The 72,089-nt window shown below is 41.5% G+C and overlaps 1 non-coding gene across 1 annotated transcript; it reads right to left on the minus strand.

Annotated features, from left to right (window-relative positions):
- Nucleotides 1-22,431: 22,431 nt before the first annotated feature.
- Nucleotides 22,432-22,504, minus strand: Trnas-uga (transfer RNA serine (anticodon UGA)). The gene has a single exon. It is a non-coding gene; the product is annotated as a tRNA-Ser (tRNA).
- Between the last annotated feature and the right edge of the window lie 49,585 nt (nucleotides 22,505-72,089).

Here is a 72,089-nt window from a genome sequence, read left to right on the forward strand (position 1 = left end):
CTGAAATGTTTCAGATTTTGGATTTTTTTTTTTTTTTTTTTGAGTACTTGCATATAAATGAGATATTCTGAGAAACAGAAATTCAAACACAAAATTTAGCATGCAATTCCTTTGTGCTTCCTAGGCACCTTAGACACATAGCCTGAAGTAATTTCATACAGTATTTTTAGCGTACCTGCATTTTGACTGCAATCAGTTCCGTGAGGTCCGGAGTGAAAATTTCCACTTGTAACGTCTTGTCAGTGTTCAAAAAAATTTTGGATTTTGGAGCATCTCAGATTAGAGATGCTTAACCTCTACCTAAAAAATGTCTCAGTCCTAAAAATACACCTAAAAGACACAGCGGAGAGGGTACATAGAAGAAAATGCTTGATCAAAATCTTGCAGGGCAATTAGCTCAGTGTCCAGAGGAGATGAAGAAAAACTATGCATAAAAACAAAAAAAATACAAAAGTCCTTAGGAAGACCAGGAAACTGAAAGTGGCATTGTGGCTTGCCTAAGCACTAGAGCACACAAGGCAAGTGGCCTGTTTCTCTGGGTTCTCAGCATTTAACCCGGGAACTCTGTAGCCCTTTCGCTGTTTTCATGTGCCTTCTCGAAATGTCATAGACTCAGCTCAAGTGCTCATGTAGAGAATGAGTGGCTGATCCTGCCACACCTGCAGTGTTCCCTGGGCAGTCCTGAGCGTGCTCATGTCCTCACACACCCGCTCAGAAAGCAAATGCATCAGGCTTCGTACACCTCTCTCTCAGGGAGAACTCTGGCCTAGTGTGTCTATCAAAAACAAAACCAAGGGGCTGGGATTGTGGCTCAGCGGTAGAGCGCTCGCCTAGCACAGGCAGGACCCAGGTTTGATCCTCAGCACCACATAAAAGTAAAAAATAAAGATGTTGTGTCCACCAAAAATTAAAAAAATAAATATTAAAAAAAAATTTAAAAATAAAGGCATTGTGTTGTGTCCATCTACACCTAAAAAATAAATATTAAAAAAAAAAAAAAGCTCAGGTAAGAGGATAGTAAGTTCAAAGCCAGCCTCAGCATGTTAACAAAGCCCTGTCTTAAAATAAAAATAAATAAATAAAAAGGGCTGGGGACACTGGCTCAGTGATTAAGCACACCTGGGTTCAATCCCTGGTTTTTTTTTTTTTTTTTTTTGGTTGTTTTTTTTTTATTGTTTTTTTTTTTTTTTTTTTTTTTTTTTAATGAGAGAAGGGAAGTGTAGCATTTGCATAAGGGCTAAAAAAAAAAAATCTAACTGGACTCAAAAAGACAGGCAGGCACAGTGGTGCATATCTGTAATTCCAGCAGCTCAGAAGGCTGAGGCAGGAGTATCACAAATTTAAGGCCAGCCTCAGAAACTTAGCAAGACCTTATCTCAAAATAAATTTTTTTTAAAAAAAGGGAACTGGGAATGTAGCTCAGTGGCAGAATGCTCCTGTGTTCAATCCCAAGTACAGGAAGGAAGGGAGGGAAGGAAGAAAGGGGAAGGGAAGGAAAAGAGAAAACAGAAAAGAGACTGATCTTATTAGCAAAGTTGAGGCAGCAGAATCTTTGATTTTTCATTGTGGTGGGGGTGACTGTACTGATGCCCCATGCAGCCTGGGGAGAAAAAGGGGAATGAGAAACATAAAACAGACTCAGAAAGTGAGGGTTTGCTAAAAAGTTGACAGTCACAGTCCCTTGTGTTGGCTGAAGAGTGAAAGAGCAAAATTTGGCTGAAAAATTGATGCGGAATTTTTCAAATTTTTCAAATGGACACTCAGTTCATAGAAGCCTGGACATTGGTCTTCCTAAAAATATTTTTTAAATATTAAATATGGATATTGTTGAATGAATCATGTTATGGACACCTTCGGAACATTTAACCTTATTTCTTACAAACTCATAATTCTTTTCTCCAAATCGTTTCCCCAAAACGAGAAAAAAAAATTATATATATTAATATATTAAAGTGGCTGACTTCAATACCCTTTTTAATTTCAATTTAGGATGTAGATCTGATACCCTGGAATATTCACGTTGGCACATCTCCCATTCATCTATTTGGATAATCAAATGATATCTGACGGAAGCCAGACCATCCATCGATAGATGCTCTAAAATACAAAGTTGATGAGAAGGGTGGAGTTTGCAAATGGAAGTAATTAAACTCATTAGTCAAAAGCAGAGAAAGAGAGAACCCAGCCAATAGTTCATTAGGATAGGAAAGGATTTTCTTAATGGAAGGATATCATGAAACTGACAGTGTAAAATGGAATTAATTTTCATATCATAAGGGATAGTATCCTAGTCAATGCAGAAGTTGCTTTCAAACCCTTGGTCATGGTTGGGTTTGTAGCTCAGTGGTAGAGCACTTGCCTAGCATGTGTGAGGCACTGGGTTCAATCCTCAGCACCATATAAAAATAAATAAAATAAAGGTATTGTATTCATCTACAACTAAAAAAAAAATGTTTTAGATCTTTGGTTATGTCACCATATGTAGCGTCCTGAATATTTTCACACTGTGAATTTCTTCATCATGCTGAACTCCTGACAGATGACTATAGGCTATGCGGTATAGGAACAAGTCTCTCCTCTGGACTGGTAAAGGTTATAGAATGTTCTAGAAGTGCACTGATTCAGGTTCAAAACCAAATCTTCACTCTTGTCCTTTGAAGTCCTCCTGTTCCTTTGGAGAATCAGATTTGCCCTTTGCCTGAATCAGCCCACGCTGGGCTAATGAGCTCGCCAGAACAGTTGCCAACAGAAAACTCCTATGATAAGCAGGCATTTCTCATTCAATCGGGTTAATTTATTTCCTTTGTTCACTCAGTTCTCCTCAGAGCAATCATCCCAGGATCCTTGCTGCAAAAAATTGCCAAGTCACGAGAGGCAAGTCATGAAAAGTTGGATGCCTGACTTTCTGGTTCTAGAGGTGTTTGTTTGTTTGTTGCAGCAGGAAAGACAAGATAGAGACGTTCATCTCTCTGGACCCCCAGCTCCTGGGCCGAGAACCCTCCAGCCTAGTCCGGTTCTCCTCTTACAATGGCACTTGTTTTCCCAGGCACTTTTGAATCAGGAAGCCTGGGGAGGAAAAGAAAGAGTGTGATGTGCATGCACAGAAGACACACAAGCCCCAAATCCAGCCTGCTGCACATTGGGAAGCGATAGACACCAGGCTGTCCACGTAACAGATGCAAGTTTCCCGTGCTCCAGTTCAGCTGGGGACGTGGGCTGTAAAGCAGAAATAAATCACATGGAACTTGCTGTCATCTCTCTACCTTCCTGCTAAACCCTTCGACACCACCGCCGCTTGACTGGCTGGAGTCACTGTGGTTTTTAAATGAAGCCTGGAAACCGGGATTGGCAGCACTGCCTAATTTTTAGCTAATACCTTTGTGGATTCTGCGTTCGCATCTGGCCAGTGCCATCATGCTGGGTATGATTATCATCGGCTGCTGCTCTTTCCCAAGCAGGAAGCTGGAGTCCTGTAACCGACAGCTTAAACAGAGGCTCGTTCCAAGCACAACAGCACATCACAGCCAGAGAAGGGTCTGCGGTGCGGGACTTCTCCCAAGGCATAAAAAAAGAGAGAGGGAGAGGAGAGAGAGAGAGAGAAATGTGTTAACTGTGCTAACAGTGCCAAGTAATATGCTTCGTTAAAAATTTAATCACCTACAAGTGCAAAACAAGTGCAAAGCAATCATGTTGTAATTAGCACAGCAATTAACACCTCCCTTTTCGATAGCACATGCATCCTAGGAAGGGCAGGATTGCAAGTGTTTATGCTGCTGACAGGCTCGGTTCCTATAGAGAGGGGGAAAAAAATGCTTAAATAGAATTTTTTGGTTTCTGGCATTGGGGCTGTTATGTGTCCATGAAACCTCAGAACCAGCTGCCATTTTGGTTTTGTGCAAAAGTTGTTCTGCTGCGTGGTGCAACTAACCAACTTCCCATTGTATGTGTTCTCAAAAGCTTCTCTTTATCATCACCTTCCTGTTCCTAACACTGAACTATAAATAAGTCAGTACTGAGACCATGAACACAATTTGCATGCTAAATGGCGCCTCCTTTAAAAAAGAAAATTGTTTTTCTTGTCCATCTTGTCCTTTATCAGAAACAAACTAAAAGAAAAAAGAAGAAAAGGAAAGAAAGAAAAGAAAAAAACCCTCAATACCAGGATGAAGGACTACTCATAAAAGTGCCCTAAAATTATGCATTGTATCATTTTGGAAAACTTCTTCTCTCCCCTCAAAAACAGTCTTGTTTGGGTCAGCTTTCTCACCACTGTGACCCAAATACCTAACAAGAACAATTTTAAGGAGGAAAAGTTTACTTGGGGGCTCATGGTTTCAGAGGTCTTAGTCCATCGATGGCTGACTCCACTCCTCAGGGGCAGAGGCAAGGTAAAAGAGTATGGCATGGCTCAGGACATTATTACACCAAGAAGCAGGAAAAGACTAAGCTCAGCTCACCAAATATATACCCCAAGGGCACACCCCCAGTGACCCCCCTCCTCCAGCCACATCCTACCTGCCTACAGTTGCTGCTCAGTTAATCCCTATCAGGGGATTAATAGCTGATTGGGTTAAGGCTCTCACAACCCAATCATTTCACCACTAAGCCTTCTTGAATTGTCTCACATGTGAGCTTTTGGAGGACACTTCACATTTAACCAATAACAAGTCTTAAGTACTCAGTAAAAGAGAATAGGGAAGAAAGGTGAACAATCTCTCCTTCCTAACCACCCCCACATCAATCCCAAATCCAATAATGGCCCTAGATAGAATGTGGCACTGAGATTGCCTGGCATTGCCTGGCATGGAACAAGTCAGCATATACTACTTACTAACTTGGTTGACAGGTACCCCAGAGATCATCTCAAAAAATAGAGATTTGTAGGTGAAATCACTGAGAAGATAGAGCAAGGGGTCTTCAGTTATCCTTTGGAGAAAGAAATCAAAATATCTTTGGGGGTCAAAGTGCAGCTCAGAGGTAGGTTGTGTGCATTAGCATGTGTGAGGCCCAGGGTTCAATCAGCAGCAAATACATACATACGTAAATAAAGTATCTTTAACTTTGCAGTCTATCTCATGTGTCTACCCTAGGCCAAGGGCAACTCATCAGAGGGTGCCCTCTGAGACGTCTCTTATTGGAATCTCATTCCAAGGCCTTAATGTCCTTGGCAGAGGACGTTAGATTAGAAATGAGTCACTATGAGGATGGAATCTACCCTAGTAACTCTATAACCATAAATGTGTTTAAAGGGGTTTTATCGGGAAATTTTTTAAACAATAAATAAATAAGTTTATGAAACATGGGGCTTGAGAATTCAAGAACCAATGTGAAGGAAAACAAACTAAATCTTGAGTATGACTTTGTTTTATTCTTATGGACCACTGATAATGGATTGAATGCATTCTAAGAGGCAAGCAAGAATTTGAGGTGTGACCTTGGGGCATAGAGAAGCAGTTGCCTCAGCCTTCCATCTCTAGAGGTGGCTTTTAACAACCCTGCTAAGATGCGAGGGGCGAGAAGCCAGCGTCAGCAGGCACGGCTGACATTCCAGCGCTGAGCCCTCGGTAGAAAGGGCAGGAATTCACAGAGGCCCTTCACTTTCCTGCTCTGCTATTTCCTTCTCCCAGCAATTCTTTTGTTCAAACTCCTCAGCCCATCCCAGAAAGCTGAGAAAAGAAACCTCCATGAGTAGAAGACCCGCTTTATAAGTGGGGCAGACTGTCGCACACAGAAAAAATCACACTCAAAGCCTTAGGAGGAAGAAAAATGTAACCCCTGTCTCAAGCACCAAGCGGACAAATGCCTTATTATGATAACAAGCCACAAATGAAGGGTGCAGTGCTAGTTGAAATAGACAGTTCCCATAGTCATTATCTTATTTTTATAAAAAAAGTCATCTTTCAATACTGAAGTTCTTTAAATGTTGCTATCATTTGTAAAACTGGTATTTTTTAGTCTGCTATATTGTAGCCTTAATCGAAAGTCCCGGATGATATGTCCCTGCATTTGCATTTTTTGTTTCTAATAATATCTCTGCTGCTCAATTTTTATTTTTTGTCTTATCAGAAAGTCTTAAATGCGGGAAAGTCGAAAATCAAGTAAGCATGCAACTTTAATAATTTCTCATCCTACATATTTGCTAGTTCATTCATTCACTTAGTGCGGAGTACCTACTACGTATTAGGCGCTGATCCAGGACGAGGCACTATTGACAGTATAAAAACAGACTAACAATAACAACAAAGAATAAGGAGTCCAAGGCGCCCCCTTCCTCAGAAGCTTTTTGTCCATTATCACCTCCCTAGTAGTTCACGTAGAACCTAACAAGCCTTAGAAATCTGTGAAATGAATGAAGGAATCAATCAATCCGTCATTAACCAAGTCCACCCTTAGCTGAGAGTCTAGAAGTCAAGTCAGTACATCTCCAGCTCTATTTTGTGTTTTATTTAGAGACAGGGTCCCACTGAGTGGATTAACGCCTCGATGTTGCTCAGGCTGGCTTGGAACTCGAGATCCTCCTGCCTCAGCCTCCCAAGACACTGGGATTAAATCGTGTATCACAGTGCCTGCCCCCCCCACCTTCTAAAGTGATAAGAAGCCAAAGAAAGAGACACATTAAGTGTTAGAGAAATGGTGAGAGGGGAAATAAAGTTAGGAAGACAGAAACAATAGCTATTTCGGTTTATAGGAACACAGTGTCCCTCAAGGGGAACAGTGTCAGAATATTGCTGGGGAGGTAAGTGGAGGCAAGTCACAGAAGAATCTGCCAAAGGAAATCAGGCTGAGAAGAAACCAGTAAAAGGAGCTGAATCGAGCCTCGAGGAATACAACAGATTAGACAGGAAGAAGGTGGCAGCACGGAGATCAGCTAAGGAGCTGCTGGGATTTCCAGGCAAAAAATTAAACCTTACTTTAGCTGGGAAATGGCAGCGCGGATGAGAAGGGAGCGAAAGCAAGAAAGAAGTGAATTTCTAGCAGAAACCGACAAGCGAGAGCCCGGCCTCACCACACAGCACATTGATGCTTCAGGGCCTGGTGGCTGGTTCTACTTACAGGAATTTGGAACTCAGAAAAGAGCCAAATGCTCTCCTGGACATAATACTGTTGAAGGGTCGGCTGTACGTTTTGTGGCAAATGAGAAGCAACTGGAAATGTCAAAATGAAGGTCAAGGGGGAATGTCAGAAATGGATAGAGAGAAAGGGAGGGAATGAGAAAGGAAAGAAGAAAGAAAGAGAGAGAAAGAAAGGAAGGAAGGAAGGAAGGAAGAGGGAGGGAGGGAGGGGAGAGGTGGGGAGGGAGGGAGAGAAAGAAAGAAAAGAGAGAAAAAAGGAGAGAGAGAAAAAAGAAAAAGAAAATTGGACCCTTTGCATAGAGCTTGGGAATCAGTCATGTGTTGAAGCCATGAATTGAGTGAGAGAGAAAAGAAATTTGAGAGTAAAACCTTAAAGATCGGCCAGATGTAGAGACAAGAAAGGGAGAAGAGAAAGAAGTGACGAGGGTGATTCAGAGCCATGAAACCCAAGAGTGTGCAGAGTACTCAAAGCTAAACACCACAAAGAGACGAAAGTGTAGGTGGACTGAGAAAAGGCCACTGGATTTGACCACTGAGAAGGGACTGGTGACCTTTGAGGTCGGCGGACAAACTGCAAGGGACCAAGGGTGGAGAAGCGGGTAAATCAGTGGGAGCAGAAAATCCAGAGAGTGCCTGCAAGAAGACGGGCATTTACAGGAAGCCAAACAAGATGGGCCAGAAAAGTAAGGTCAGAGGTCAGTTTCTTTAGACAAGTGGGCCTTGAGCTGAAGGAGGGTATTTATCAAATAAGACAGAAGGTACAAGTAGGAAGGGATGATTGGTGAAGCAAGTTTTCAGAACAAACCACAGGAAACGTGACAGTCTGGGAGCCATCAGGGAGACTCTGACCCTTGAGGACTGAAGAGAGTTTCTTCTATCAAGGCAACAGGAATCGAGGAAAATAGCACTGTGAAAAAAGATGAGACACTCTGAAGATCTCAACATTCTCCTTATAAAGGGGTCAACCAAAAGTTGCACTTCTGACCTGATGATGATGTGGATGTGCTTTCTCCTCCTGCTAGGTATGACCAAAGACCCTGGGCATCATACAGAAAACAATTATGAGTCTAAAAACAAGGAAGAAACAGAGCAGCTAGAGATGTAGGACCCAAAGAATGATCTAGTGATGAGTTCCATGAGTTTTCTTTTTGCCTCAGATAACCCATTTTTAGCTCTAAATCAACCTAAACTTTTTATTGATGGATTGATTGACTTGGTACCGGGGATTGAACGCAGCAGCACTCTACCACTAAGCTACACACACACACCCTCCCCGCCCTTTTTATATTTTATTTTGAGAAAGGGTCTTGCTAAATTGCTTAGAGCCTAATTAAATTGCCCAGGCTGGCCTGAGATTTACAGTCCTCACACCTCAGCCTCCCTAATCACTGGGATTACAGCTAGGTGCCACACCCAGCACAACCTAAAATTTTTAACAAACACAGACAAATAAATAAATAAAACAAGTACCCAGAAAGGGGCAAACCAGCAAGACAGGAAAACTTTTAGATAACAACTGTTCCATTCCAATTAAACATTACAAAAAACCCGAAGCCCTACCCACACCAATGCCAGCAAAGACTGAGGAGTGAGTCCAAACTTCCACCCTAGCAAGGCTATCTCAAGGTGCCCAACCTCCCCACAAGGATGGGCCTCAGAAAAGATCAGATAAGGAGCTGGAAATCCACCTCCTATGAGAGGTAGTATTAGTGGAAAATACTGAATTGGGGTTTATATTTTGTCTCTGGTGATCAGAATGCTCACTCCCTCCCCCCACCACCGCCCTCCCTCGCCCTCTCCCTCTGTCTCTCTGCTTCTGGTTGCCATGTCCTGGCTGCTTTCCTCTTCCACGCCCTTCCGCCATGATGTTCTTACCTTGGGCCCAGAGCAACGGAGTTGGCCCACCAGGGACTGAACCTCTGAAACCCTGAGCCAAAATAGACTTGACCTCCTCTGTGTTGTTCTTGTCAGGACTTCAGGTCCCAGTAACAGAAAAGCTGATTAAAACAGAGGGTCAGTAATAAGTCATTGCTTTCCTACTACCACCCAGCTCTCAGTGGAGGCCTGTTGGGGAGCTGAAACTCCCAGTCTCCCACAGGCCTCACAGGGAGCCCCTGGATGGCCCCCCTCCCTGTCAGCACTGAGGAGCCACCTTCCTCCACACCACTGTGATAAAGGGTCACACTGCTATTCCAGAAGCTAGCTAAGACGGAAGGTTTAAATAAGATCCAGAGTCTCATAATTTTACCAAAAATATCCAGGTTTAACCAAAAACCACTTATCATGCCAAGAACTAGCAAGATCTCAAACTGAATGAAAAAGACCATCAGTAGATACCAACATCAAGGTGACAGAGAAGTTAGAATTACTCAACACTGGTTTTAAGGCAGACATCATAAAAATGTCCTGCTAAGCACCTGCAAACACATTTGAACAAATGAAAACATTTTAAAACTCTCAAATTAGGAATAGAAATTCTCAGCAAACAAGTAGAATATATATAGTGAGGCCCTAAGCAACTCAGCAAGACCCTGTTTCCATTAAAATATAAAAAAAGGCTGGGGATAAGGCTCAATGCTTAAGCACCCCAGGGTTCAATCCCTAGTACATATATATATGTGTGTGTGTGTGTGTATATATATACATGTATATGTTTGTTTGTGTGTGTGTATATATATATATGTGTGTATATATATATATATGTGTATATATATATATATATATATATATATATATATATTCATTCTAGAACTGAAAAATACAATAACCAAAATAGAAAATGCATTTCCTGAGCTCAATAACAGAACAAAGGGGAAAAATTCAAGGATAAGGGGACTGAAATTGAATGATGGAAATTACCCAAGACTAAACAACAGAAAGAAAACCAATGGCAGGGGCTAACAAACCTAAGAGATGTGAAAATGTGTGGGATTGTAACCAAAGATGTGACCTTTGTGTCACAAGACACTCGGAAGGAAAAGAGGGCAGAGGTGAAATGAAATCATGCTTGAAAACTTCCCAAGTTTGATAAAAGATGTAAAACTACATATCTAAGAAGTGGAGTAAACCCCAAACACAAGAAACTCATACCAAGACACATTCAAGCTACACTTCAGAAAACTAATATCAAATAAAAAAGTTTGAAGACATCAAGAGAGAAAGAGCACCAGACCCGATGCCACATACCTGTGATCCTAGCAACTCAGGAGGCTGAGACAGGAGGATCACAAGTTCCAAGCCAGCCTCAGCAACTGAGCAAGACCCCGTCTCAAAATAAAAAATAAAAAAGGGCTAGTAATTTGGCTCAGTGGTTAAGCACCCCTGGGTTCAATTCCAGGTACCGAAAAAGAGAAAGAAAGAAAGAGCACCTTACCTGAAGGTAAACAATGAAACAGGGCATAGTTCTCATCAAAAATCATGAAGACCAGAAGGAAACGAAGTAACACTTAATGAGTGCTAAAATAAGTGTCAATCAGAACCCCACAGCTAGCAAAGACATCCTTCAGAAACTAAAGGGAAACCGAGGAATTTTCAAATGAATAAAAACTAAGACAACTTGTTACCAGCACACCTATCCCAACAGAACAGCTAAAGAAATTCTCTAAGCAGAAAGGAAGAAAGAACGCAGCCAGCATTAACATGAGCAAACGCAAGAGACTCTCCTTCTCTTGAGTCTTCTAAATCACATCTGACGGCTGAGTAAAAATTACCAGCACCATCTGATGGGTACTAAATACATATAGAGGAGATATATGAGATAATTTTAAAGAGGGAAGGTAAAGAGAGGCAATTTTCTTATACTTTTCTAAAACCAGTAAAATTCCAATGCCATAGAGCATTATATGTAAATAATAATATATATATAATATAATATATATTATATATAATAATATATTATATAATATATGTAATATGTATTTATACATATTATATATAAATACAAAAGTCATATATATATGAGTTTTGTTTATATTGATAGATAAATATCAATACCAAAAGTAACAACTAAGCATATATATGTATACACACACACGAACACACACTCACCTACAAAGATAAACTGAAACTACTATAAGTAAGTCAAAATGGGATTCTAAAAAAAAAAAAATGTTCAAGTCACTCAGAGAGAGATTTAAAAAAAGAAAGAAATGAAAAATAGAGATAACAAAACAAAAAACAACATAAAATCAAATGGCAGGCTTAATCTCGAATATATGAATTATTTTATACTGTGCAAATAGTCTAAATACTCCAATTAAAAGCTAAGTTTGACAGAGCATATTTAAAATATGACCTCACTATACACTGTGTATGAGGAATCACACTTTGTATGTAGACAATAGAAAGTAAGGATGGAAAACCTTATACCTTACAAACATCAATCAACAGAAGGCAAGGGTGGCTTTATTCATACCAGATAAAGTAAATCTGACAGCAATACACAAGGAAAACCCTAATCAAATACCAAGAGGGACATCACATAATGATAAAAAGGATCAATCCACCAAGAAAACATAACATGCCTAAAAGCATATGTGCCAGACAGCAGAGCTACAACATGTGAAGCAGAAACTGATAAAACCAAAAGGGGAAATAGACACATCTACAAATATGGTCCAATATAACATCTTCTTTCAACAATTGATACGGCAGAGACAAAAATTCACTACATTAGTACCATCAAATAATATCTATTCAACATTGATAGGAAACCACACCCAATAACAGCACAGTGTATATTCTTTCCATGTGTCCAGGAATATATGCCAAGAATAGACCATATGCTGACCCATAAAACAGATTTAAAAGAATCCAAATCAGATAGCATACATAATGTAATCTAATTAGCAACCATGAGCCGAAAGATAACAGGAAAATGTCCAAACTCTTAGAAACTAAACAACACACTTCTAAAATACTACGTGAGCCAAAAGGATGTCAGGAACACTAAGAAAAATACACTGAACGAAGTGAAAATAAAAATAGAATACATCAAAATTTGCGGAACACAGTGAAAGCAGTTCTGAGAAGGAAATGAAAAATGCATCTATTAAAACAGGGACGTCTCAAGAAAAGTTCTCCAAGAACCTTGAGAAAGAGCAAAATGAATTCAAAGCAAGAAAGAAATAATTAATGTTTTGAACACTAATAATAAAAGAAATTTAAAAAAGAAAGAAAGAATAAAGAGTGCAAATCAATCATATGGAAAACAATAGGAAAAAATTGATGAAATAAAATGGGAGCTGATTCTTTGAAAAGATCCGTAAAGTTTGCAAAACTAACGAGAGAGAGAGAGAGAGAGAGAGAGAGAGAGAGAGAGAGAGAGCCAGTCCCATGAATGGAGCTGCAAATAGCTATAGACTGAAAGTTCCCTGCCCGAGCTCTAAGCGGCATCACCGAGCTGTCCTCTCAACTAGGTCCTAACCTGACTTCTGAGTTCACCTCTGCTTAGTCCAGGTTTAGCAAGAATCCTGCTGGGTCATTCTACTCCAAACCCCCCACCTATCTGATGGAATTCCTTACCCTCCATCCTCAATATCTTATCACCCAGGCCAGCCTTCCGCAATAATCCTGTCCAGTCAGTTTAGCCAGAATTTCATTCCCCCCCACCCCTGATCTTTCCTCCCAGTGATTTTCCATCTTCTGACCCCACCCTGATCCTTGGGCTAAAAATACCCATTTGTCCTGTTGTTTTCAGAGTTGACCCTGGTCTCTCTCCATCTATCCTAAGGAAACCCCACGGCAAGAGCCCTCCTTGACTTTGAATAGTCTGCTCTATTGTTCCTTTAACAAATATCAAGAATTTTTTTTCTTTAACAAAACCCTACACGCCTATAATCCCAGTGGCTTGGGAGGCTGAGACAGGAGGATCTCGAGTTCAAAGCCAGCCTCAGCAAAGGCAAGGCGCTAAGCAACTCAGTAAGACCCTGTCTCTAAATAAAATGCAGACTAGGGCTGGGGATGTGGCTCAGTGGCCGAGTGCCCCAAATTCAATCCCCAGTACACACACACACACCCCAAAAAAACCCTACAGACACCCACAGTAAAAGACAAAAATACTACCAACAACTTTACACACATCAATTTGACAACTTAAGTGAAATGGACCAATTCTTTAAAAGGATAAATTACCACAACTCATTCAATATGAAACAGATAATTTGTATAGCCTTATAACCATTAAGGAAATTGAATTTGTGATTTAAATGCTCCCAGAAAAGAAATCTCCAAGCCTAAATGATTTTACTGGTGAATTCTACCAGATGTTTAAAGAAGAATTAACACTAATTCTATAAATTGCTTCCAAAAACTAGAAGAGGAGGTCACTCTTTGCAATTCAGTTTACGGAACTAGAATTATGATACCAAAACCAGACAAAGACTATTAAAACAAACAAACAAACAAAAAATACAAAAACCACAGACCAACAACTTTCAGGAATATAGACACAGAAATGCTTAGCAAAATGTTAGCAAATCAAATTCAGCAATATGAAAAAGAATTATATACCATGACCAAGTGGGATTCATTCCAGGGATGCAATGTTGGATCAATATGTGAAAAATCAATGTAATCTACCATATTGACAGGCTAAAGAAGAAAAGAAAAAATAAGATTATTATATGTATTGATGCACACACACACAAAAAAAACACCTACAGCTAACATACTTAATGATAAAAAGACAATGTGTTTCCTCCTTACAAACTAGAGCCAAGAAAGGAAGAAATAAGGCTGTAGAACAAAACTTGCAGAAGATGTGACTGTAGACATTCCTAAGGAATCTACAAAATCTCAGAGAAGTACTAAATGAGTCAGCAAGGCCAATCACGCATCATGAGTCATCAAGGCCACAGAATATAAGATAAGCAGACAAAAAAACAGTTGTATTTCAACATACTAGCAATGAACACTTAGACTCCAAAATTGAAAAATAAAAGACCATTTCCAGTTTCCCAAAAAAGAAAATCTAGGTGCAAATCTAACACAACATTTACAGATTTGTATGCAGAAATCTAGAAAACAATGATGAAAGAAATCAAAGTCTGGGCACAGTGATGTGTGCTATAATCCCACAGGCTCAGGAGGCTGAGACAGGGGGATGGCAGGGTTGAAGCCAGCCTCAGCTAACTTACAGAGGCCTTATCTCAAAATTAAAAAAATAAAAATAAAAAGGGCTGGAGATGTGGCTTAGTGGTTAAACACCCTTGAATTCAATCCCTTTGGCAAAAAGAAATCAAAGAAGACATAAAAAAATGGAGAGACGTATGCTGTACACAGATTGAAGCTTCAACGCGAAGATGATGCCAATTCTCCCCAAATGACTATACAAGTTTATGTTCACTTCCTAAGGCTACTGTAATAAGTCGCCACAGACCGAGTGGTTTAAAATAAAATAAATGTCCTTTTTCATATTCTGGGGGTGGGACATCCAAAATAAAGGAATCAACCGGATTGGCTCCTTCTGGGGTCTCTGAGCAGGAAATCCACTCTATGGTCTCTACCTTGCCACGGCTGCCATCTGTCCTTGGAGCGCCTTGTTTCTAGCAGCAGACCCCAATCTAAGTCTCCATCTTCACACGCCCTTCTCCTCTGAGTGTCTCTGAGTGTTCTCCTTTTCTCCTAAAGAGAAGTAGTTGGATTCAGGGTCCACCCTAATCCAATTAAGACCTCACCTTTATTTAGCTAATCACATCCACCAAAAATGCTGTTTCCAAATAAGATCATATTCTGATGATCTGAACAGACATGAATTTCAGGAGGATGCTATTCAATCCACCACAAATTCCCATCAAAATTCCCATCAAAATTCCCATCAAAATTCCAGCAAGACTTTTATTTATTTATTTGGTAGATATAGACAAAATTGGCTAAAATTTACATGGAAAGGCAATGAAAAACTTTTGGGGAAAAAAAATAGAAGAAAATCTTAAAGAGTTCTTAAACTTGACTCCAAAAGTTAAAAAAAAAAAAAAAAAGTAATAAAGTGAATTTCATCAGCATTGAAATTTTGCTCTGTGAAAGATCCTCTCCTGTTAAGAGGATGAAAGACAAGCTACAGATGGAGAGAAAATGTGTGTCAACCACTTATCTGACTAAGCTGGGTATCTAAAATAAAGAAGAACATTCAAACAATAATATTTTTTAAAAATAACAATCTAATTAGAAAATGGGCAAAAGACAAGCAGAGACACTTCACCTAAGAGAATAAACAGATGGCAACCAAGTACACGAAAAGATGTTCCCCGTCATTAACGACTGGGGTAATGCAATTTAAAACCATAATGAGCCACCATTATACACCTATTAAAAAGGCTAAGATAAAAAATAATGAGAACACCAAATGCTGGTGAAGATGCAGAGAAACTGGATCACTCACACATTGCCGGTGGAGTGTGAAATAGTACAGCCACCTTGGAAAGCGGTTTGGCAAGTTCTTTAAACATGCAAATCAGAGATGATTGAACTGTGAACATTTATCTTACAGTAACAAAGGAAAGACACCTAGGCAACAGTGTTTGTAGTAACTTTATTCATAATAACCAAAAACTGGGAGTAGGCTGGATGTTCCTCAACTGATGAAGGATTAAACAAACTGGTAAACCCATACCATGGAATGCTACCCATATATACAAATGTAAATGTGTACACACGATAATTTCCAAAGGATTGTGCTCAGTGTGGGAGAAAAACACTACCAAATGGTTGCATACTATAGGATCCAATTTATTATAATTTTACCAAAATTATGCAAATGAGGAACAATTGAATGAATGCCAATGGTTAGAATAAAGAAGGATGGGAGGGAAATGGGTGTGACTATTAAAGTATAGGATGTGGTGCTGTCATGCAGTTGTAGGGTACAGGGTGCATAGTGTGTGCAAGCCCAATACCAAAAAAAAAAAAAGAAGAAGTGCAGGGGTGGGGGTGCTGAGCATGAGGGATCCTTTTGGTGATAGAAATGCTCTGTATTCTATGTCAATTCAGTATTCCAGTGTGATGCTGTCGATCTTGCCCTACAGTTTTGCAACATTTTACCATGGAGCAGGGGACTGAATGAAGGGTAAGCAGGTTCTCTGCATCCCTTCTTACAACTACATATGAATCTACAGTTGTCTTACAATTGAAAGATTCATTCAACACCAGAGCCGTGGCTGCTGTATAGTAAGTGGTATATGTGAGTGCTAAGTGAAATGAGTTGTCAAGCACTGTCAAGAGGTGGGAGAGGAAAGGCTTTCTATAGATAGGTTTTCAATAGAAAGACTTTTTCCACTTAATAGGAAACCAAGGACTAATTAAAATCGATTCTTCAGGTATCCATCGTAGAACTGCATCAGAATTCAACAGATGTACATACACACATACATGTGTGTGTACAAGAGCAAAGCAGAGTGTGTCAAGAGATTTCTTTAGAGGCCAAGTGTGGTGGTGCACTCCTATAATTTCAGTGGCTCAGAAGGCTGAGGCAGGAGGATCTCAAGTTCAAAGCCAGATGTAGCAATTTTAGTGAAGCCCTAAGCAACTTAGCAAAACTCTATCTCATTTTTTTTTAAGGGCTGGGAATGTGGCTCAGTGGTTAAACATCCATGGGTTCAATCCTCAGTACCAAAAAAAAAAAAAAAATTAGAAAAAAATAATGGGGCAGGAAAATAAAAATATAGACTTCAAGGAATTAGTAATTTCATTAGTAATGAAACCAGTATTGACCGTTTTCTAAACATCCACATTTATAGCTTTACATGCATTATCTCATTGAGTCATTTTCAGATAAATTCCACCAATATCTCAATTTTACAGAATTTGGGACCTGCAAAAAAGTTAAAACTGCCCAATTGGAAAACAGCCAAGCAGGAGAACAAAACCTGATTTGAGAGCTGGTCATTCCCCCAACACACTGTCTGGCTGCTGCCCAAGAATAGAAAATGACCTTGTCAAAGCCACATGGCATTGGACACTAGACTCCCCTTCTCTTGAAAGCTAGAGAAGGGGAAATACCTCTGAGAAGCCAGGATTGGAGCCAATGAGACACCTTCCTTCAGATGGGGCCAGATTTAAACTTCCCAGGAGAAAGGGAAAACTTGGGCCCAATTCAGACAACCTTGGTTTCCACCATTTTCCTCAAATGACTTCCAAAACCCACTTAAAGTCTGCTGCTATTTATATAAGGACAAGATTAAGATGAGAACATCCTTAAAGTGTTAATTTGTTAGGCTGTGTCATGATGGTTAGTGCTGGTAATTATTTAAACGATACTGGTTAATTTGTTTTATTGTTCCACATACTTTGATTTATTTGCAATTTATTGGTTCACTTATATAATGAGGAAGGTTAGATTAATAGATTTTCAGATGTGAATTCATTTCCCTTCGTGTTTATGAGCTACATTTGTAGACGGGGTTTAAATAAGTACACCACCAGGAATCAAGATTACAGTATATTTTCAGAGTAATAAAGGATTCAAATATGTTCCAGAAATAAATAAGATATGCAGATTGGCAGAGAAAACTGCCTGCCAGGGGCAGAAGTCACAGTCAAATTCTGTCGCACAGTAAATACACAGTAGTTCATTTCTTCTTCCTGGCTCATCCCAAAATGAAAATAATCAAGGGTCACAAATAATCATGGAAAACAACTCACAGAGAAAGGCTTCCTGGATTTCAGTGCATCGGAGAAAGGAACTTTAAGGGATTCACTCAATTGCCTTTCGGGATCTAGCTGTTGCTCCTACCAGTTACCAAGTTCAAGGTGAGTGAGGGTAACAAAGAGGTTGCTGGAGTTTGTGGGAAAAACTCTTTGCAAACTCAGCATCATGCTGTTCTTATATTAAAAAAAAAAAAATTAGCAAGAAGTTGCTCTCTGAAATGGGATAAAGGAACTCTTTTCAAGAACAAGGGTATCACTGAGGACACCAGAAGGATCCATCCTTCAAGTGGCACCTTGGTGCCTTAAAAGAACTGATGGATGGACTGATGACATGGAGAAGCAGCCGAAGTCTCTCTTTACTGACCAGAGACCAAAAAAGGGATGAGGTTGCTGTCTGCGATGGCCTGAGCTAGTGATCTAGTTTTTAATAAATTCAAATATGCCAACCAGTTAGTAAGTTTTGCATAAGGGAAACATGCTGGTCATTGCAACAAGTTTAAAGAACAGGAAGGTTAAATAAACTGCTATCCTTTCCAGCTCTTAATGTCAATTATGCACTGAATTTTGCCCTTCCCCCCATTGATTTATATAAGTCGCAACCCCCAGGATCTCATCTGCATTTAGAGAGTCTTTAAAGAGGTAACTACAGTGAAACAAGGTCTTTAGAGTGGGACCTAATCCAATAGGACTGGTGTCCTTATGATTAAGGAAGTTTTTATTTCAGATATTGTACTTTCATATATTAAAGTTTTAATGCTATCCTTGGAAAAAAAAAAAAAAAAGATTAGGTCTACATCAGAGTCCTGCCACCCAGATGGGGACTTGCAGCTCCCTGGTCCCAGCAACACTCCAGTGGTGCATTGTCTTAAATTAACTACCACAAGATTGACTTTTTCTAACTGTTAAACTAGTGAAAACCCTCATTTATCCTATTTGAATGTTGCTCACTTTCACTGCGATGTGACCCTGAATGGAGACAAAGGGGTGAGACACAGCCAGCAAGCAAACTGTGTGTGATGCAAAGCTTGCTGTTCTGTACCTCACCTGTCACCTGGGTGCCATGAGTAGCTCTGAGAAATCCAAATGACTGATGTGCTTAGGACCTGAAATTCCTAGGCCTGCCTCATTCTGTTTTATTTCGAACTTCTTCCATAAGTAAATATTTAATAAGAAAATGGGCCAATATGTGAAAATTGGGGGGAGGGTGGTTAAGTGATCATCGAAATCTGCATTTGCCCTTAGGGATATTCACAAATGAAAACTATTTACACACTTGGAACTAATGTTGGTCCTCCCACTCCGTCATGGTTGGGAATGCTGGGGAAGTCAGAGTGGACAGGTGAGTTCAGCCTTGTACTAAGGACCAGCAGCCTTAGGGGTCAGTGCTGGGCGGTTGTTAGAAGCACAGAATCACAGGCAGCAAGCCTCCCTCAGGCTCATCATGGACTCTACATGAAACAATCTCCTTTACGGTCAGTCTCCTGTCTATTTGTTCATCAGTAAAACAGGGATAAAAATAAGACTTTAGGGGGCCTGGGACTATGGCTCAGTGGTGAAGCACTCACCTAGCAAGTGTGAGGCCCTGGGTTCAATCCTCAGCACCACCTGAAGATAAATAAATAAATAAATGTATTGTGTCCATTTAAAAAAATATTATAATAATAAGACTTTAGGATGTTCACTTCCAGCCATGACAAAAGAGTAGGAACTGGATTTACCCTCTTGTCCTCAACGATGGACAAAATAAATGAAATAACAGCTCTCAACTATCAGGCGACAGGAAACACAGCAGCATGATCCTGAGTGAAGAGAAACAATCTGTGATTGTCCCCGGAGAAGGTCCCCGGACCATAAAGCAAGGAGGAGAAATCCAGGAGAAGCCCAGTGGTCTCCAGGAGTTGAGAGCTGGGAGTGGAGAGCCAGCAAGGTTAGCATTCACAGGGCAGAGAGCTGCACACAGCAGGAGAGGTCTTAGGTTCTACCGAGGATCCACTTTAAAACTTGAGCTAAGTACTGATCTGTAAATGCCTATAAGGAAACTGCCAGGGGTCAGGGGAAAAAATCACCCAAAAGAAGCAGGAAAAACAATCTTTGGAGCTCACAGAATTCCTAGAACAGTCTGAGTTTCCACCTGACAGAAGAAACCTCTTGGTACATAGAGTACCAGGTAACAGAAGGGAATTGCCTCAGGCCAGCCCCACACTCAAGGCTGCTGATGCTGCCTACAAAGTTCAAAAGCAAGACTCAAAAGAATCAAACTGGTTCCAAGTATCTTAATTAAATCCCGGCACGAAGCTTAAGAATATATACAAGAGACTATCCCACATCCAACCAGGTAGAATTCACATTGCCAAGGATACAATCAAAAATTCCTGGGCATGTAGGGCAGCAGGAAACTATGACTCCTGAAAGAGCGGAAAGCAATCAAAAGGACCCAGAAATGGTACACAGGATCAAATTACTAGAAAAGAGGATGGAAAAACAGTTGTTGAAACTACTCGTCTAAACTTTCAAGAAGGTAAAGAAAAACATATATGCCAAAGAAAAATATTCACAATATTTAGAAGTCCCAAATCAAACTTTTAGAAAGGACAAAACAATATCTGAAATAAAAACATACTGAATTGAGATTTTTGTAAATGCCTCATAATGGTATTGTAAGGATTAAGGTAATAAACGCAAAGTACTTAGCACTTTTAAAAGCTTTTTGTTTAAATTTGCTTTTTAAACAATTTATAAAAACTCCACATATTAGTCAGGCATGATGGGATGGCACATTGCCTATAAACCCAGTGACTCAGGAGGCTGAGACAGGAGGATCACAAGTTCAAGGCCAGCCTCAGCAACTTAGCAAGACCCTGTCCTGAAAAGTAAAAAGACTGGGGATGTAGCTCAGTTAAAGCATCTCTGGGTTTAATCCCCAGTACAAAAAAAAAAAAAAAAACTGTGCACATATTTATGAGATACCATGTGAAGTTTTAATACATATATACATTGTGAAATGTTAAAATCAGGGTAAATATATCTATCTCTTCAAATATTTATCATTTCTCTACACTGGAAACATTCCAAATCTTTTCCTACAGCTTTTTGAAATACACAGTACCTTCATTCTTGATTACCCACTTAAATTATAATTGGTAACCACTGATGTTAATGATGTCTTAAATACAGATTGGTGTAATAATCACAATCATGGTTAACTTTTATTTAGCACCTACTTATGTTCCACGCTGTGCTAAGAACTTCAATTTAAATATCTCTAAAAGATATTTTAAATAGCAATAGATAGGAGTTGTTTTTTTTCTCTTCTGTTATTAGTAAGAATTGATTTCCAAGTTCAATGTGAACCTTCTGGTTTCTCTCTCACCTCTATCACGTTTTACATTTTACTTTTGTCCTGATTTATTAGTCTATGAGCTTCACCTAGGCAAAGCTATTTTTTTTTTTTTTGTATTTTTTTAGTTCTATTGGCATTTCTTTTTCTCGCCTTTCAGCAACAGACTACACAGAGGTTTTGCGGGAAGAGAGAGGGAATATTCCCTTTAGTAGAATGGGGTGTTTGAGGTGGACCCAAAGGATCATTCTAGAAAATTAAGTAGGGAAAACCAGACCAGAGACTAAGAAATAACCAGAAAACTTTGTTTACATAAAGATGAAGCAGGGTGAACACTTACAGCTATTAATGTAGACGATGGCTTCAGAAGTCATTCAACCAAGAGCAGAAACAATTCAGGCAGCCGAGAGACACGTTTTAGAGTATGGGGGACATATGTTCATCATTAAATATAAGTTGATATCAAATATGAAAGAATCGTAAAATATACCTCTGGGAACCTAGGACATCGACAGAGATTCAGGCCAGAGAAGAAAGGGGGAAGACAAAAGGGCTCGGCCACCAGGAAAACACAGGGCTGTGTCAAACTCTCCAAGTCCTACATCTCATCCTGCTCCTGGACTTCTGCCTGTCCCTGCCCTAGACTAAAGAACTCTCTGCCCAATCAGTCACATCAAAACAGCCAGCGGTGGGCAGAAGAGAATCCAGCAGAGGACAGAACGTGGTGGACCCCGAACCAGCAGATGTGTACACCCATCCACCCAGGACAGACGACTAACATTTGTTCCCAGTTTGTTATCAAGGCTGGAAAGCAAGAGGGCACCGAGCGCTCAAAGGGACTGGGGGTGAGCAGGGAGACGGACACATGCTAAAACACCCCCGGCTGAGGGTTTTCTACCACAAGTAAGGAAGCAGCTCCATCTTAGAACATGGAAGTTCCAGGCACCCTTCTAACCTCTGAAGCATGTCAACTGCTTCGTCCCCTAACCAGTCCTTTGAGGCAAAGGCTATTTGATTTGAAGAGGGATCTAACTGCATGGGGCTGGGGATGTGGCTCGGTTGTAGAACGCTTGCCTGGCATATGTGAGGCCCTGACTTCAAGCTCCAGTTACTACAGATTTAAAAACAAAAAAGAAAAAAGAAAAGAAATGAAACTGCTAAAGAGAAAGGTGGCATCCCTTGGCCAGGCAATGAGTTGGCAGGAATACCATCTGTCCCTCAGAGTCCAGCCTCTTCATCATGATGCCCCGATGCCTCTCAGAGCTGGAGGCCAGAAGCATTGTCTTCCTCTTCTTATTTTTTAAAATCTAAAAAAGGGACTGAACCCTGGGCCACTTAACCAGTGAGCCACATCTCCAGCCCCCTTCGCTTTTTTTGTGGTGATGCTGGGAATTGAACCCAGGGCCTTGTGCATTCAAGGCAAGCACTCTACCAACTGAGCTATATCCCCAGCCCCTTATCTTTCATTTTGAGACAGGGTCTTGCTAAATTGCTTAGGGCCTCACTAAGTGCTGAGGCTGGCTTTGAATTTGCAATCCTCTTGCCTCCACCTCCCAAGTTGTTGGGATTACACACATGCACCACCACTCCTGGTGCTTTTTATTCTTTTTGCTTTGTTTCTAGGCCTCACATGGGTGACTCCTTCATAAAGATATTCCACTCCAAAAGAATGCATCATCGAGGAAAATGTGAACAGATCAAGACATTATAAGGAACATGGGCCTTATTCAGAAAGAAAACCAAACATCCAAGTAAAGTAAACTGAGAAAAATAGTTATTGGGACATTCAGGATGCATGCAAACTAGAGATTAAGTGCTCTATAATACTGTCCTTGCACTTCATGCTTAAATTGTGTCGTAAGGTAGCATTATAGCGAGGGCCTACAGATACTTTCAGAAATTCCCTCTCATTTTTATATCAATTTCCTCAAAACAGGATAGAACCCAATTTCTTTATGAAAGAATCTTGGAATCGTGAATATATGAACCGTGATCATGTTATATTTAATTGGGGACACTGGACATGGGGAAGAACCTAAGAAAGCAGAAAAAGGTGGATTAAGAGGTTGTTTGTTTCTTCCAAAGACTGACTCTTCTCTAGATATTTTCAGAAAAATTGGGTCTGGTTATATTTACCCCAAGCATTTTCTGAGCCAAATTCTAACCTTGTATTACACTAATAAATTAGCAACTCCTTCTGACTGTGCTTGTGCAGACAGCCATGAGCATGCCAGGTTTTTGATGGTACCAAGATCACAGAAGCTGTGGGAGAGGGTCTGTCTTCAAGGGCAAGTTTGTAGTCAAGTGTGAAAAGTAGTACTAGGGACAACCCTTCTGGTCTGCTGCATATGTCCTCAGAGGAAAATCACGTTTGTATGATAATCGTGTAAGACAGTCAACTGAGGAGCGTTAAATATGAAAGGGCAGTTCCGTGAGTTTGCAGAATCCAACAATGCAACCCATTTAGAACCTTGCTGAGGCAAGTGTAAACCAGAGACGTTCAGACAGTTCTCTGAGGCAGGCACAGTAGTACACGCCTATAATTCCAGCTACTCAGAGACTCAGGCAGGAGGATCACCAGTTCAAGGACAGCTTGGGCAATTTAGCAAGACTGTCTCAAAGTAAGTGCTGAGGATGTAACTAAGTGGTTGAGTTCTTGCTTACCATGTGTGAGGCCCTGGCTAGAATCCCCACTGTGGGGGAGACAGGGACGACCCCAATGCAGGATATTTAGATTCCCTAAGGCATCAAAAGAAAAACTAAAAGCCACACACAGAAAGGAGTATTTTACATAATTCTAGCTCTGTGGTGATATTAATAACACTCATATAGCACTTCTATTCTGCACGTTTATTAGCTACCTCCCCACATTTAATTCTTACAACAAATGAGTTCATTAGCGTTATCATCATCATCATCATCATCATCATCATCCAGGTTTAATATGTGGGAAACTGAGGCACAGATGAATTAATTAGCTCAAGTATACATAAGTAATGAGCGTAGAGCTGAGATTCAGACTTGGGCCTTCTGCCAACTGGGAACTGAGGCTCTGTCCTGCTCTGCCTCCCATCTCCTCAAGGTCCATCAAGCCCATTGCATAGGCCAGCTCCCTAGCTGCAGGAAGATCAGATTCTAGCAGAATCTCTAAAACATCTGGCACCTTCGTTCTGAAACTCAGATGAAAGAATTTGTCAACACTTGTCTTGCTCCTGCCCCGGATGACCAGGTCTTCCAATCCCAGGTCTGCAACGTAACAGCTAAATGACCAAAGTCAAGTCACTTCATCTCTACATCCCTCAGTTTCTCAATTTATAAAATAAAGAAAACAACATTGTGCCTATCTCATAAATTTCTTTTAAAGATCATATGAGCAGATACCTTTATAGCCAGCCATTTGAACCCTTCCAGCAACCATATGGTGAATGTCCCGTTAGCTTTTGAAGTTCCTGGGTAGAGTCCCCTGCCTTATGCATCTCTGGGTGTACAGCTGAACACACAATGAATGTCAGTAAATATTGGTGAGATCAATCAATAAACAAGCAAGGATTTCTGAAGAAAGAGACACCAGCTAGGTTTGCTATGAGGAATGAAATTTGGAAATGTGTCTTAGGTGCAAGAATTAGCTATAAACACTGGAGCAGGAAGACCCAAGGTAGACTACAGAGACTGTAAGGAAACAAAATAAAGCCTTGTAGCTGGAAATTAATGGGAAATAACTAGGAAAATTAGGGCAAGGACAAAACGTGGAAGCCCAGAGCAGAAAGGGCTTCCCAGGTGCGCATGACTCCCAAATCTGTGTCTGCTCTTTATTGTGCTTCAAACTATTTGTATATTTATTATTTCATACAATAAACTTCTTTCTCATAGGTCATATAAATAACTTATAATACTATTGTATAATAGTATATAAATGCTTTATTATATATTGCATGCAATGCTTTACTATTAGATAATGTTTGATTATTTTCTAACAGTCTTTCCACTTAAATCGGCACTGGAGTCTAAGAAAGGAATTCATAAGTCAGGTCTATGTTTTACAGTGAAGAAAACCAACTAGTAAAGATCAACACTTTGGCTTATTTGCACGTCGGCTTCATTTTCAATCCATCTTGTATCGTGATATGTGCAACGTGGCCTTGGACTGAGTCACTGGATCAGGTTATTTCCTCGTTCCCCTTGTCACTGTTGATGTCACCGGGGATTGAGCCCAGGGTCACTCTACCACTGAGCCATATTTCCAGCCCTTTTAATTTTTTTTATCTTGAGACAGGGTCTCACTAAGTCACCCAGAATGGTCTGGAGCTTGCAATCCTCCTTCCTCAGCCTCCCGAGTAGCTGGGATTGCGGGCACACACCCCCACGCCTGGCTGCAGCAAGCTATTTTCGATGAGTATTTGATGCATGACAAAATTTCAGTTAATATATCAACCTCTCCTGCTCATCCCGCAAGACGGCACCTCAGCCCACGAGACTGAACCTTGTCCAGGTAAGGCAGAGACCTCAACCTCCCTGGAGGGTGGGCGAAGGCCCGGTGGAGGACAGGTGGACTGGTTAGCGGCCCTTGGCCCTCGGGCAGTTGGTGTGAGGAACAGCAGAGAAACATACCACTAGGCCATGGGAAGTGCCACCACCTTGTGGGAGCTCTGGTGGTCCTTTGTAGAAGGCCTGTGCATATGATGTGCAAAGCTGCTCTCAACTCATCCCAGACCTGTTCAGACTTCTGCTGCATCTGGACACTCAATGTCAAGAGGTTGCCCATCCATGATGGAGTTAGAAAATAATACTCTGTAGATGCCCATTTGTTTTAAAAATCAGAAATGTCTTCTGGAAGTGACTTTGAATGGAGTGGTTAGACCCCCTCTAGGAACCACACTTGTCCAGGTTGGTCAGTGGCTTAGAGGACATGGAGAAGCCTGACCTCTAGAAGAAGGAGGTCCCGTGCCGCACTGGTTATACGTAAAAGATATTTTTCATATTATAAGCACTGTTTTGTGTGTGCAGTCTATTTCTCATTTCGGTCTATATAGTTGACGGCGCTGAGTACCTTTTTTGAAATATCTACACTTTCTAGATGTTCTGAAGTGCCTGACACGTGTTAAAAGTAGAAGTGGTAAAATATGACATATTTTGTAAATTTCTTTTTGTTAAAATGGCTAGGGAATGTTTGGGGGAGCCATAGCCAAACCCGCTGTTGAGTAGCACACACTGCGTGCTGGTTCTCGCCAGCGCCATGCCAGCGTGCTTACCATGAGGCGGGAGTAACCACTGTTCCTATGTCTATGGGTTTTACTTGACTTTGCTTTGTACAGTGTATGTAAAGTCCTAATATATATCTAGATGTAAAGAGGTTGTCACTCAATGTCAACAGTAGAATTAGTAACCAAATTCTGTATGTTTTGTGTTAAAATTCCTAGGAAGGATTGTCTTCTGAAAATATGAGTATTGTAGCCCACTGGGTGGGTGAAGGGCCAGAACGCTCATATTTTGAAGACATTTTCAAATTAGAACTATTGTTACATGTATGCAGTTTCTTCAAGACTGCTGTGCACATAATTGAGTCCTTACTTGAAACATCTAGTCTATCTAGATGTTTAGAAGTGCCAGATGTGTATTAAATGTAGACACAGTAAAATATCACTTTGTAAATATCTTTTTTACTAAAATTCATATGAAATGTTGTCTTGGGGGAATGGAACTGTCAAGACACCTCTGTGAGCAGTGTAGTACTATCTGTACTTGTTCAATAATGGGGAGGAGGTGGAAGGGAAGCCGTTGCAAAAAGTAACATGTTGGTGTGTTCATACTTGGACATTTTCAGATATCTGTTTTCTGTATGTTTTGTGCATTTTGTTTTGTTGCGTATATAGTATATATAATGGACAGATGAGTCCCAATTTTTCAACATCTAGTCTCTAGATGTTAAAGAGGTTGCCAGGATATGACCAAATAGTTAGTAAAATTAGCACATTTTGTAAAAAAAAAAAAAAAAAAAAAAAAAGAAGAGCATATCAATAAAGGGATTTTCGTGTGTTATAGGTCAGAAGCTCACCAAAGTCTCTTTTTAGGAACATATATGGAAATTGAGTGCTCTAACTCTGTGGATGTCTCGCTCTGGCTCTCCTTCCTGCTTCTTCCCTCCCTCTCTCACTCATACATACATACACAATGAGAAAAAAAAGGGTCATTGATTGACTGAAATCGGTCCCGGCCAGTGCTAGGCAGGCTTCCCAAGAGAGGGCAAATGCTGACTCTAGCCAAACCCCCTCAGCTTTATTAACAGGGTGATAAATTGTAATTAGTTACTTTCACCCTCTTTTGCATTGACCTTGTCGATAGGTAGGATGAGGGCAGTTGTGAAGGGGAAGAATTCAGGAGCCTTTCACACTATGGCACTTTGGGAAGGAGGTGTTCAGAGACTTTTAACCCCAAAGATCACTCAAAAATAAATTTGTGTCCATTTCACAGATGGACAGTCTTCACCTTGTCTCTCACCCTGGCAGCAACAAAAGGATCCAGTCATCCTGAGGTCTAGTCACATGCATCTTGACAAACAAGCACAGGTCATCCCTGAGTCACAAGGGATTAGCAAGTCAGTATTCCTTTTTTTCTTGTTGAGTCGCTGGACTGCCACCTTGGTGGAAGCATTTGTACCTTCTCTACACTGCATGCTAGTTACTATGGAGGATGTCCACTCTGCCATACATGTAATAAAGAATCCATTTCCAATCAATATTCTATTTATTTTTTTTTTTTATGAAAGGTGACTGGCGGGCACCATACTAGTAACCCTCTCTAGGATCTGACATCCTGCCACATTACTGCCACATTTCAGTGATTTAGGATGGCCTGTCACCAAGGCTGCTCTTCAAGATCTGCAAACTGGGCACCGATTCCCTGTACCATAGACTTACCAGGCCTGGTCACTTCTAACTATCATTTTCCCCATCAGATTGGCATGAGAATCATGAGCAAAGCAGAAAGTGGTACAGTCTGTTATTCTGCTTTTATTACCTTCTGCCTGTATAGAGGGGTCCCCTGTGTCCCTTTCCAAATCTAAGTTCAACATGTTGGGCACAGAACTCAAATTCAGCAACACGCAGTTATGGAATAAACAAGGAAATGAATCACAAAAGCTTGGATGAAGTCAAAGCTGTAGAGCCAAGTCACCCACAGAGTGCCCACATTTATAGGCATTGTAGATGCTGCTGCTGATTTTATTTAAAGCTGGGGAATGCTGGATTGGGCTGCAACAGGGAAGGGCCATTTGAAGGCAAATGCATGTTTTGCAGCTTAAACTGGTGCCCTTGATAAGCCTGGGAGCCTTGTGCAGAAGCACACACTTCCCAACCAGTCCCTAACGAGATGGGAGTGACACTTGTAAGAATTTTATGGCAGCCCCAGTTTATGAGCATGGCAGCAGACCTCGAGAACCCCAGGGTGCAGAGTTGGGCTGATGAAGAAAGAAAAAGCATCCTCATAGGATGCTCCTCCTCTGCATTTCCTCTGCACACAAGCCCTTCTACTCTGCATCATACTTTCAGGACATTGACAAGCCTCTTTTCCTGACCAATGAAATGCCCCAGAGAGCCAAGCAATCTGCACTGTCACAATATGGCATCTGCCACATGAAAACACCAGGTCATCACGGGCTCCTCCTCATTCTGTCACTTCATTGGCAGAAGTGTCATTAACTGTTGCGGTGACAATTATTCGAGGACCAAGTAAACTGTGGAAATTTGTAAACTCTTGCACGGCTAAATTAAATGCTATTTTAACTAACAGTTAATAGTGTTTACTGCTGTGTAATAGTAATTTTCATTTTTTACTGTATCTAATGACATTCTGATGACTGGAATTCTCTGTAGGGATACCAAATCATTACATTAAGGATGAGTGATTTTAGTATGCAGTGACTGATCAGTACAATAATATGTAGACTAATGCTTAAGCTGGTAAATTAAATCATTTGCACCACAGTGTTTGTCAACTAGAATAGGGATTCCATTATGCTGTTAAATTATAATGTAGAGCCTGCTTAAAGTAAAATAACAAATGAGCATCTTAAATCGGTGACACATGGGTAGGAAATCTTAAGAGGTATGGAAAAGACGGAAGCACTCCTAATCTGCCAGAGCAGATCATTTAGAAGAATCCTGTGGATACCTAGAGTGAGAGGTTCTGCTCACTGGAGAGAAAACAGGGAGTTGGGATCCAGGGAGGTTTGGGTAATTGACCATAGTGAAGAACTTTTTGTTGTTGTTGCTAGTATGTGAGAGTTAATGTAAAAAAAAAAAAACAGTGGAAAGGAGAAACAAACAGCTCCCTTCCCACATGCTTACTGGCTATTCTTGGGAAACGTGATCAGAACATAAGAACACCCAGGTGAAACCCCTGCTTTCAGACTCTAACTTGAAACTCCACTCCCTGGCTTCAAAGCCACCAAGGTTTGCCTAGCTCTCGGATAGACTGTACTGCACTTTACAATCAGGAAATCCTTTTGAGGACAGACTTTCCAAAAAAGCTAATGCACGTGCCATGTCTAAGATACGAAATCAATGTGACTGGAGAAACTGCAACCCTCTCGAAAATAAATAAAAATGAAGTCACCCAAGTTCCTAGGCTTTCTTGGATCACAGTGATTCTCCATCATCAGACCACATTTTGGAATCAACATTGGGGGAAGCTTTGAAGAATAGAGTTGGTACAGTAAAAAACACACAGGAGGAATATTATCCTCTTTTTTCCAAAATAGAGACTGTGGGGTACTGTGGGAAGGGGACTAAACTTCACTTTTTTAAAAAAGTCTTTTATTTTTAAATATTGTTTAGTTGTCAATGGACCTTTGTTTTGTTTATTTATATGCGGTGCTGAGAATCAGACCCAGTGCCCACACTTGATAGGCAAGCGCTCTACCACCGAGCCACAACCCCAGCCCCTCAGTGTCTTCTGTAGATGAACTTTTAGGAACAAGGCCTACTCCATTCCATTCCACTGAAAGCTGTGTAAGGAAGCCTGCTGTATGGATCAGCCTTCAGCAATCAGCCACAGTGGTAGATCCTGGGTTTACAGAGGTGAGTACTCTGAGTTGCTGTCCTCAGGAAGCCCAAAGCACAGTAGATGGGACAACATGGGAATCAAGAATTACTCCATGGCTGCATTTTAAATGCAGAGACACACAGAAGGAATGACACCCAGAAGACAGGTCTAACTCTATAGATGGAATGAGGAGGGCTTCCCATCCTGGGAATCCTGGAGCAGGTATTAAAGATGGAGGTGGGACAAATGGATAGATGGATGATGGATGGATGGATGAAACAAAACATCTCTATGTTAGCATATCTGAACAAGCTAATTGGTGGATAAATGAAGCTTCTTATATGGAGAAAGAGGCATATACTCATATATAGGTTTTTTGTTGTTGTTGTTGTTTTTGTTTTTAAGGAAAAGTCTCCCAAAGATCTTATCCTTCAAATAAGAGTTGACCGAATAAAGAAAAGGAGAAAGGACTTGCCATCATTTAAATTGGGGCTGGGGGTGTAGCTCAGTGGTAGAGCATGTGCTTAGCATGTGCAAGGCCCTGGGTTCAATCCTCAGCACCAAAAAGAACAAAGGAAAAAAATGGGGGTCATTAAGCAAAAATCAAGAGAGTAGAAGGGAGAGCCCTGCAGTGCCAATGAGGGAAAAAAATCACCGAGAGCTGGTTGTGTGGCACATCGTAGTCCAGGGTAATGTGACCACGAATTGGTCTTGTTTTCTGAAAGTATCATTCTGGTGACAATGTAGAAATGACTTAAAGTCAGGGGGAGGTATAAATTGAGATTCCAGTCACAAAATTATGATAGTAATTATAACAAACAGATGATAAGGGCATGTGGATTACAGATAAACACATATTTTTGAAATAAGATGAGAAGACTTTTGACTGGGATGGGGATTGACATAGAATAAGATGATTAAGTCAACTGGTACCAGGCATGACCCAAGGAGGCCATTCTTTTTGCGCTTAGTCATACTAACCTGAACACTTAAATATCTCCATCTTAGAAACAAAAACACTATTTCAGTTTCTTTCCCAGGTTATCAAGCAAATTCTGATTATATCACTATGATGTATTTTTCTATAATTCAGGTGACTGTGCCCAAGATGTGATTCGGAGCAAAATTTCACTCTTGAAGATTGCATCACCCCGATGGCAGGCAACGGGTATATTCTCTCCCAGAGCCTGCAATGTTCACGCCCTAGACAGGGCTGCTTGGTTCAGGAATGGGTTCCTGACTCACAAAGCTAACAAGCTATCCTGGCACACAATCTCTACCAACAGGTGACCAGCCAAGCCTAGCAAATTCTTTCTCAGGGAGTTTGAGTTAAAGACACCAAGAAAGAATTACTAACTCCGTGATGACAAGAGAGAGAAAAGCCAAGAGAGAAAAAGTCGCTGAGTCACCAAAGTCGAAAATCACCCAAGCAAAAAGGAACATATCCTTGCTGTCAAAACGAAAACAAACTTCACCGTTTTGTTAGAGCTGTGTCAGGTCTTAGAAGATGGGATGTGTGGGTTGGACACTGCACAAGAATCTCTGGCTGAGGGGACAAGTGGGGACAGAAACACAGCTTGCCCTCTTCCTAGCAGGTCAAACACGCTGTCTCAGGGCAGTGACTGGTCAGATGAGGGCTGCCTTTTCAAAATAATCACAAAGGCCCCCTAGGGCCTTAGAATGGCCCAGTCAAAGACAACACAGCAGTTTTTTAAAGTTCCAGCGTGCATGCATCTTCCTCTCCATTGTCATACCCAATGGTTCACACATTTCTGTCTATTGCTTTGAATAAAGTCACTTGTGTTTTCATCCCCTGACTCAAAGTGACTAATATGACTCTTTTCCTCACCACCCAGAACACCCTACTAACCACAAGGAAGAAAGTGTGAATAACAGAAGAAAACCTAGATATCCAAAGGCAAAAACATTAGCAGTACGTGGACTGGAGGACCGACAGAGCTGTCCAGTTCATTAAGTATTCGTGGAGTCGCTCTTCCTGAAAAGTCTCTGGACGAGGCTCAGAGACTGCAACCATGAACAGCCATAACCCTTATTCTAGCCTCCACACTGCAGCCAAAGGAATCTTTTCAAAATATAGGGGAGGGCTTGGAATCTCTACACAGACTCCATGGAGCAAAGGGCTTATAGCAGTTAGGCATGTGGCCCACACCTGTAATCCCAGCTACTCTGAAGGCTGAGATAGAAGGATGACAAGTTCAAGTACAACCCTGGCGACTCAGCAAGACCCCCTTCTCAAAAATAAAATGGATGGGGAATGTAGCTCAGTGGTAGAGTCACCCCCAAGTTCAATCCCCAGTACCAAAAAAAAAAAAAAAATACACAACACACACACACACACACACACACACACACACACATATATATATATATATATATTTTTTTTTTTTTAAAGACAGGGGTGGGGGACAGCTTAAGACATTTTATGAGGCCCTAAGACCTGTTTCATTGCCTCTTTGGTTTTTTTCCCCCAGTGCTGGAGATGGAACCCAGGGCCCCACACATGCCAAGCCAGCACTCTATCACTGAGCCACACCTCCAGCCTCCACGTTCTCTTTGAATTCATTTTCTTCTGCTCTCCTCCTGGCTCACTCAGTTCCATTCATAGACTATGGAATCAGGACACCAAGAATAGAAGGCTACCAAATGACTTCCTGTTCCCCAAGTGTCTGGCATTGGCACCTCAATCCCGTTTACAAATCACGACCCGCATCTCTGCATTCTCTCCATCCTCTTAGGTCACTCCATGTTTTTCCCGTCACTCAGACCTGCTAACACACTTCAAGCTACTGCTCTCCGTTTATGATCTGTTTCCCCTGCTGGAACGACAGCTCCCCCGGGTGAGAATCTTTTATCTACGTCATCACAAATGGGCCCCATGTGTGTCCCCCAACAGTGCCTGACATTCAGTAGACCCTTAAAATACCTGTTCAGCCAATGAATCATGGCTTACTCTGGCCAGAGGCTGAACTCTGAACCTTCCTAGAGCTTTACATCTATTAGCGGTTTCATTATCAATAATTATCCTATAAAGTAGGAGCCATTCGCAGAACCATTTTGCAGAGGAAAGAGCTGAGATGGAGAAATTTGCAACAACTCTATGGTCATGTGATTGACAAACAGCAGCACCCAGAACTGAATTCAAACACGCCTTACTCCACATCGGAACTATGAGAAGCATCCTGGACCTCAACAATTTTAATGGCAGCAAATGAATACATGCCTTCTTTCAGTCACTGGGTTATCTGAAACTCCCCAACCAATAGCCTTTCAGGATTGTATCACCCTGATCAAAATCACTAGGAATGAAAATAGGGAAAAAAATGTTGAGTAGGCTATTGACTGCTTTAGGAGGAAGGACAGATACTGTGGATCACAGTTTACCCTCCAAAAAATGATCGTCCACAAAGGAAAATTTTAAGTATCTTGAAAATGTGTGAACTGTTTTTTAACCCATAGCTCAAATATGCAACAGACAAATTCATAGGATTTTTTTTAATGTCTTCAACTGTAACTTTCTTAAGAATATCAGCTCGTGAAAAACAGCACAAATGGTGACACAATTGTTTTCCTAAGTGGCTGCTTCTCTGCTCTATTAGATGAAAAAGGAGATTATTGACAAATATAGCATAAAACAGGAAAAAAAATAACTAGATAAAGTTTTGATGGCCCCACATTAAAAAAAATCTATTTTCACAGATACTGCTTGATCTGCTCACTAATGTCACATGTCATATGTATGGTGATAGTGATAAGTACACATGAATTGAATATTATTAAATCATATTCTTTGGAATACTGCCAGTAAAAAAAAAACAGATGAAAAATAAAGGTCCTTTTTAAAAAATGTTATGCACTTAGATGATATTTCAAGATACAAAAAAAACACAACTCTTTTTTTTCAAAAACTCTAGGTATGTCCTTGAAAAAAAGTATATAACCCTTTTTTTGTTGGGTTGGGGGGATCCGGGAATTGAACTCAGGAACACTCAGCCACTAAGCCACATCCCCAGCCTTATTTTGTATTTTATTTAGAGACAGGGTCTCACTGAGTTTCTTACACCTTGCTTTTGCTGAGGCTGGCTTTGAACTCATGATCCTCCTGCCTCAGCCTCACAATATAATTCATTTTTTAAAATCTCAAATAAGTGAAAAATTGGCAAACAAAGAATAATGCTTTATTAATACATTTAAATTGAGTTTGATTTTACAAATAATTTAGATTTGGTTTCATTTGGGAATATGAGTTTCAAAAATATAAACTCAGTTTGGGGTTTGTTTGTTTGTTTTCAGATCTGATTCAAAACATTTCATTTACATCTTCTGAATCTACTAGTAACATGTTCTAAGCATCTTCATGAGTTTTGTTTTCTCCTTTAAGGTAACTATGTTTTCTCTGTTGTAAACTGTTCCCTGCTCATGACATCACAGGGCTAATATTTTACTTTCTCCGACAGGCACAAATGAAGCCTTGACTAGATTACCTTAAGCAAATAAGTGTGGGTAAAGAGATTAACCAGCATTGTGCTTTATTGTACTCCTTAATACATGGACCCGAAGTTTTAAAAGGATTAACAACCTCACCGTTTACCCTACATAAAAGCCCTTAGCCATATAGCACCCTTGCGTAAGGTCATGCCTAACTCTTGCATAATCCAGCAACCATGTGGATAGCATGATCAGATTTGACTTTGGAAAGGAAGTTGTGTAACATCATGGAAAGAATTTTTTAAAACTTGAACTAAGATATTTTAAAAATTCGGAGCATTTTCTGGGATATCTGATGATCTAAACCAAGTTATTTAAATATGTGGTGTTTTTTTTTAAGTTGAGTTTAATAGGTATCAGCAGCAATGCATTTCATATAGGCATTATCTTGCTGAATAGCATGCAAAAAGCAGATGAGAACAGGAGAGAATTTCCTCTGCTTGCTAGTTTCACTAATGTGTGTTATTGGGTGATCAGATATCCTTACTTAAGGGATTAGCCACTGCCCTACCATTTTATTCCAGTGTTCCAAGAATTCCTTTGGAGATTAAAAACAAATCCTTGGAATAAGGATCCAGTTTTTTTTAGTCCAAAATTACTTCTTGGGACACCAACGCAAAACATCAGAAATTAGCTAATCCCTTAAGAAAGGGATATTTGATAACTCAATAGCACAATTTAATTGTGAGAATGCTCAGGGAATCCAAATGCATTATAATTAATTTAATTCTTAAGAAATACATTGAATAATGTAGTTAATCCCCATAAATGTAACCTAGTAGAGGGAGGGTGGGAGTTGGCGTTTTTTTGGTGTTTTTTTTTTTTTTTTTTTGCCCTTCTTTGATTTCATAAGCCAATCACCAGCCTGAACTTCCAAGAAGCAAAATCTTCCTCTGCAGCTCAACAGTCTATGTATATCCCCAGGTAGACAACGGTATAAGCGTGTAAACTACATTGCAAAAGAAACCAATAACCTTTCCATGTACACATAGAGGGAAACAGGTAGAGACTGGGGATTCCTGCTACTCTGCGAAATAAGCTCTTCTGCAGGAAAATGAGGACGCTCTTCTGAGAAAGAAAAGAGCCTATTTGGTGAACACATTTAAAGCTGAATGTGTATATTGTCTTTCATGGACTTAATGAGTCATTTTATTTTTTTCCCCCAAGAGGTCCAGCGTTACAAAAGCATTATATTTTAAGTTCTGAATTCCTCATTACAGAAATGTTTTATGTACTATTGCATTCAGATTAAGCTTCTCTGGTGATATCCAAAAAAAAAAAAAATTAGTTATCGGGTCTATTTTATGGCCTACTTGGCATGCTTCAGTGAGAGACATTTACCAAATAAAATTGGTAGGTTGTCAACGATCTTAAACAATATCTCAGCTACTGAGGCCGCGTTGCTTCTTTTCAAACAAAGACGGTTCATGTTCCAAAGCCTTTTTTATTAAAGGCACTGGTAGTCTGAATCTAAGTGTTAAATAGTCCAGAAAAGTGTTGCTGGGGAGTTGTTGCTGTTCTACAAAATTAAATACAGAGAACTAAAACCAGAAAACAAAATATTCATCTGGTCAACAGCTGACTCTTCTAGGTAAGCAGCTTCAGAGGATATGACCATTTCTCACAGTTTTTCCACCTAATGGTCATCTCCAAAGAGGTGTGGAGCACCAGTCCATGCCAGTCCAGCTCAGACTTACTTTCTTCTGGAGCAATGACAATGGAACAGGAGCTAGAAAAACAAAGCCTTGCTTTCTATTTCACTCCCTCCTTGGCCTATGTGACCCTACGTGATTAAGTCAAGGTCATTGTCCCTCCATTCATCCTCCAATGAACAGCCATTGTTCGTTTCCGACAAATGCCCTGAATGCCCACCCTGTGCTGAGTTACACAAATTCGGCAACTTGTGGTTCTGCCCATTTCCAAAGGAAGTGACCATCCAACTGAGGGAGCCACAGTGAATCCCAACATTCAAGAACAATGCAAGATTAAAATAAACACAAAAGGCAACCGGAAATGACAACTCTGTGTGGCAGATGACTAAGGGGCAGATAAATGGGTCAGACAAGAAGCTTTTAAGCACAAAGTGACTTGGAGGTGGGCAGGATTGCAACCAACAGGAAAAAAAAAAAAAAAAGAGAGAGAAAGAACTATGATTGTACTTCCATAACTGTGCACATGCCAATCAACTGCAATAGGAAGCCACATGTTCAACACTGACTGTTCTCCATTATCCACTGTAGTTATTTCCTTTTTTCACTTATTTATTGTTTTCCATTTCCTAAAGGAAGAGAAAAGATAATAATGGCATGGCCAGAGTCTAGAATAGAAGAAGACCGAAGGGCTAGCTCAAGGCATCTGCTCTGGCCATTGTTCATGCCTGAGGCTCTTTCCTACCAGCATCATCATAGGAACTAGGGACAGGGAAAAATGAAGGTTCAGAAAGATGCACTCCCCCCCAAACATGACTCCAGACTTAGAGGGAGGTAACATCAGACTGGCACATCATGCCCCAGGGGAAGGGGGGGAGGGAGAAGGATGGAGGAGGACCAAAGGCTGGAAAGAGCCCAGAGAGACACCAAAACACTGCAAATTCCTTGTCTCTGCCAAATCCTTGAGGCTAACTCATTGTTGATTTCCCTTCAACAAATAGGAAGTGTCGATTATGTAACAGGCACAGGGCTTTTTTTTTTTTTTTTTTTTTATCCCTTCTTAGCTCTAATAAAGGAAATGATGGCTCGGAGTGGAACAGGCATTATGAAGGCAGTTGCAACATCTGCAGGGACAAAAGAAGGGTCCTGGCATGCCTCGCTTTGTCATTTTTTAGGTATTGATCAATTTTGCAACATATGCCTCCATCATTTATCAAATGGAGAAAGTAATGCATGCTTCAAAATCTTTCTGAGGTATTTTCAAGACTAATTACCTGGTTTCAAAAGGATTCGAGGTTCTCAAAACATGCTTTACATTAGGAGTATGATCCTCCTACCTGTACCATCAGATGCAACTAAATCCTCCGGTTGTCTGTCTTTTGTATCTGCAGAAAATGTACAGCTAAATATATTCAGCCCTCCATATCTATGGATTCTGCTTCCATGAATTCAAAGAACTATAGATCAAAAATACTCAAAAAAAAAAAAAAAGATTTCATCTGTACTGGACATGTACAAACTTTGTTGTCATAAGTTCCTAAATAATATAGTATCGTATTGCTATTTATATAGCATTTGCATTACAAACAACTATTCACATAGTATTTACATTGTTTAGGTATTACAAGTAATCTAGAGATAGTTTATACAGGAGAATGTGCATTAAGTTCTATATTAAGTTATATGTAAATACTATGCCATTTCACATGATGTACTTGAGCCTCCCCAGGTTGTGGTATTCCTAGAGTTGGGGGGGAGCACCCATCTCCCCTGGAAACAATAGTGCCCTCAAACCAATCTCCTTGGATGCTAAAGGATGACTGTCTTCCTAAAATGTCCAATCTTAGGGAGCATTTATTGTGTCATACAAGGGACAGGAAGTCTAGGCAAGAGACAGGCAAATGCAAAATTCCACAAATGAACATGTGTAAGACAATGTTTGATGTTCATGATTTTAAGCTTCTGAATATCTGGAATCCACTAAAATTCTTCCTGCTGTGACCCATGGCTTTGGCAAGAGAAGAGGAGGATTCGTTTCCAAAAATCAATTTCTTAATACTTTCCAAATAAACATGTCCAAAGCCAGGAAAAAAAAAATGCCTATTATGGAGGAGATATTTAAAAGTGAGCTTAAAATATCCTCCATGTTTTTTTTTAAATAAATTAACCAACAGTCTATAAACAAAAGTTAAGTCTTCTAAAAAGAAGGAAATTCTGATGTACACTCTAACCTGGATAAACCACCTGTACGTTATGCTAAGGGAAATAAGCAAGACACAAAAGCATAAATATCAAACGGTTCCACTCTATGAGGTATTCTAATGTGAATATGAATAGTCACAGTCAGAGACCAAAGTAGAACAGGGCTGGCCAGGGCCTGGGAGGTGCAGAGGTCCAGTTTGGCAAGATGAAAGAGTTCTGAGGGTAGATGGTGAAGGTGACACAACACTGTGGATTTTGTACTTTGTGTCACTGAATTATAAACTTAAAAATGGTTAAAATGGGAGGGGTCTAGTTCAGTGGTACAGTGTGATCTAGAGATAGTTTATACAAGAGAATGTGCATTAAGTTCTATATTAAGTCATATGTAAATACTATGCCATTTCACATGATATACTTGACCTGGGTTCCCAACCTAGATGCCCTTCAATAGATGAAGGGATAAAGAAGCTGTGTACATAGACACAATGGAATAGTACTCAGCATTAAAAGATAGTAAAATCACAGCATTTGCAGGTAAATGGATGGAGTTGGAGAATATCATGCTAAGCGAAGTAAGCCAATTCCAAAAAACCAAAGGCCGAATGTTCTCTCTGATAAGTGGATGTTGATCCATAACGGGGAGGGGAGAGGAATGGAGGAACTTTGATTGGACAAAAGGGAGGAGAGGGGACATGGAGGCAGGAAAGATGGTGGAATGAGATGGACAACATTACCCTAGGTACATGTATGACTACCTGTGTGGTGTGGTGCTATAACACGTACATCCAGAGAAATGAAAAGTTGTGCTTCATTTGTGTATAATGAATCAAAAGGCATTCTACTCATGTATAACTAATAAAACAACAACAACAACCACCCTGGGTCCCATCCCCACACCAATAAAAAAATGTCTAAAATGGCAAATTTTAAGTAACATGTAGTCTATCACAATTTTAAAAACCAGAATGCACTCAGTGAAATGATGTGATGGCTGAGATGTGCCTCAAAATAACAAAGGGGGGGCTGGGGATGTGGCTCAAGCGGTAGCGCGCTCGCCTGGCATGCGTGCGGCCCAGGTTGGATCCTCAGCACCACATACAAACAAAGATGTTGTGTCTGCCGAAAACTAAAAAATAAATATTAAAAATTCTCTCTCTCTCTCTCTTAAAAAAAAAATGGATTTCTACCCACTTTAAAAAAATAATAATAACAAAGGGGGAAGGAAAATGAGTAAAGTACAGAGAAGATAAAGTTGGCTAAGAGTTGCTAATTGTTCATTGTCTGGGTAATGGGCACTGGTTCAATGATATATCACTGACCTGTTTTAGTATATATTTGAAATGGCCCATTATTTTTTAGTGTTTTAAAAAAGGAAACGCAGAATATAGAGCAAGATCACAATTTTCGAAGGATCACCTCTGTGTGTGTGTGTGTGTGTGTACCTAACAGTACTTCATAAGCATGTACCGCCTTTGAAATAAAGACATCACTGGGGTGGGGGATGGGGTGTAGCTCAGTGGTAGAGCACACGCTTCACAGCACAGAGGCCCTGGCCAATCCCCAGCACCAAGGAAGGAAGGAAGGAAGGAAGGGAGGGAGGGAGGGAGGGAAGGCAGGCCATCAGATTTTATATCAGTAACCAAAGAGCACTTGAGTGGGCAGAGCTCTGGACGCTTAAAAAGGGACAGCATAGACTAAATCTCGGGTCCTGAAGCCAAGCGTGGAGTCAGGGTGTAGGATTCTGGGGGGCTGCAGTGGCGGGCCCCTGGCACCCTGGGACTCCCCCAGCCACTGCTCCGGCTCCTGCCCTCCCGAGCATCCAGAACAGATGCGCACACACATTCTTCTGTGAGTCTCCCTTCTCTAGGTTAGATTGATGAGGAGCCCATACTAAGCCCTGGGTCGACCCCTGGGGGCGGGGCCAGTCAGAGCAGTCAGCCGGGCTCTGCCCCGGGCGATCTCTCAGCAAAGAACGCAGACACTGGGGCTGGGAAGGGCCTCGTCAATTCTCCGGAGCCAGGGCCTTTTAGAGCCGCTCAAGAAGAGACTCCATTGTGGCTCTCTGCATTACAATCAGCCCAGGGCAAAGATCATGAAATGGTCTTGATGTGTAAACTCTGTGTTTTACAATGAACGTTGCACACTAACATTTTATATGTGTGTACACACACACATTATTTTAGTCCTTCAGCTCTAGCATTTATATATCTCATGGTCTCCCACAGAATGGTCTCCACTTGGCCATCCAAAGAGATCCCTCGGTTTTTATAAGGCTGTATATCTACCACACTCTTTCTCTCAATATTTATGTGTGGTTACCTCTGGGGTAAAAGGCAACTGCGAGGGTGAATTGCAACCACTCTTTAATGAAGAAGGGCAAAATTACATTACATTCTCTGTGACAACAAGAATAATAAGACTCTACCATGAAGTTTTTTGAAAGCCCCATAAAGGATTGTTATGAAAACAATCTTAACTAAAAATTGACAAGCACACCCTGGGTCCTGGGAAATCTCCAGAGTGGTCTGATGATCGTGCACCGTTAAGACTCTTTGTTTCCAATCTCAGGTGGTCACCCAGCTTGGACAGGGTCAAAATGACCAAAAAGAAAAGTACTTGTGTTTGTATTTTCTCAAAATATTGAGAGGCATCGCGTGTCTTTCGTTTTACACAGATTCACTTGTTGCTCCTCTAAGAAGGAGGGCAAGTGGCACTTGTCCCCTGGGAACCCCTCTGTAACAGGTCCTGATGGGAGAAAGCCAAAGCTCACATACCTTTTCCTGGTGGGAAAACAAGCACAGGTGCACCAAAGGCCTCTGGACAAGTCCCCATGGCTGGGCCTAGCTCCCCCATCCACAGTCCCTTATAGTCCAAGGTTGTCTTGGTGGATGGAGGACATAGATGGATGACCACCAAGAAATGTGAGAGAAAATGGTGAAGGGGAGCAAATTCTTATGTTCCTGAATCTAGCCCACACCCCAAATCTTACATGATCCTAAAGTCCTAGGAAAGCTTTTTCACACACACAGACACAAAAAAAAGTCTATAAATATCTATTACAGATTTTCCCTCCTCCCTGATCGGGTCATATTTTAACAGTTTTATTGGATTATGAGACCTCTTGATTATCCCCAGGAAGATATAGGTAATAAGTGAGCATCACCTACTTCCTGTATAAAGGAGATGGTCCATTTCCCTGTTGCTAACTCTATTTCTGTGGCTCTAAATCCCAATGGACACCACCTCCTTGCATCGCCAAAAAAAAAAAAAGCTGATTTGGGTCCCACCTGCATTCAGACATCTACAGACCTGGGAGAGGTCAACTCACTTCACCTGTGTGGAGTGAAATTTCACATCTTCGAAAGAGAGAGGTTGGTCTTTCCCAGCTCCAACATGATGTGATTTCATACATCAATTCTAAATGGCAACTTAGAATTTTTTTAAAGGGAAATTAATGCCACAATGTAGCCTACAGAGACAATGACTTGATCAGTCAGTCCTTGAAAAAAAGAAATATGCGAAACTGCAGAAGAAGGAAAAAAAAAAAAAAAAAAAACCCTGGACCGCAGGAAGCTAAATTGAGCCTCTGTTTTCTTCAGACTTCACTCTGTCCTGTCCCAGGCAAATCTCTGAGGTTCTCAAGACCTCCCTCTCTTCCAACGGTCCCGTTTGCCTCCCAAATACCCAGGAAGGAAGCATATTATCCGTGTGTCTGCACACTGTGTGACGTTGCTGGATTTTCATTTTTTAATAAGCTCTGTTAATCATCAAGACACCTTTCATTTTTACTTCTTTACCTCCTTCCAACAACTGTGTGATAAGGGTGCAGTGAAGCCCAGGCACATCATAAGAGCAAATGACTCCTTTTTAAAAGCTGATCTGAAGTTCTAGTTTACTAACCAAAATGACTACAGCTGGGCATATAAACCCCTTAATCTTTCTATTACATATATATACATGAAAACAATTAAATCAGGGACCCCCCCCTAGTGTATTATCATTTTCTCCCCCCTCCTGGTCTTTTCTGTCTCATTTCAAAGAAAGTCCATAATATCATCTATGGAGTCTCCTGTGTGTGCATCCTTTGCCCTCCTTTCTTTCCTCTTAGCCACTGTCGTCCCCTTAAGGTCAGCCAACCAGGGGCTGACATTATACACCAGCTCTACGGCAAGGCTGCTAAAGCAGCCGCAAAGGAGAAGAGAAAAAGAAAGAAAAGAAAGGGAAAAAAGTCCGGGGGTGGGTGGGGGGAGGTATTTAAAGCTCTCATAAAATTAAATCTTAGATTTAAATTCCCCCTCATATTTTATTGTCTTTTCTTTTCTTTTTCCTGTGGTAAATGGTAATTAGAGTCAATAATCTTTTGCTGAGAGAGCACCTTGTCTTCATAGCGTTTATATCATCATCATCAAAGATCTGCCTTAAGGCCCTGGCGTGTTAATAATTTAAGGTGTGCACAGCCTAGTTATAGCAGGAAGCCTAGTTATTGAGTTTGTAAACCAGCCGATGATTTATGGGAACACCTTGCATGAGTCATGCTCATTAAATAAAATACTTCAGTTTAATAAGGAACATGGGGTAAACAGTTCTTCCCGTTACAGGGTGAGTGTGCGATTGGAGATTGTTGAGTTTTGTCACCCGGGTTCACCAGTGCTATTTTGTCTTAATTGTATTGGCAGGGCCAGGGCGGGAGGCAGGGAGGGCCCCGGGTCTGTGTGCATCTGCACACGAAGACACATCCCGTGGGCTCCCTCCCTCCCCATCAGGGGCCACCAGTCTCAAGCTTTCTCTCCCTGGAAAAGCTGTCTTCCTAGAAGCCAAATCCTCTGATAGAGAGAATGTTAAATCTCTCGCTAAAAGGCTACTAATTAAGAAACCAGAAATGTTCATGGAAATAAAATTACAAGAAAAAATCAATATACGGTTGTTAAATGTAGCCGGCATTTCAGACCCATAGCCATATTTTACTGCTAAACACTATGGTTTGCCCATTAGCAATTTCTAAGCAGACTGAGATAGCAAAAGCCAAACAGAGCATTCCAGCCTGTTTCAAAGAAATATTTGTAGGCAGGGCACACTTCATTTATTTATTTATTTATTTAGTGGCCTATATCTGGAGCTTTTATATATATATATATATTTGAACCATTTCCTTGGTTGTCGGTGCCGAGTCCTGTTTCCTAACAAACACAATCTGGTGGCCACTTGCATTTCTTTTACTCCAGATGAATCGATAGGCGCACAATAAAGTTGGCACAGAAAATGACAAGCCACTGAGCTCATTTGGTTTCACAGATTCCTTATGGAACGTGAGCTTTGATGTTCGGTTGGGTTGGTGGCTGCACGGTTTCTTGGGTCCTTTCGGAAACCTTTCAAAAAGGAGAAAAAAAGAAAGAAGACCGCCAACTGAACTTCTGATTATTTCACGTTTGAAAAATTCCTCCACCTCCACATCCAGATTGTTGTTGGTCTTGGGGACATTTCTCTACATGACCTGAGTCGCTGGAAGAAAATCAGTTGCATTCACTGAATGTGCCACATGGAGTCGGTGGTTTTGATCAGCTTTCTTTGGAAAATAAACATATTGTGGAAAAGAGCTGCCTCTGCCCATGACTGAGTAGGTGTACTTTGTGGTCTGTTTTACCACAGAGAAAATAGCTAATCTGAGTTTCAAATTACAGCGCTTTCCTCCCAGGAATCCTACCTGGCTTTACTCTAAGGCTCAGCTTGTATTTGTCTGCAGTGTTTGTGGCTGCGCCTTCCCTGGGCAGAAACACCACTTGCCACATTTCACTCCTCAAGACAAGACAGGGCCTACCTAATAGCCCACCTTGGATTTGAATAAAGTTTTCCACCTTGCTTTATACTATAGGGCATTGTATTTCTTTTCTATTTTTTAAGGAATTATGAAATAATGCAAAAATCATGCACAATGAGTGTTCCCTATGTGGGACTCTGCACAATAACTTTAAAAACCAGAGAAATGTCAATGGATTCTTAGTTATACTACAGATCAGAAATGACCCAGTTTCCCAAATGCAGTCAATTTTACCCAGCCACAAAATACGAAGAAGTATTCATCTCTCTCCTAAGACCTATTTTATGTTCTTCCTCTTTGTGCACAGAAATCTTCCAGAGAGAAGTCATTTCAAGTCGAAGCCCTTTATTCAAAACATTCTAAATTCCAAGTGACCTCATGAAGCATTTTAATGAGTAACATTTATAGGACAAAGCCGACTGTAACCTCCGACTAGGTGAAAAATAAGTATTCGTAATATTTTCCATAACATATATTATATATAATAATATGTATATATTACATATTATTATATTTACTGTGTTGCGTCATTAAGTTCTCAGTAAGTAGCTATTGCTTACTATCATCTCTTGCCTCTTAGGCTGGACAGTGTTTTTTTTTTTTTCCTGTAATAGCACGCAGATCTGGTTTACATTTGATTTTTACAAATTCGACTTTGGTTTCAGAAAAGTGTTTAAGAATAAATTAAATAGCTGTGTATGTGCGTGTGTGTGTGTGTGTGTGTGTGTGTGTGCACGCGCGGCGCTCTAGTAAACTTACATCAAGACAAGAAGGCTGAGCCCACTGATATGTTAATGAATATGTCCTGGGTCATACAATCTTGGAGTTATTTGGGGTTTTCTAAGGGTGAAATCAGGGCCCTTATTCTTTCTGTTGACAATGTCTTTTTCCTCTTTTCGGGGCCTCAAAACTCTTTTCCAGGGTCACTTCACACCTGCTTGCTCCCCGTCAGCCTTTGTGAGGAGCAGATCCCTCAAAGTGAAAAGCTCCTTAGCCAGGAACCTGCAGTAGTCACAAAGCACACGCAGTCCCTAAACCCCACTTCAACAACTCCCCTACAACAAAGCCACCTCTCGACCACTGGTCCTCTTAGTAGAATCTGACATCAGTCGTTGTTGCCATCAATTTCACTCCAAGGAGAGTAATGATTTAAGAATTGTCTCCTAACTTTCGGTTCTGGCATTTCCCCGGGTAAGTATCCAAAAGAAAGACAAATAGGAGCATTTTGGAAAAACCAAGCCTACCAGCTGTATTTTCCACTAAGGCATCTGACGCTCACTCTCCTGCCTTTGACATCAATGGGAGCGTGGCTTTCTTAAAAGACAGTGGCAAAGATCATATTTGCAAAGTCAGCCTTTGCAAAATTCAACTTTTCTCCCCCTTGTCACGGACAGAATGAAGAGCCTAGGACCACAGAGCTGTGTTTCCAGAGGGGATTCTCAGGCAGAGCTCTCCGACCAAATCTGGGGAGATCCGTCTTCCAGAAAACCAGAGTTGTTGCTCAGGATGGCCTGCCAGCACACCTGTCTGATAGCATCTCAGCTACTCCCTTCAAAGACAACAGGGTAGCTTTTTTTTTTTTTTTTTTTTTTTCTTTTTTAATGCCTCTATTACCATACAGTATATGTTACTCACAACGCCAAGGGAAGCGCACTGGAGAACAGATTGTTTACCATATCCAAAGATTAACATTTACTAGCTAGCAAATGCAAACCCTGTCACAAGAGTTGACTGGTCTAAAAGTTATCTGTTCAGGAGAAGGATGCATTTTATCTAAGGGTGCGTCATCCTTTCTGACCTCAGCTACTTTGCAAGGGGGCCCTGTTGTCAGAATCCATCCAGTCCCTGTTTCCCGTGTTAAACAGCAGCAACTGCCAGGCAGGGGACCTTTGCTGCCTCTTCTGAAACTCAAACAGAGATTTTTTTTTTTTTTTTCTCCCAAGAAATAAAAGCAGAGATAGCCTAGTGGAAAAAAACAGCGGTAGGAAGATAAAAATCTTTAAAGTGTTGTAGGAGGAGGTCTCTCCCCCCCTCCCCTTTACTTTGTGTGAGGACAGTGACTGGCTGGGGCCTCTTGCTCAGCCACCCTGAATGTATAGCTGCCTTTTGTGCCCGAGGGCCAGAGCAGATTTCTTTACTGGAGATGCAATCAGCTCTAACCAATCAGTAAGAAGGGTTAATCAGCTGATCGATTGGTCCCTGAGCTGCCGGGACCTGGCTCCTCTCTGACTGGCTCTAGCCTGGCCTTGGGGCAAGAGGTTGGGAACTTTTAATTATCCGCAGCAGCTACTGCTCTGATTGAATGGTCAATGGGTTTACTACTGAGGCGGCACGGCTTGAATAATAATAGAAAACAATGTGAAGGCTGGCGAGAGCAAGTAGAGACCCAGAAGAGGCACTTGGAGACGTAGAATGCACGGTTAAGACAGGTTAATTGCCTGGCAGAAACCAAATTTCAAAGGTCTGGAAGATGTTTTATCCAAGTGGGGTAGGTGGGGTGAGGGTGGGGGGAGAGCGCAGTGAGATGGCTTTTTCTTTCCTAACTCTTGGGTCTGTGTCCATGGCTGGCTACATGCTGTTGCCCCAGGACAAAGGATAACTTGCTGACCCTGGTGGTTAAAAAATGACCACTGGAGGAAATTTGGATTTTGACATTTGCAGGCACTGTCAGGGTTTAATTATTTTTCATCTCGAACTTCCTTGAAAAGACATAACCGTCCCCTAGTTTCACTGTGCTCATTCCATATCTGGCAGGGTAAAGAGGAAGGAGGGAGATGGGACAAGGGAAGCGAGATTAAATCATGCCACAAAAATATAACATTCACGCCCAGAGGTTATTAAAAGCTTTGCTCAACTTTATGGAATAGAGACTTTTCCACTTTACATTCCCCAAACAATACATCATTAATCCAATAACTCTCTATAATATTCTGACCTTTCTCCTAAAAACACAGCTCACTCACAGGGCGGGGGTTCCTTTTTCTCTTGAAGATTAAACCAACAAGTGCTTCAGAATAAAAGTGATATCTGTGTTCCAGTCATCTGAGATTGTCACAGTGGTAGCCAATGTCCCAAAAGGGCAAAATAACCAGCAGAAGATGTGAGTGATTTCATTGAGCTGCTAAAAGGGATGTTTGGGTTCAATTTTTTAAAAAAAGGGGTGCAAAAAAAAATGAAAAGGTGGGTTTGGCACAGACACCATTGTTTGGAGGGCTATAGAAAAGAAACTCAACTGGAGCCCCTTAGGAAAGTGTCAACTGGAATCTTGGACAAGACCCTCAAATTGTCCTATTTCAGGGGACTCCATTTTTTAAGATTTGCCTTTCTCCAGTGATCTCACACAAACAGAGTGTTCATCGGCCTGGTCGGAGTCACTGCTATTTATATTACCATACCCTGGCTGGGTGCAGTCAATTCATAATTGTCCAGTTTTTCTAATTAATCACAAAAGATTTTTGTTTTGCCTGCAGCTAGTTCTGGGGTGACTCACGAAGGCAAGCCAAAGCTCATACATCAAACACAGGCCCTTCCTCACTCTGGCCTTCTGCTGGGGAATGCTGCTCCGAGCTTCTCCACCAAGAGGCACACACTGGGCATGTGCAGCCCCAGGGCGAGGAGAAGCCGAGATCTGTCCTGTACCGGGTGACTTGTTATTTTTATCTGATGCTTGCATTCTCAGGCCAAATCAGATCCAGAGAGCACAGGCAAGCTTTCTAAATTCAGAAAGCCTGCTCCTCGCAGTTCTCCTCCCACACACACACCCGCCACCCTCTCTCTTCTGCTTGCTCTTCTTCTTTCATCAAAAATGCTCCATAAAGCAGCATTTCCAAAAGAGGGATCTGGATATCATTTTTTCCATTGTCTCTAGTCCTTTCAATGGTGCCCTTTTATGGAGATGACAACAAAGAATGTCACCAGGAGGGGAAAAAAAAATGGAGGAAATTTGGATTTTATTTTATTTTATCCTACCAAATTCAGATTAATATTAGGCAGCAGGGACACTCTGATCCACGTGCAGTTGATTTTACTGAAAGGCACCTGGGTGTATTTCAGCAAAGGGCTGCTTGGGAAGGTATCTGGTGCTTATCAGCTCCAGAACTGTAGGAAGGCCGTCAGGCCACAGCAGGCCTGAGTCTGGACAGCCCGGTGCACCTCATATGAATGATCAGAGGCCACCTGGGAAGAAGGCAGGCCACCACTGCCCCATATATGTTGCACTGGCTGGGATGGATTGCAAAGCGAGATCTCTCAACTTGGAATATCTCCTTGGATCAAGTTCTGGCATCATAGATGCTGGTGTCAGCGTGGAGACAGTACACAGTGATATGACCCCAACGCTCTGCAGAAGCTTCAGAATTCAGTGAGGTGCTTTTAGAAACGTCAGATGTCTTCCAGCTGCTGATTTGAGATACGGCTGGCCCTCTGTATCCACGAATTTCACATTTATAGATTCAACCAACTATAGATCTAAAATATTCAAGAAAAAAGTTCATCTTTATTGAATATATGTAGACTTCAGTGTTTTGTTTTGTTCCCCTTTGTGTGTGTGTTTAGTGCTGGGAATCTAACCCAGACCTTGTGCATGACTAGGCAAGTGCTTTACCACTGAGCTATATTCCCAGGCCTTTTGACCTTTCTTCTTGGCTTTATTCCCTAATCAATAAAATTTTAAAAATACAATTATTTGCATAGCAAAACCTTACATTGTGTTAGGTATTATAAGTAATCTAGAGGTGATCTAAAGCATACAGGGCGATGTCTATGGGTTATATGTAAATACTACACCATTTTATGTAAGGAACTTCAGCATTCACAGATCTTGGTCTCCATAAGAGCCTCCTGAAACCAATCCCCCATGGGTAATAAAAGAGGTTCAGAGGCCTGCTGTTCATTAATGTTCTGTTACAATAAGTATATTCTGTGCAACTCCAGATATGCATGTTTTCTGTATGAGACACTGTTCCCAAGGCCACAGAGCTCCCACCTGACAGTTTTTTTAAACCCCTCTCTCAATTCTTTCAGTCCTAACTAGGTTAATGCCTCCTCTGAGAAGTCTCCCCTGACCACTTGCCGATGCTCTGCCACCTGTCCCTACCAGAGCATTCAATCTGTCTTTTCTGTATCTCCATAAAAGCTGACTCGGCTATTGTTGTTGAAAATTGCTCATGTACCTGCCCAGTTCTCCCACGAGGCTGTGAGTTCTATGAGGCTGGAAGAGTCTCCATGTTTACTCTCTTAAGTCTCCATACACAGAGTGGAGAGAATGAAATACCTCTTCCAGAAGAGAATTATCTTGGTATGGAAAGGTCAGATTGTGAGGGATGAAAGGAAAGAAACACCACTTTGTACCTTTATTTCCCAAGTTATTTACCTGTTTAGAGTTATACTACCTTACCTGCCCCCTTGTTGGTGACCTAACCTGCCCTGTCCACTCTTCAGAATTAGGTCCCCTCTCCCCACCAGCCCCACATTCTCTACATGCCAATCACTGTTGATGTTTAGTTCATGTTGAATTATAATTACTATAAAAATAAAGAATGCTATCATTTTCTCCTGATGAGGGAAGGTCATACATACCTGAATTTGAGTTTGGGCTTTTTCCCTTTCTGGAACCTATTTACATAAATAAGGGACGGACCTGGGGCTGGGGACATCAAAGGAGAGCTGCTTGTTTGATCCAATTAGTCTATTTTTCCATTCTTTACAAAAACACCAAGGAAGGGGAATTCCAGATAGTCCTTGGGTGTCTGTGAGGCAAATTCCTTTTTTGGACAAGAAAGCCTGGCTTTTCTTTTAACAGGCTGGCTGCCGGAGAAAGAACCTGGGGTTATCGGGTCTTTAGACTTCAGGTTGATTCATAACTTTTTTATTGAGCACATGCTATGTGTCAGCATGTACGGGAGCCGGAGACAGACCACACAGGCGTGGTATGAGGTGTGTTCTTACTAACACGAACCTAACATTGAGCTTGCTACTCGTCTGCCCTCGTCGTCAGGGACCGCTGAGCAGCTGCGATGGAAATTTGCAATTGAAGAAACTGAGGCTCAAGCGGTAGTGCGCTCGCCTGGCATGCGTGCAGCCCAGGTTCCATCCTCAGCACCACATACAAACAAAGATGTTGTGCCTGCCAAAAAACTAAAAAAATAAATATTAAAAAATTCTCTCTCACTCTCTCTCTCTCTCTCTCCACTCTCTCTTTAAAAAAAAAAAGAAGAAGAAGAAGAAGAAGAAGAAGAAGAAGAAGAAACTGAGCAGGTCTGCGGTGGGGGCATCTGGGAAGTCCTGGAGGCTGACCAGGTTAGAAATGCTCCAAGCAGACAGACACCGATGAGCCGCAGGCCTTTCTCAAGGACGTCCACAGCTGGGCATGGAAAAGGAATGGAAGCGGGTTCCCAGAGGCTGGGCGGTCGCTGCCCTCATCATGTACAAGGAGCGCCTTGTAAACAGCAGGAGAACGTTGCAATGGTGTCCGAAGGACGATGGGAAGCTCTGAGGAAGGATTTTAAACAGGCACACTGGAGACTCGGATTTATAATCTGCAGGGCGCTCCTGTTGGGGAGAGTGAGCGCATGCGCGAGACACCAAGCCCCAGGCAAAAAGGGAAACCGAGGGATTGCTTAGGTGGTCCTGCAAAGCCTGGGTGAGAAAGGACCGCAGCTTTAGAGACACCTAGATGGAGAGAAGGGAAAGTGAAGGGGAAATGGACAGTGGGATTTCCCAGAACAGACTAAGATTAGTTTTGTTTTTTTATTATTATATATATATATATATTTTTTTTGGCATTTCAAGCATTCATTTCTGCTTTAGTATCTCTAAAATCCAACGGATCTGGAAAAAAAAGTAATGAGTTTAGGAAAAGATAACTTAGGGGTGACACTGAGGCACCTCACTGTGGCTGGCTGAAACACAAGTTCCAACTAAGAACATTTCCTGATTTCTCAATATCTCATTGGAGTGCAGACACCTGATTAGGCACTGGATTCCCTCCATCCCCCAGACCCATGCCCTCCCCACCCCCCACCCAGTTGCAGGAGCATCCCGGTCATTATCACCTCCCCTTCCTTCCACTGCAGTGGATACCTGAGCAGTCTTGTGTCTCTCCCTCATTAAAACAATAGAGAAACCGAGCGAATTGTGTGCCCATAAATGCACACAACTCTTAACAGAGAGAAGGTCTGCGGTTTCTCATCTGCCCTTCCTGCCCACACCCCCACCTTCACTGCCCGCAACAGTAAATGTCTGCATGGAGGAAGTTATGATTGCAGAGGGCTGCTGTAGATGGCCCTCAGAATAATCACTCAGAAAGGGAATTTTGCATCTACTTGAAAATTCTAGAAGCCAAAATTGTATAATCTGAGACCAAAGTACATTCAACAATTTTTACTATCTACAGCAAGAATGTTTCATATTGATAACCACAATATCTCAGGCAGAGTTAGATATTATATTGGGTTTCTAATTGTATTTTTTCACTTAGTTATAATAACTAGACTGCCTTCTTCTTCCCCTGAAAAGGATTCTAAATTGTCACCATGAGCCTCCCCTGACACAACTGCCATAAAACGAACAGCTACATCAATGGCTTTAAATTCTGTAATGCTCACTTAATAGAGATCTTCATGCTAAAAAACAGGTACCCACCCAGGTAGCTGCATTAAAGAGTCTTCATAGGCCTTCTGAGATTTCAAAAATGAAAGAGATGTGGGGAGGGGAGCAGATACTGGGGATTGAACCCAGGGGGGCTTCACTACTGGGCCCTTTTTATTTTTTTATCCCTGAGACAGAATCTAGCTAAGTTACTGAAACCAACGTCAACCTTACGATCCTCCTGCTTAGTAACTGCATTACACTCATGTGCCACCAGGCCCTGCAGAATAGTTTCATTTAAAAAAAAAAAAAAAAAAAATACCACTCAGATGTAGTTCAGATGTAGTTCAGCTGGCCTAGCATGCACAAGGCCACGGGTCCCATCCCTAGCACTGAAAAAAAAAATTAAAAAATTCCATTTCTAATGACAAAAAATCCTCCACATAAAAGATTCCTAGACCCAATCCACACCTCCCTTTATTTAACTGAGATGGTGCGTATGGAATAACAAAATTCCAAGAAGACTTTATTTGCATGATGCCTATCAAAAAAAAAATTAACTCCAGGAAAAAACCAACACCCACTGATGGCCTGGGGAGGCGATAGAGAAAAATAGCCTCACCCTAGGCCTCAGACCAAATATCTCAAAAGGCAGAGTAGAGAACTCAGACTGTGATTGGACAGGCGCTTCTAAAGAATCAGGGGAGCTCCTCTTTGCCCAGCACTTAGGGTGGGGTGGGGTGGGGTGGGGACATTCCTTTCAGAGCTCTCCCTGGACTTCCTTCCTCCAGGCCCACAGACCAGACAGCAGTGTAGGGAAGCAGAGAGAGGGGGCTGGCTTCACTGCCCTCCTCACAGTGTCCAGCCACACATGGGCAGGGCGGAAGTCACTTTGTGTGCTGTGGCCACCTTTGTCTCAGGCGCTTTAGAAGCAATAATAAGCACCTGTCTCTAAAAGTGCCGGGATGGGTCAGCAAGACCAGTAAGTCCAGGCAGAGAAGGGTGTTGTTTTCCATCCCCCTCCCTCCCTTTTGTTACCATTCCTCTTTTCTTTTTTTTTTTTTTAACCTGGGATTGAACTGGGGAGGGGGGGGGGGGAGACACTTAGCCACTGAGCCACATCCCCAGCCCTTTCTTTTATATTTTACTTAGAGTCCGGGTCTTACTGAGTTACTTAGGGCCTCCCTAAATTGCTGAGGCTGGCTTTGGACTCACAGTCCTCCTGCTTCAGCCTCCTGAGCCACTGGGATTACAGGCATGCACCACAACACCCAGCTTATACCTCTTTATTTTCTTTTTTTGGTGCTGGGGATTGAACCCAGGGCCTTCTGCATGTAAAGCAAGCACTCTACCAACTGAGCTATACCCCAGCCCTACCTGTTTCCTTTTTATCACAACACTTTTTTCAAAGGGAAAATACTTTCATGTATTTAAATACTTGATCTATTTGTAAATGTCCTTGAAATAAAAATCTAAGGCAAAATGACCTTCAAAGACATAATCTTCAGATGAGTCTTTTCTTGAAAAGAAGACTGCAGGATCCAAGTGTCACTCGGTGGTAGAGCACATGCATAAGGCCCCATGTTCATCCCCTGCCCCACAAAGAAAAAGAAGTTAAGACTGCAGCCCAAATTTTAAAAACACAACACAAAACAAAAATTCAGCATCTCATTGAGAAGCTCACCTCTCCTGCAGCTCTTGAAGAGCGGCAGAGGAGTCTGGAAAAGGCAGGAACCTAAAATTCAAGTCGCTTCTGTTCAGACCCTGTGATTTTTCATCCTTTGGCGAAAGGTACAATTAGAGACGAGGCTCTCCATCACCCGTCTCCTGGAAGTGAGTCATCGTTGAACTGTGAATGGAGCTATAACTGAGCGTCTGCCCTTCAGAGACACGCAGAAGTGGATGGAGGTGGAGTTGGGGCTGATTTATAAGCATTCAATCAGATGAGGACAATGGCAAATAGGCCTATCTTGCTTATAACACTAAATGAACAGGAATCAGTCTCCAACACCTGGAGAAGCGTCTCACAACACGCAGGTAATCTAAGCAGCAAGAAAATAGGTGGAAAGTGACTCTCTGTCATCCCTGCATTACTGGAACATTAGACAAATGCGGTGCCTTAGAATGCCTAGCGTTTTTTTTGTTTTTGTTTTTGTTTTTTACCTGCTGTTATTAACCTAGCATGCTTTAAGGAGCAAGGAGCCAGGAAAAAAAAAAGGTTATAACAAGTGGATATTTGAGGGCACAGATTGCTATCCTTAGGTAGGTTGAATTATATTTGCTTCCTTTAACCTCTCTTTGTGCATACTGCCCACTATTCAGAGGCTGCTGCTCTGTCCCAGTTACAAGGACTTCATAAATGCAGGAGCTAAACATAACATTAGACTCAAATAAAGAATCTTAAATGACGAAACTGACACTCCTCTGAGACAGTGGTATACTCCTATTTGAGAAGCACCGACTGGCTTGTCCCCAATGCTGACTGCAAACATCTCAAAGGGCTTCCTGTTTTATAGTATCTTCTCTCTCTCTCTCTCTCTCTCTCTCTCTCTCTCTCTCTCTCTCTCGGTATGGATCCTACCGTCTGATTTCTTTTTTTTATCAGGCTAAAGAGGATATATTTTATCATAATGGTTTTATATCCAGTGTGTACAGGCCAACACAAATAGGGTATTACAAGTTAAAGAACTATACCTCAGGCAGCATTTTATGAGAACGAGTGTTTACATCAAACAATACATCCTAAGTACTTTATATTAACCGTGGACAAATCATTTGCCTGAGGATTAGGTGTTGTGCCATTGAAACGTAATCCTACTGTTGATTTTTTTCTTTACTGCCAAACCAAACATGGTCAAAGAAACGACTGTAAGTACCACAACAGGAGCAATCTTATCCTACATTTCAACCATAAAATAAAAACCAAAAGCCAAGCCTCGTATGAGACAGCAATACCAATTGCAGCGTTTGATTTAAGTGCACATTCATCTCTGTGGTGCCTAATACACGTCTCCAAGTTTGCTGTCATCTCTGGAGGGTACCAATCACATTGCATTACAAGGGAGAAAAAAGAAAACAGAGCCCAGAAGTCAACCAAGGCCTCCAAATACCCACCAACCGGATAGGCTCTCAAGTAATCTGCTTCATTCTTCTCAGCTACCCCATCCTGAAAGGGCCAGAAAGTGAGAGAGAAAGTCCTAGTGAGCAAGACCAGTGTGGCAGGTGATTTTGCTCTCTCAGGCCAGAACCATATTCTTAGGACACTTTAAAAATTATTCCCAAGTAAATAGACTAGTAGCACTAGAGGCTAGGAAAGGGAGGCAGGAGGAGGAGGAGTTGAGATAATGGGCACCAGAAGCCAGGAGGAATTGGTTCTCTATATATCACAATTGACTATTGTTTGCACCAATTTATTGCATATTTTATAAAAACTAGAACAGAAGAGTTCAAAGTTTCCCAACACAAAGAAATGATGTTTAAGGAGATGAAATGCTAATCGCCCTCATTGGATCATTACACATAGTTTACATGTATCAAATTGTCCCTTGGTACCCCATAAATATGTACAATTCTTATGTGCTTGTTGGAAAATCTTTAATTTAAAAATGACTCACAGTCCTTGGCATACTGTTAAGCTAGAGGGGAGTTACCTGGTTTCTAAGATCCTATGCTATGGGTGTGTCTCATAGACAAAGGACATCTTACTTTAAAAAAAAAAAAAGTTCAAATAAAATTCAAAGTACTCCTTGCCATATTCTGATTCCCATAAATAGAGATTTTTTCCAACTAAGGAGGACCTATAAATTAGCGTAACATTGTGATGGAGAATGGAGTCGGGTTTCTGAGTTTGAATCTTTGTTCTGTTACATCATCTTGGGAAATTTGCTCAACCTTTCTGGGTCTAGGTTTCTTATAAAATGGGATTAATAATCACACCAACCTCATAAGTTTCTGCGAACAGTAGATGAGATGACCATTAAGAGTTACTCTTGGCCTTGTCTCTCACTTGGAGTCAGTGACCACATTAGGGGGAGGGACAGATCTCTGCTTCTTGGGTTCAGCTCTCTCAGTACCTCCAAACTGTTTTTCTATCAGAGCAGAAATCAGTTGTAGAAGGCAGACTTTGTTCAGAGAAGACCATACTCATATCATTGTCCCCATAGGCACTCCTGGGACCCAGGTAAGGCTGGAACCTTAAAGACCCAACCTGATAACTTCTCTTCTAGCCCAGTTGTATATAGCTAATACTCCTCTATGGATATATCTGCTAAAACCATACCACCCTCACAAACACACCAAGCAACCACATGGCCACCAACGGCAGACCCTCTGTAGACCTGGGATACAGAAAGAACACACCAAAATTTACTTTTAAATAATAATTGTTTTAACTGAGTAAAGATAACAATCCTATTGCAAATAATAATAAGCATCACAGATAATCAAACAGAAGACTGAGTGACTAAATGTTTTCTTGAATGTATTTACTCACACAGCAAAACTTCAGTCAGTTGCCTAATACATGGTGGGAACGTGGCATTGGGGTTACCGAGCCCAAAGAACAATCCAAACAGATCCACTCAGTCAGTCATTCACTCATTCATGTGCACATTCCCTGATTTCATTAGCATTTATCTTCCAATCCCTGTGTCACACCCTGGGGACACACCAGTAAGTGAAACAGACACGGTCCCTGTCAACAAACCCTTGGTCATGGGTTTCTGAAAACAACCAACATCATGTAAATTCTCAAACCTGAAAAGCAACATAGGGATTTAATGTAATTATTATTAAAATTCCAATAGAAGTAGAAAAAAACAGTCATGAAATTTATTTGGAAAAAAATAAAAGGCCCAGAAGAGTCCAAGGAATCCTTAGCAAGAAAAGTGAAGCAGGAGACCATCACAATACCAGACTTTAATTTATACCACAGAACCAGAGAAACCAAAAAGGCATGGTATTGGCACAAAAACAGACATGAAAACAAAAGGGAAAGAATGGAAGACTCAGAGACAAACCAGGTCTATACATTTATTACTAAATAAAGGCACCAAAAACATACATTGGAGAAAAGAGAGCCTCTCAACAAACGGTGCTGGGAAAACTAGAAATCCATATGTAGCAAAAGGAAGTTAAACTCCTATCTCTCACCATGCCCAAACTCAACTCAAAGTGGATCAAGGACCTAGGCATTAGACCAGAGACCCTGCACCTAATAGAAAAAAATGTAGGTCCAAATCTTCACCATGTTACCTTAGGAACAGACTTCCTCGACCAGACTCCTAAAGCAGAAGACATAAAACTAAGAATCAATAAGTGGGATGGTATCAAACTAAAAAGCTTCTTCACAGCAAAGGAAATCATCAAGAATGTGCAGAGAGAGCCTATAGATTGGGAGAAAATCTTTACCACCCATACCTCAGATAGAGCATTCATCTCCAGTGAAAAAACTTGACACCAAATAAATAAATAACCCAATCAACAAATGGGCTAAGTAATTGAGCAGGCCCTTCAAAGAAGAAGAAATACAAATGGTCAATAAGTATATGGAAAAATATTCAACATCACTAGCAATTAGAGAAATGCAAATTAAAACTACACTGAGATTGTTTCTCACTCCAATCAGAATGACAATTATTAAGAATATAAGTAACAATAAAGGTTGGAGAGGATGTGGGGGGAAAGGTACACTCATACATTGCTGGTTGGACTATAAATTGGTGCAACCACTATAGAAAGCAATAGGGAGATTCTTCAGAAAACTTGTAATGGAACCACTATTTGACCCAATTATTCTACAACTCAGTCTATACCCAAAGGACTTAAAATCAGCATTCTACAGTGACACAGCCACATCAATGTTTATAGCAGCACAATTCACAATAGCTAAGCTATGGAACCAACCTATGTTGTTTTTTTGTGTTTTATTTAGAGACAGGGTCTTGTTAAGTTGCTTAGTGCCTCGCTAAATTGCTGAGGCTGGATTTGAACTTGTGATCCTCCTGCCTCAGCCTCCCAAACCGATGGGATTACAGGCATGCACCACCATACCCAGCTTCCTCAAATGCTTTTAATCCCCTCTAGATCATGCATAATACTTAATACAATTTAAATGCTATGTCAATAGTTGTTATATAGTATTGTTTAGGGAATAATGACAAGAAAATACAGTCTGTCCATGTTCAGTACAGATCCAATGTTTTTCTCAGATATTTTGGTCCACAGTTGGTTGAATCTACAGAAGCAGAACCCAGGTATATGGAAGCCAACTGTACATGAAAACTGAACAACTGGTGTTGCTTTCCCTCAGAACTGTCTGGAGACCGTGAAAAACCAAATCCTACCACTGTGTATTTCCCTGAATAAATATAGACAATTCTGACCGTCTGCGTGGCATAAGGGCACCGGCTCTGTTCCCTTCCAAGGTTGGTGTGGAAAGTTCCAGAACACTGGGTTCCCTTTCCTGCTTCTTAATTACCTTCTTTGTGACTGCAGGTGAATCACTTCCCGGCTGATGCTCCATTTCAATGTGGGGTGAATTTAGGAGAATTTGCACAAGTCCCCATGAGCTCACCAGCTTCATGGCAATTGGGACAAAAGAAATTGCCCACATTTTTATGCATTGTAATGAGGTGTATTGGTCTTGAAGAACTCTTTGTTCTTTTTTGTTTTTAAATTCTAGGCGAGGATGGTATTTCTAAATGTAAAACTAATTTCTTTTTTCCCTCGTATTAGGGATTTAACCCAGGGGTGTTTGAACACAGAGACACATCCTCAATCTTTTTCTTTTTTTTTTTTTTTTTCTCTTGAGACAGAATCTGGCTAAGTTTCTGAGGCTGACCTTGAACTTTCTATCCACCTGCCTCGGCCTCCCAAGTCAATGGGATATTTGCCACCATATCCAGCAAGCACTACTTTGTTGTTGTTGTTGTTGTTGCCCAGGATTGAACCCAGGGATGCTTAACCACTGAGCCACATCACCAGCTCTTCTTATATTTTTATTTAGAGACAGTTCTCACTGAGTTGCTTAGGGCATCGCTAAATTGCTGAGGCTGGCTTTGAACTCGCAATCCTCCTGCCTCAGCCTCCTGAGCCACTGTGATTACAGGTGTATGCCACCCTGCCCAGGAAGAACTATTTTCTTTTAAACTCAGTATTCCATCTCTTTCAAAGTATCAGTTTCATAATAAAAGAATATATGTAAAGAACGTTCTAATATTTGATAATTGAATTCTGTAAGGTCCTTGCTTAGTACCTGGATGGCCATCTTAGGTGACAGCCGCCATTTTAGGGAAAATTTTGCTGTCCCACCCAAGGGGCGTTTCTGAGAAAGGCTCTCCACTCCCTCATACGAACCCCACCCTTAACTGCCCACATTAGGACCTGCATAGCTCTAATCCCTGAGCCTGCCTCATAAAAGTCCCGAACCCCACTCTGAATATGCAGAGATGGCCTTTATTTGTCAGCTCTAACGAATAAACTCTCATGTGTGTCTCTGCCTGGTCTCTGTCTTTCATTTCTCGCTCGCCAGTCTCCCAGTTACTCACTCTCCTTTCACATTCTCCTAGGCACTCAAAGAGAATCAGCAAATGTTCAAAACACTCAAAACTTTATTAAACTAAATAAATATCAAAAGTTAACTAGAGTGCTTTTCACAAGCAAACCTTGCCTTCTATGATCTCCACAATCTTCATCCTGCAGGCAGATAAATTTCCTAGGTACAGTGTTTGGCTTTTAAATAGAGAGAACATCTGTTATTCTCAACCCTAGATTTCTCCAACTGTTTTCTGCAAGAGAAACATTAAGACAATTAACCTTACATTACATTTTTTCTTCTTTACAGAGTAGACGGCTTTCTAGTATAAACCTCTGGTGGAATTCTCCTAAATGTCACAAATCGTTTGGGAAATGGTTAGAAAGTGGATTTATACCTGCGGCTCTCACATCTACACCTCATAACGTAGAAACATGATACACTGAAATGCACTGTTACAGAATTTAGAAACCAGAAAACTAACTCCATTCAATTTATTGCAAAGCTCCTTTTAGGTTATTTTCAAGTCTGCTCAGCCTTATTATCCAGGAAGTACTCTCGCCCCTTTATTTCATTGGCCAAAACAATTAGACTCAATCTCTTTGAGTATTTCTCCATCTTCTCCCATCCAAAGGAGACTGCTCGTGCTAAGGCAGCCATCTCCTTATTTTCTATGCAACCAGCTCCAAGTCATCAAAAAGAGGTGCACATTTGTTCCCAATGGAAAATAGTGAAGCATCAATTTGTCAGAAACAAATAAGTCCTCAATTCAATGTGACTGTTCAGTTAAAAGACTGCTTGGCTAAGAAAGAAAAAGACCTGGGTGCAGAGATACAGGCCTGTAGTCCCAGCAACTCAGGAGGCTGAGGCAGGAGGATTGCAAGTTCGGGGCCAACCTCAGCAACTTACCGTGGTCCCAAGCAACTTAGTGAGACCCTGTCTCAAAATGAAAAATAAAAAGGGCTGCTAGTGACTTAGCTTAGTGTTAAGGTACCCCAGAATTCAAGCCCTAGTACCAAAATTTTTTAAAAAAGGAAAAAGAGCTATTGGGTAGATCAATTGGTTTGAATGATCAAATGTGATTTTAATGTATGTACATCCAATTGCCTAATAAAATGATATAGGCTTTAATACAAACAAATTCATGTTAGAGAAAGGTTTAAAAGTTAATCCATTTTGAGAGGAACATGCTTCTGCAAGCTATCCATCCCTGAAGATTTTAAAGTTTAGTTCTGGTACAACTTTCAAGTTCATCTTTCTCTTGTGTGACTTCAGTATTTTTCTAAATTCTTATTTTTGACTTTAGTGTGGTTTGTGTTTTCTCATCTGTCTCTTCTGCTGGATTGTGAACGGCTTGAGGAAAGGACCCATGGCTTAGTCACCTTTGAGAGCCTTCAGTCAACACTTAGCAAACTCCGTGTGTGTGCCCTGGGCTGTTCTGGGTGCTGGCCTCACGGAACCTACACCTATCCATTGCTCAATACAAAAATTTTAAGTAAGGCTTAAATTGCATTTATTGCTGTCCCTTGACCCTGCCATTCCATTTTTCTTCCCAACCTAATTTTTACCAGCCTGAATCTGAGATCTTGGTACTTTTATCCAGTTGCAATTCTTGGCAGGGGTGCCTGGGAACAGGGTGCTCATTGCTGACGGTACGAAAAGAAGTCAGAGAATACTCATATGATCTGCAAAGACTGCCCAGCTGCTGACGGCCCCAAGGCCCTGTTGGAAGTCAGTGTTTGGAAAGTCTTTCCTGTAGTAGTCCTCAACTCCTGGTGGATGGACCCAAGGAAATACCCTGAGGCAGAACATTCTAGGGCTCTGTGGACTAGCTTACGTGCCTATGGCCCTGTGTCCACACTCCTTCCTAACCTTTGACTCACTGGCTACAGTTGTGCAAGTCACTGTCCTGCCATAGCCTCGGTTTCTTAACCTGCATAACAGATGTGACCGATACTACTCCCCAGAAAGGAGGGTGATTTTGAGACAATTTTGGTAAGTACTTAGTGCCTCTAAGAATTTTTAAAGAGGTCAGAGTGAAAGTAAAGACAATGGTAAATCCTTTCTTGCTCCCAAGAGAAAACTTCAAGAAAACTCTCTTCTTTATTTCAGTCACTTCCTGGTTTGTCAGGCCCCATAAGTTTGAGAACCCCAGAGAACATTGGAGAAGGGCAAATGATCCCCAGAATGTGAAAGCAGCATAAGACCAGGACAGTTGGAGGAAGCACACAGAGTTCCAAGATTAAGGTGCTGAGTTTAATCTTACAAAGAAATCAGCAGAGTGGGAAAGGTTATGTGATTTACCAAAGACCGCGTGGCTGATGAGAGATGGGCCAGGATGGATCCTGACCTACCATATTTGGAATTATGAACCCAGCCCTTTCCCGCAATTCTGCTAGAGAGGTGAACTCAGGTAACCTTTCCGAAAAGTGATTTAGGCAATCTTTACAATTGCTTTAAATACATGCATATAATTTCACTCAGAAATTCCACTTCTAGGAATTCTCCATGAGAATGTCATCAGAGGGCTAGGGTGTCATAGTTCAGTGGTAGAACACTGGGTTCAATCTCCAGCACACACATACACACACAAAGTAATCAAAGAAGAATCTAATACTCCCATGCCTTAGGCAGGTAATAAATTTTTTGTGTGTTCTTTCCCTATTTAAAAGAAAAAGTGTGGGAAAGATGGTGGAATGAGATGGACATCATCACCCTCTGTATGGGTATGACTGCATGATTTTAGTGTGACTCTATATATGGTATACAACCAGAGAAATGAAAAGTTGTGCTCCACTTGTTTACAATGAGTCGAAATACATTCTGCTGTCGTGTATAACTAATTAGAACAAATTTTAAAAGTAGAATACAGAGCATTAAAAATAAATAAATAGCGCTGGGGTTATGGCTCAGCCGTAGAGCGCTCGCCTAGCACGTGCAGGGCCCTGGGTTTGATCCTCAGCACCACATAAAAATAAGTAAATAAAATAAAGGTCTTGTGTCCAACTACAACCAAAAAATAAATATAAAACAATAAATAAATAAAATGTAAAAAGTAATCAGAGCAGCGAATTATGATTTAAGCCACAAAGATGTTCATAACAGGGTTATTTATAGTTTTTAAAAAAAGGGAAGCAATGTCTATCCACAGTAATCATGGGTTGTTTAAATAATAACATATGTACCGGTGAACACTATGCAAGTACTAACCACTATAAGGAAGGTTATGTTATCAGCATGCTGAATGGAAAGGGGAGGAAGGCAAAATCATATGTACTTAGGATCCCGGTTACTTTAGAGGTCTAAAGTGGTATGATTAGCCCAAGCAAGACAGGCTCAGGGGGGCTAAAGTAGATGGTTTTGTAGATACACCATCTGTTACTGAAATCTTCACAGACTGTTTTTAGGGATTGTGGAGAGCTGAAACTTGCCATGTGCTGGTTTGTTAGATGTTTAAGCTCAAGTCGTCAAATGCAAGAAACTGTTAAACAGAGAAAAGATGGGGGGGGGAGTAGAGGTGAGGACTAAGAACTGGTATTGAAAGGAGTGGGGGAGTCATCCGGAGGGCATAGCTTCCGATGAGAATCCAGATAAGTCTGGCAATGGGACCGGGTGGGGCACTGCAGATGAATAAGAGATGTCTGATAAACTTCGACCTCCACACTTCACGATGAGATAGCTAGGAGACAACAGGGGCAGGTGGTGAGGATAAAGGATATCCATGATTTAAGAAGAGGGGTGAAAGCAAGATTAGCAAGATGAGTGATTTTGTTAAGTAGAAGAAGTCGTCCTTTGAAGAGATTCTGAATGCCACCGCATGGAATTAAGCTATGACAGTTTTGCATCTTCATGGCAACATAATTAATAAGCTAAATAATATTTAATCAATGTATGAAGTTCCTAACAGGTAGAATAAAATATCCACCATCCTTATTTTCTTGTCAAGTCATGAAAAAAAATGTAGATATGATTTATAGAGTTAAACAAACCCGGATTTAGACTTTGCTCTTTACTTTCTGACTATCCAGAAACTCAGTTTCCTCCTCTGATAAATGGGAATATGATAAGGATAAGAAGAAAGTCAGTATATATAAAGTGCCTAGGACATATAGATTTTCAATTAATATTTTCTTACGCCCTCTCTCTGTGCCAGTTCTTAGACTAGTAATGAAGTTCTCCATGCCTATCTTCATACTAGTTTTGATTTGGGGCAGCTATTCCCGACTTTTCCTGAATTTTCTGCTCCAGTGCCTTGTCTACCAGGTGGGGGTGGGGACCTAAGGCCACCAGACACACCCTATCTCTCCCTGGGGTTTATGGTCACTGTGGTTTTGATCCAGATGTCCTTCGGTCTTGACTGATTTCTTCCCTTCCGGCAAAGTCTGCCCAGCCCTCATCCCCCAGGTACTGCTTGAACTTGATCTACCACTCCAGGTGGATCTGTTGGTTTAACTTAAGTTCTTCCTTTTAGAGTGAAGCCGGGGTGATATTTGTGATTTCCCAACATTCCCACTCTCTGATTCTAGAAAATAACCCACTTTTCACCCTCCATCGTTTCTCACCATCCCACGCACACACTGCTCCCCGACAGCACCCCAGAGTGGCCTCAGGACTCAACCAAGCTCTGGGGATCAGTGCCTACCACACCACACACTGGCCACATCTTTAGTACCATGGCTGTCAGGACCACTCTGGGTTGGGTTCCCAGTAAGGTTCTTCAAAATGCTAGCCAGTATCAGAGACACAGGTTCACAGATCTCCAGCTGAGAAGACTTTGTCAAAAGATTCTACTAAAAAGAGGGAGAGAGAGAGAAAGCAATCCATTCCGTTTTCTGTATTCTGACTTCTGGAAGCTTCTTTTTTTCCTAATGAATTGAAATGTTTACCCATCACTTCCATCATTGATAATAGATCCACTCTCAAATTATAGAAAACAAACTTAAAAATTCCTTTTTTTTTTAACCTATCCTATAGTCCACAATAGATCCACAAAAAATGGAATTATTATTATTTTCATAGGTTATTGTTCAATAATACAATGGCCATGAACAGCAATCTTAGAAAACCTCTGCACCCAGTCAGAGATGCAGCTCAGTGGCAAAGCGCTCACCCAGCATGCACTAGGCGCTAGGTTCCATCCCCACCCGGCACTGGCACCGCAAAAGAGAAAAAAACCTTCTGCATCCCAAGTATCTCACAGGAGGATCTAGAATGTAAATTAAAGTGGAGAAGTCAGGAATCTTGCCAGCATCAAAAGCAAAGACCAGCACAGGGCACTTTGTTACCTGCCCTCTGCTTTTTATATTTTTTATATTTAGATATATCTTTCACTCAAGAAATTTTATTAAAACCGATAAGATCAACAGAAGGTGAGGCTGCCCCTGTTCAATAGTGAGAACTGATTCTTCCTGTAGAAAAAAGACTTAAGCCCAAACACTTATCCAAGCAATTGGGTGACCTTAGCAGAAGGAACTTTAACACAAAAAATGCATTCCAGAGATGAGTATTTTGTAATTGTATTTGTATGATTTTTAATAATAAAAAATGTATATGCATAGCAGTGTATATTTTCAATTAATTCCCATAACCAAAACTAATCAGATGACCATCGGAAAAAGAAATTATAGCCGAGCACAGTGTTGCACACCTGTAATCCCAGTAGCTCAGGAGGCTGGTGCAGGAGGATCTCAAGTCCAAAGGCAGCCTCAGCAATTTAGTAAGACCCTAAGCAAATTAGTGAGAACCTGTCCCAAAATGTAAAAGGGCTGGGTATATGGTTCAGCTGGGTATATGATTCAAGCCTTCCTGGGTTCAATCCCTGGTACCAAAAAAAAAAAAAGAAAGAAAGAAAGAAAGAAAGAAAAAGTAAGAGTATAAAGACATGAATTGGCGTGAACATACTTTCTATACAAAGATATGAAAAATTGTGCTCTATATGTGTAATAAGAATTGTAATGCATTCCACAGTCATGTATTTTAAAAAATAAAATCAATTAAATATTTTTAAAAGTAAGAAATTAGACCAGGTATTATCAACAATATATTTCAGATTAGACCCTCCCATCCTAGAGGCATTAGGTAATGCAAATAAGCTTAGAATTTAGAAAATTAATCATTACTCTTCATGGAATCAGTATCGTTAAATTTTAAAACCTAAATGGATGGATTTATAAATGCATCAGTTCAAAGTTCTCCAGGTGTTATAGAGGACATCACCAAATTTATACATTGAAGTCCTAACACCTAAGACCTGTATTTGATGCTTAAGTATTTAAAAAAAACTGAAGTTAAAATTAGGTTATTAGCGTGGCTCCAAATCCAAGGTGACTAGTGTCCTTATAAGAAGAGGTGGGGACAAAGACACACCCAGAGGGAAGAGCATGTGAGGACAGAGAAAGAAGACACCCATCTACACAAGCCAAGGAGAGAGGCCTCCAGAGAAATCCACCCTGTCCACACCTCGATCTTGAACTTCTAGACTCCAGAACTGTAAGGAAATAAATTTCTGTTGTGTAGACACTAGCCCCTCATATTTTGTTAGGGTAGCTCTAACTTATACACCAGGTATTCTTCATTCTAAGTTTATGGAGGTAAAAATTCTCCCTGGCACTTTCAATGAGTCACAGCACCACCAGCCACTGCCCAAAGCCCTGTGAACCTTTGGTGTGGTATAGACGGTCACCAGAGGACAGAAAATCAATGACACTCGTCTGTCTACTGTACTGCATAGAATAGAGAGTGAGAGCCCGTGTATGGGCTTCAGCCCATCTCCCTGGAATGCAGGCTGAAAGTCCAGGGGGATCTCACTGAGAACTTAGGGTGCTTTCTTACAGGAAATCCCACACCTCTAAGACACACCCTAAGCCATGCACGGGGGCACCCACCTGTAATCCCAGTAGCTTGGGAGGCTGAGGCAGGAGGATTGTGAGTTCAAAGCCAGTCTCAGTAATTTAGCAAAGCCCTAAGCAACTCAGAGAGACCCTGTGTCTAAATAAAATATAAAAAGGGCTGGAAATGTGGCTCAGTGTTTAAGTGCCCCTGAGTTCAATCCCCAAGACTAAAAGAAAAAATAACAACAACAACAATTAAAAAAAAAAAAAAAAAAAACACCTATGTGAACTCCATGTGGTGGGCAGTAGTGAGAGGAAAAATGCATGGAACATCCCAACCTATCATTTTTTAAATAGATATAAGCTGGGATCTACACCTGCAAAATCAGTTTTAGGATCACCCAAATGGCATGACTCAAGATGACTCTTCCCTATCCTGGTATTTAAGAACATCACCAACATCTGGACTACCTGTCCACTTCCAAAACCCAGTTGCAGACAGAGATGTTCCATTTGAACCCAAGAGAACACTAGATATTACTGATAGATCAACCCCGATGCAAAGGAATCAAAGGACCATGAGTCCTTCCACTTGGTATCTACCACATCTCTCTCCCTCCTAACTGCTCACAGTGGAAAAGCTGGACTTGAAGTTTCCTACATTGCATGTTGTATGAAACTGGATCTCGGAATTGACAGGAATCTTATGTAAGACAATGAGTCCGTGTGACTATTTTATTAGGGCAGGCTGTTCTCAAAGAGGACTGCTCCTCAAAGAAGAGCTGTTCTATGACCTCTTTGATTAATTAGCAGCAGGTCCCAGATAAATATGCACAAATAGAAAGTTGGTTCACTTCCTGGCAACAGCTTAGGTACAAGCTCTTCCAACAACCTGAAGTAACCACCATGTTGAGAGGCATGCATTTCCTCCTGCTTGGATCTGAGCATCACACTTAGATCTCAGCCGCCCAAGGTGACTCACGTAAATACGGAAAATCATGCAGGACACAGAGAATGGCCTAGTAGAGAGACCACCACAACCATCACCCCCCCAAAAAAAAACCACAGAACAAAAACAAGAAATTGTTATCTGAAGGATATTCCTTGACATTTTTAGTCCAGGTTTCCCCAATCTTGGTGGACACAACATTCAGATGCAATTTCTAAAAAAAAAAAAAAAAAAAAATCTTCCTAGCACCTTCTCCCCAGCATTTCCCTCAGACCTGGAAGGGAGCATCTTCAAGGAATCAACAAGTGTTTATGGAGCCCCCACTGTTGGTATGGCACAAACCCCTCCTTCTCAGGTGCTTCTAATCAAGTTGTAGAGCAATATTCAACACTGAAAGTTTTCAGTACGAGGGCTTCTGTGAATGCAATTTGTTTTCCGTATGTGTCTGCAAATCAAATGCCCAGGGAGGCCCAGGTAACTCTGCAAATTTGCTCACCCTTTGGTTCCCAGTACTGGCCCTTGGTTATAGTGGAAGAAAGTAAATAGGATCAAGTCTACCAGGAGTCTGGAGAAAGGAGACATCAATGAGGAGCAGAATTAAGGAGATGATTTCATGGAGGAAAAGACCTGGGTCTCAAAAACTCAGAGACCTCTTCCCAAACAAGAGGCATGAACAGGGGAAAAAATAGACAAGACCTGGAGGAAAGTTCACGAGTCTTAGTCCCACGTTGAGCCCAAGTCTGTTTACACCACCAATTTTTTGCTCTTTGCCTGGCAGCTCCATAGAATGTTGCCCATCTTCCTTGCCCTGTTTAGAGTTTATGATTCATCCCAATGTTCTCCCCTTTACACACGCCCTCATCTCCCTTTTCTCTGTCCTTCCTCTCTGGAACTCACTTGGCACAATACCCAAACCTGGTTAAACCCAAGCTGCCAACTGCTCAGGATCTGTCCCCAGCTGAACATAACCAGAGGAAAGCACTCAATTGTTCTAAGAGGTTTTGTTGTGAATCTAGATTTTATTTTCAATCTCTGACCAAAAATCTCAGTGGCTTTTCAAAACATCCTGACACTAGATGTCCTATCAGTTCCACTTGGTCACCCTCCAAAAGAACTGTTTCATGCCTTCTCTTCTCTCCCCCAAACTCTAAAAGACCCCTTCCCCACTCCCTCCCTTTGATGATACTGATTTATTTCTCAGAGAAAATAGAAACAAGAAGAGATCCACTTTGCTTTTCTACAACTCAGTTCTTCCAACCCACCTGCAACCCTGACCCTCTTTTTCTCATCTCCTCCTGAGGCCAAGTGTCTCTGGTTCTTTGGAGCCCACACCCTCTTGCCTGCTGAACCAGGTAGCAATGCCTATTTTCTCCTGATTCGTCAATTCTTCCCCTCTCTTCTGAACCATCTCCATGCACATACCAAATTGTTGTAATAGTGCTACTCTATAAAGAATCCACTCTTGACCCCACATTTCCATTTTTTGCTCCTCTTTACAGCATCACCTGAAGGCACTGTCTACACAGGCTGTCTCCACCTCTTTCCCTCCCATTCTCTCTTTAATCCAGCTCATTCAAAATTTCCTTCCCGCTGCAGTGGTTCAAATCAGCACATCAAATCAAGTCCTGGAGTGCCTGTCCCCACTTTACTAAACCTCTCAGTAGGATTGGACACGGCAGCCCACCTGTTCCTCCTTGAAACACTATGGTTTTCAGGACACTAACTCTTCTGGGCCTCCTCCCATCTCACTAGCTATTCCTTCTCAGTCACCCTTGCTGCCACCTCATCCGTGTACTCTCCATTAAATATTGGAGTGAGCCTGGGCTCAGCCTCGGGGCAAGCACCTCCCACCCAGGTGATGTCTTTTTGACCCACGGCTTTAAACACCATCTACACCCTTGTGACTCTCAAAGCTTATCTCCAGCTCTGATCTTTATCTTACATTCCAAACTACTCTATTGATCTAATATTCAATATCCTCCTTTAAGATGGTCAAAACAGAGCTCTTAATTTCCTAACCAATCTCCTCCCCTAATCGTTCCATCTCAAAAAAAAAAAAAAAAAAATGGCTCCACAAGTCACCCAGCTGCCCAGACCACAAAACTGGGAGACATCCTTGATGCCTCTCTTTCTGTCCTCTTGAGCATCCAATCCATCATCACTGAGTCTCTGTCAAGCCCTGGAAACAGCCTCTGAGCCCCCGCCTACCTCCTTGCACCAACCACTTCCACAGCCATGTCCATACTTGAGGCCAGGGAAAGATTTCACCTGTATTTTACAACAGTCAATCACTTGGCCTTTCTAGATCCTTCTGTTTCTATAACAGAATAATCTCCAAGAGCAGCCAGAATATTCTTTTTTAAACTATAAACCGGACCTCTTTGCTCCCCCAGTGGACTTCCTCCAATGTCTTCCCATTGTGCTTTGAATGAAATTCAAGGTCCTCATGGGAGCCTGTGAGACCCCGGGGTCTGGCAGCGGCTACTTCTCCCCTGCACCGCTGCTCTTCGGCCACGCTGACTTCCTGCTGTTCACTGGTGGACCCTTGTTCTGTTCCACTGCTTCTCGAGAGCCTCCCCACCCAGCCCTCTTCCCCACCGCCAATCTAGGTGTCTGCTCAGATGCCCTCTCTTCAGAGTGACCTTCCTGTTCACCTATGAGAACTGAAATTAACACACACCCCCATCTTCCTCCAATAAATGCTGCCTTTATTATTATTAATATTATTATTATTATTAATTTACTGCAGTTCTAGGATGGAACCCAGGACTGCACGTGTGCCAGGAAAGCGCTCTACCACTGAGGTAATCCCTATCCCAAGGTCATCCCTTGCCATATCTCCTTGCCAGTGTTCACCAGCTTATGAAACTTGGTATTATTCATCAATTTGCTGACTTATGATTTATCTGTCTTTCCTTTTGGAATATGCACTTGATATAGGGGGACAACCCTACTTGGCTACTTATCAAACCTATTATACTGTTATACCAAACCTAAGATGAAGTATTTTTAAAATATTGCTAAGGAAAAAAGGGAAGAAGGGGGTGGAGAAGAAAGGGAAGGCAGAAGAAAGCATATTCTTTGGGATCAGATGATTCGCATGAATCCATCAAAATGAAATCTCTGAATGAGTAGATACAGCTTCATGTCACCAGTTTTGCAAAGAGCTGGTATGAACCTAAAGTGAGTAGGTTTCCTATCCTGTCCCCTCGTTCAGCACACAACCTGACTTAGGTCTCTTATAATTAGCTGGTGTGGCCGCAGATCTGGATTCCCATCTAACAGATGCATTCTTTGAATAGATTCCGGCTATCTACTGCTGAAAATGTCTGTCTTAGAAAACAGATATGCTAATGGAACAGCCTGGGCCACCCTGGAGCTCCTGAGAACTCCTGGAGGTCAGGATACACAACCCATTAGGTACGGATGGATGAAGTAAGTTCCTTCTTTTTTCGGAGACCCTGTGCACAGCTGGTGGGTAACAGGATTGTCCCCAAGACCACGTTCATGGGAACATTCAAGCAGGCCAAAATAGAAGAACAAAGGGATTGCTAGACATTGGCAGACTTCCATGCCTGCTTCAGAGCTTTGACCCACATCCCAGAACTAGGAACATCCAGCGTTTTCTCCTGTCTACCAAAGGAGTCCCTCTCTGACACTCCCCCAGGAGTCTCCTCTGTGCCATCCTTCCCACCCCTTAGACAGACTCCCCTCCTCGGGGTTCTCTGCAGATAACACACCTGTTCCCTGATTTGGACTGTTTGTCAAGTTTTACCACTTAGGTCAATTTGTGCTGCTATACAAAATATCTCAGACCAGGAAATTTAAAGCAGCAGAAATGTATTACTTATTTATCAGTCTAGAGGGGGAAGACCGAGATCAAATTGCCCACAGATTGGGAGTTCAGGGAGCTCCTGTTCCTCAAAGATGTTGCCTTCTTTTGGGGTCCTAATTTGGCAGAAGAGGCAAACAAGCTCCCTCGGGCCTCTTTAATTGGGGCACTAATCCCCATTCCTGAGGCGAAACCCTCATGGCCCAACCATCTCCCCAAATCCCACCACATTCCAGATTATGTTTCAGCATATAAATTGTGGGTAGGGGTGCACTGAGACCACAACATCCTCTTCTGAGTCCTCTTCTCTCTCTTTAATCCCAGCTGGAAAGGCTACCCCCTGGCTGGGGGCGGGGGGGGGGAGTCTCATAAATTTCTCCAGTTATTATTTTATTTTCATAATTTAAAAAAATACTAAACTCCCATAAGTCAGAACCTCCCCCCTCTTCTACTCAGGTCTAAATTGACCTCACCTGCCTCCAGCCTCCAGCCTCCCACAGGAACTACCCTCGGCCCTGAACCTTTCACTTGCGATCCCAGCCAGCCTTGCGTGTTTGCCAACCCTTCGGGTCCATGGGTCTTCCGGAGCATCCATGAGAAGGTGGAGACTGGCCACCGTGTCTCGGAACTCTTCAGGTGTCCCCCAGAGGGCCACATAGAGAATGGATTTTCCATAAACCTTCTGAGTAACTTGTGTATTCTAGAAAACAGAAATTCGAGGATGCCATTGTCAAGAACACTGATGTCCTCTTTGCTGCTCATAAAAATTCCACTCAGAGCAACCAGACATTCACAACACTCAGAAGAGATGGCATTGACCCACGGGGCCCTTATCTAGCTACCTAGAGCTAATGCTAATTGAATGAAAAATTGCTAGAGATTGGCCTGAGAGAAGCCCTGTCCCCAACAGCAACCTATTTCTGCAAACTTACTCTGAGAGCATTCGCGGCAGGCTCCGTGGCATTGCCCATAAGTGGGTCCCATCAACCCGGTTCCCCCTGGGCTGGCTCACACTTCAGTCTTGGTGGCGGCTTCTCAACAGTGCTGAAGTAGAAATGTGAAGTGAGAGGTCTGGGGTGCAGCTCAGTGGCT

Source organism: Callospermophilus lateralis, chromosome 6 (genome assembly GCF_048772815.1).
Source record: "Callospermophilus lateralis isolate mCalLat2 chromosome 6, mCalLat2.hap1, whole genome shotgun sequence".
NCBI classification, from domain to species: domain Eukaryota; kingdom Metazoa; phylum Chordata; class Mammalia; order Rodentia; family Sciuridae; genus Callospermophilus; species Callospermophilus lateralis.